Source organism: Thamnophis sirtalis, unplaced genomic scaffold, assembly GCF_051295495.1.
Source record: "Thamnophis sirtalis isolate CommonGarterSnake01/CBP01778 unplaced genomic scaffold, rThaSir2_p1.2 scaffold_4, whole genome shotgun sequence".
Taxonomy (NCBI): Eukaryota; Metazoa; Chordata; class Lepidosauria; order Squamata; family Natricidae; genus Thamnophis; species Thamnophis sirtalis.
In genome coordinates, this window is record NW_028261384.1 from 129541433 (window position 1) to 129613521 (window position 72089).

At 39.2% G+C, this 72089-nt stretch overlaps 4 protein-coding genes across 4 annotated transcripts in view; all 4 read left to right on the forward strand.

Moving 5' to 3' along the window:
• The first annotated feature begins 6291 nt into the window (after positions 1-6291).
• Positions 6292-20987, forward strand: LOC148046555 (vomeronasal type-2 receptor 26-like). The gene is made up of 5 exons (XM_087714838.1): positions 6292-6467; positions 7653-7944; positions 8249-9106; positions 11502-11628; positions 20092-20987. The coding sequence occupies exons 1-5, from the start codon at positions 6292-6294 to the stop codon at positions 20985-20987; spliced, it is 2349 nt and encodes a 782-aa protein (XP_087570964.1).
• A 6764-nt stretch (positions 20988-27751) lies between these two features.
• On the forward strand, positions 27752-43091 carry LOC148046556 (vomeronasal type-2 receptor 26-like). Its single transcript, XM_087714839.1, has 6 exons — positions 27752-27924; positions 29254-29545; positions 29850-30707; positions 31467-31694; positions 39448-39574; positions 42196-43091. The coding sequence occupies exons 1-6, from the start codon at positions 27752-27754 to the stop codon at positions 43089-43091; spliced, it is 2574 nt and encodes an 857-aa protein (XP_087570965.1).
• Positions 43092-49127: 6036 nt separating this feature from the next.
• LOC148046557 (vomeronasal type-2 receptor 26-like) lies at positions 49128-60971 on the forward strand. Its single transcript, XM_087714840.1, has 6 exons — positions 49128-49300; positions 51438-51729; positions 52022-52879; positions 54198-54425; positions 57006-57132; positions 60076-60971. The coding sequence occupies exons 1-6, from the start codon at positions 49128-49130 to the stop codon at positions 60969-60971; spliced, it is 2574 nt and encodes an 857-aa protein (XP_087570966.1).
• A 5273-nt stretch (positions 60972-66244) lies between these two features.
• The window catches only part of LOC148046558 (vomeronasal type-2 receptor 26-like), a 10934-nt gene continuing 5089 nt past the window's right edge, over positions 66245-72089 (forward strand). The window contains exons 1-4 of the mRNA XM_087714841.1: positions 66245-66417; positions 68584-68875; positions 69178-69972; positions 71358-71585. Of these exons, the coding sequence (XP_087570967.1) occupies positions 66245-66417; positions 68584-68875; positions 69178-69972; positions 71358-71585 (1488 nt within the window). The remainder of the gene's footprint in view (positions 66418-68583; positions 68876-69177; positions 69973-71357; positions 71586-72089) is intronic.

Genomic DNA, 72089 nt, shown 5'->3' on the forward strand with positions numbered 1-72089 from the left:
GTTGTTCTGGAAACTGTGGAGACATGTTTGAAGTTGATAATATTGGATATCTTCTTCTCAGCCTCCCTGAGAATGTAGCCTTATTCATGATGACCACTGTCCAACCATTGATGGCTTCTTTAACTAAGACATATTCTTAATTATTATTCCTGAGCCTTAGATGACATCTAATGTATCAATGTATTTTTCAGGGTGCCCAGGACACTGTACACTGATGCGTAGGTAAAGCTAGGGAATACACATGGCCTCATCAATCTGCCAGCAGAATGGTCATAGCTGGCATGCCTTGTAAGGTAAAGGTAAAGGTGTTCCCCTTGTATATATGTGCTAGTCATTCCCAAATCTAGGGGGCGGTGCTCATCTCCATTTCAAAGCTGAATAGCCAGCGCTTCCTGAAGACATCTCTATGGTCTTGTGGGTGGCATGACTAATTGCGGAAGGTGCATGGAACATTATTACCTTACTACCAGAGGTGGTTCCTATTTTTTCTATTTGCCTTTTTACATGCTTTTGAACTACTAGGTTAGCAGAAGCTGGGACAAGTATCAGGAACTCTCTCCTTTTCGCAGCACTAGCAATAGCAATAGCAGTTAGACTTATACACCGATTCATAGGGCTTCCAGCCCTCTCTAAGCAGTTTACAGAGTCAGCATATTGCCCCCAACAACAATCCGGGTCCTCATTTTACCCACCTCGGAAGGATGGAAAGGTGAGTCAACCCTGAGCCGGTGAGATTTGAACAGCTGAACTGCAGAACTGCAGTTAGCTGAAGTAGCCTGCAGTGCTGCATTTATCCACTGCGCCACCTCGGGATGGGATTCGAACTGCCAAACTGCCTAATTTCTGATCGACAAACTCCTCATCTTAGCCACTGAGCCACTGCGTCACCAGGCATGCCATGTATGGTACCACAAATGTTCTCCTGATTGGTGCAGGATCTTGAAAACCAGAGAGAGCAGAAGGAACATTCTGAAAATGCCCATCTGTTAGTTGGGGAAGCATAACTCCACCATAACAGGGTCAACCTCCATTCCAAAGCTCCATTTCAAATTGACTCTATCATCTGCATTCCAGGATGATGACCTTCTAGAGCTTGAGTGATAGAATTCTTTATTGGCCAAGTGTGATTGGGCACACAAGGAATTGTCTTCAGTGTATAAGCTCTCAGTGTACATAAAAGTTATAAGGGATAAATCATGATCGTAGACAACATAAAAATACATTCATCATAAATCATAAGATTCAACACTTTGTGATAGTCAAAGGATACTCAATGAGCAATCAACATAAATCATACCAGGAAAATAAATAGAACAGTATAAATCATAAAGATACAAGTAAAAAAGTTACGGTAATAAGTAGAAAAGAAGATAGTAATAGAAAAATGAGAAGAAAAATAGTAATACAGCCTTACTAAATAGTATGACAGTGTTGTGGGAATAAGTTGTACGTTCCTCTACATTCTAGGGTGAAGTACTTCTAGAGGTTGAATGAATATAATAGTATTCAAGGAAGATTCTTTGTATGTTTCAGGGGTGGGTTCTTACCGGTCCTTGCCGGTCCTTGCGGACCAGTTGGTCAGTGAATCCAGAAGTAATTAACTTCCAGGAATGCCGGTACCAGTCCTGGCCCCTGTCTCTGAAAAGCGCCCTTACCGGAGCGTCGCTGCAAAGCGCCCTTACCGGAGCGTCGCAACTTCCTTGCTTGCTCCCCCGCCCGTCTGCACTAAGCCAGCCCAGCCTGCCGCTCACTGATTGGCTGGAGTCCAGCCAATCAGTGAGCAGGCTGGAGGCGAAGCATTTAAAAGCTTCGCGCTTGACCTCCATTTGAAAACTCCCTTCGTCCTCCAGGAGCTTGCTGCTTCCCCCTCAGGTAAGCAATTAAGCCCTGGTGGCGGGACTCGGGAGGCTTCGGGTGGGTGGTGGCGGCCCAGATTTTGCGAAGGAAGTCCTTCAGGTCTTCCTTAGTGAAAGCCGCGGGCTGGTGACAAAGACAGCCTAGCTTTCCCCCCCCGCCCCCCCTCTCTAGCCTTGCCTGGCTGGCTAAGTCTGCCAGGCGACCTGCTTAGTCTTTCCTGTTCCTGCTGTCTCTCTGCCTGCCTGCTCCCTGTTGCTTCCATCCATCGCTGTGAGGATCCATCGCTTTGGAGTTCTGCTGATTCTGCCTGCTGGTAAGTTACCCGGATTTTTTTCTTTTATTTTTTTATGTATTTTAACATAATATTTTATTTATTGTATATAGAATTTTTTAAAATTGTTTTACTTAAAATTATTGAGTATAGAATATTTTAAAATGTTTTACTTCAATTTATTCTGTGTGGATTGTTTTTTTTTAAATGTCTTAGACTATTTAAAAAAAGATTCTATCCAAAATAAATTAAAATAAACCATTTTTAAAAATTCTATACTCAATACTTTGTTTTGTTTTGTTTGTTTTGTTTGTTTTTATTTGTCTTGTATGCCGCCCACTCCCGAAGGACTCCGGGCGGCTCACAATAGACAAGGGAAGGGGGAAGACTAGACAAAGACAACACTTTAAAAACAAAACCGCAACATTCACAATTTCCGTGGGGCTGGATATTTCACAGCCCCTCCGGGCCTGCTGGAGCAGCCAGGACTTGGTGGCTTTGCGGAAAGCCGGGAGGGTCGTAAGGGTCCGATCTCAACAGGGAGATCATTCCAGAGGGCCAGAGCTGCAACAGAGAAGGTTCTCCCCCAGTGGGTCGCCAGCCGACATTGGCTGGCGGATGGAATCCGGAGGAGACCTAACCTGTGAGATCTGATCGGTCTATGGGAGGTAATCGGTAGGAGGTGGTCTCTCAGGTACCCAGGTCCGATGCCATGTAGGGCTTTATAGGTAGCAACCAGCACCTTGAAGTGGATTCGGAGACTAATGGGTAGCCAGTGCAGCTCACGGAGGATAGGTGTAACGTGGGTGTACCTGGGTGCACCCACAATCGCTCGCGCGGCTGCGTTCTGGACTAACTGAAGTCTTCAAACACTCTTCAAGGGCAGCCCCATGTAGAGCGCATTACAATAATCCAGTCTTGAGGTCACAAGGGTGCGAGTGACTGTCTGAAGGGCCTCCCGATCCAGGTAGGGTCACAATTGGTGCACCAGGTGAACCTGGGCAAAGGTCCCCCTGGTCACAGCCGACAAATGGTGTTCTAAAGTCAGCTGGGGATCCAGGGGGACTCCCAAATTGAGAACCCTCTCTGAGGGGCTTATAGTTTCACCCCCAGCCTGAGAGATGGAATAGTTGGCCAATCTTTGGGAGGGAACATCAGAAGCCACTCGGTCTTGTCTGGATTGAGTGCCAACTTGTTTGCTCCCATCCAGACCCTAACAGCCTCCAGGCACTGGCACAACACTTCTACTGCTTCGCTGAGTTGGCACGGGGCAGACAGATACAACTGCGTATCGTCCGCAAATTGGTGGTACTTAATCCCGTGCTGGTGTATGATCTCACCCAGCGGCTTCATGTAGATGTTAAATGGGAGGGGGGACAGGACCAAACCCTGCGGCACACCATAGTTGAGGGGCCTTGGGGTCGATCTCTGCCCTCCGACCAACACCGACTGCGACCTGTCCGAGAGGTAGGAGGAGAACCACTGAAGGATGGTGCCTTCCACTCCCACCTCTTGCAACCGTCGCAGAAGGATACCATGGTCAATGGTACTGAAGGCCGCTGAGAGGTCAAGGAGCACAAGGATAGAGGGGTGACCCCTATCCCTGGCCCGCCAGAGATCATCGATCAGCCCGACCAAAGCAGTTTCCGTGCTGTAGCCAGGCCTGAAACCTGACTGAAAGGAGTCTAGATAATCGGCTTCATCCAAGGACCGTCGGAGTAGAGAGGCTACCACTTTCTCAACAACCTTCCCAACAAAGGGAAGGTTGGAGACTGGGTGATAGTTGCTCAAAATGGCTGGGTCCAGAGACGGTTTCTTCAGGAGGGGTCTCACCACCGCATCCTTTAGGAGGGGTGGGAAGGTTCCCTCCCAAAGAGGGGTGTTAATAGTCTGGATCCAGCCGCGTGTCACCTCCCTGCTGGTCGGGACATGGGTCCAGTATACAGGTGGAGGCACTCACCGCTCCCATGGCCTTGTCCACTTCCTCAGGAGAAGCACGTTGAAACTCAATCCATAAAGTATGCTCAAGACCTTCCCCCGGTACCTCGGCTGGTATCGTGCAATTGGAGTCCAGTTTTGTCCGAATCCGAGCGACTTTATCCGTTAAATACTGAGCAAATTCCTCAGCTCTTCCTTGTAAAGGGTCATCCGCATCCCTCCCTTTCAAGAGGGAGCGGGTTATTCTAAACAAGGCGGCTGGGCGCGATTCAGCGGATGCAATAAGGGTGGCAAAATGCGAACATTTTGCCGCCCATATTGCCACGAGTTAGGCTATGATAAAGGCTCTCATCAGTGCTCGGTCTGACTCAAATTTACTGGCCCTCCAGCGGCGTTCTAGGTTTCTCTTTTGGCGCTTCATCTCCCAGAGTTCCTCGGTAAACCAGGGAGCCCTCCTGGATCTGCTGCCTCAGAGAGGTCGCAAAGGTACAATCCGGTTTAGAGACCCCGCCGCCGCTATATTCGAAGCAGAGACCAAGGACTTCACCGGATTGTGGACGATAGTGTCAGGTATTTTCCAAGCACCATCTGAAATCCCATAGGGTCCATCAGGTGCCTGGGGCGGAACCACCTAATCGGTTCCCCCTCCCTACAGTGGGGGATTGGTTTCCAAAAGTCAAGCCTCAGTAGGAAGTGATCAGACCATGACAAGGGCAACGTTGTAATGCCCTTCAACTCTATATCACATCTCCACTGCTCCGAAAGAAATACGAGGTCAAGCGTGTGCCCAGCTGAATGAGTCGAACCCCAAATTACTTGGGCCAAGTCCATGGCTGTAATGGAAGCCATGAACTCCTGCGCCCCATCAGAACGTTCGCCAAGTGTAGGCAGGTTGAAATCCCCCAGAACCATAAGCCTGGGGAACTCTACCGCCAACTCGGCTACTGACTCAAGGAGCGAGGGGAGGGCCATTGCAACGCTGTTGGGAGGTAGGTACATTAGCAACAAACCCACTTGACCACCAAGGTCCAACTTCATCAACAGAGACTCACACCCAACAAGCTCCAGAGCAGGGATCCTACGAGGAACTAAAAACCTTCGGACGATGACAGCCACTCCCCCACCCCTCCACTGGGTTGCGGCTGATGAAGCACCTGAAAACCCTCTGGGCACATTTCAGTGAGATGGACTCCTCCCTCCGAACCCAGCCAGGTTTCAGTAACACATGCCAAAACATGCTTTGAATGTATTGTGCATAGAATTTTTTAAAATAGTTTTACTTAAAATTATTGAATGTAGAATATTTTAAAATAGTTTACTTCAATTTATTGTGCGTGGAATAGTTTGAAATGGTTACATTATAAATTATGGCTTGTGGATTGAAATAATGGTTACAGTATACTATGGCTGGTGCAATACCTTAAAATCAATTAAATTAAGCATTAAAAATAGAATAACTTAAGTTTTGTTTTTTAAACCAAAGTATTAAGTATTTTAAAAAGTATTATGTATGAAGCAAAATTGCTGGGCAAAATAACCTCAACTGGTGTGTTTCTATCCTCTCCCCCACAGAAGTGTTTTCATTTGTTTTCTTCTATCCATATAAAGTCTTAGTCCCCCCCTTTTTTTAACTTCCAAAGGTTCATAATCATGCACCCGTGTCTATTGCAATACGATAAACATGTTCCCTTCTGATATTTTTCAAAGTACTGTTGCAAAGAATGATACTGATTACTGATTAAGGGTAGTTATTGTCCCTTCTTCTACCAACCTTAAGGGAATTCCAGCAGGCACTGTAAAAATGATCACCCTGGATTAAGATCTTGCATTCTGTTAATATCTGCTTAGAAAAACAGAAGTGTAGGTAGGTAGGATTAGTATTTCATCTATGATGCTTCCTATTTTTCCTAAATTGATTGTCTTAAGATAATACTACTGAATGGCCAGCTACTCAGTTGAATGGTCACATAAGAGTTACTGTTTGATGTCTACAATGACTACATGTTATAGTCATTAGGTTATATTCAAAAATAAAGATTTGTAAGCAGGTAGGATTAAGTATTTCATCTGTAACACATTTTCTTGGCTTTAGATAAAATTCATTATCTTAATTTTAGATACAGTTAATGAGTGGTCCTTAGGAGCTACTGTTTGATATCTACAATGACTACGTATTACAAAGAATTGGTTATATTCAGAACATTGGTTTTACATTTTTTCCAACTATGAAGAGCATCTCTCCTCCCGACACCTGCAAACTTAGTAGTCCTCTTCCAATTGTTCATAAATACTATCAGTCTGGAGATTTAACCATTGCTGCTATTTTTTATCAGGTTCTCTTTCTTACAAATGAGATCACTTTTCACAGCCTTCCTAAAAAGGAAGTCCTTGATCAGTACCTGTAAGTATTTGACTATTACTACTACTCATACCACAACCTCATCTTTCCCCTCATTAACACCTAAATGTATTTTCTTTCACTTTTATGCTTAAATTTATTGGTTGCTAGTCAGTTGATATGACCAGTTCCAGTGACCATATTTAGTCATTTTTAATTTCAGAGCTGCCCTAATGTTAAAATTGAGATGAATATTATTACTTTTAATTGTAAAGTATATTATTTTCATTCTCCTCAAGAAACTTTCTTCCTTCAACAAACTCCCTAGTTGAAAGTAAAAAAGAATTATTGCAGAAGCTCTTTGGTTAATCTTGATGGAGTTTTCTTCTTTACCTTAGGTCTAGCTGGCTTTCTTTCCTTAGAAAATACAGATAATACTGTAGATAATACTTATGAATGTCTTTCTCTTCAAGAAACTGACTAATCTAAATATTACATATATCCTCTGGTTAATATTGAGCTTATTCATGTTTCGTTTCATCAATATATAAAAGAGAAACCATTTAAATTATACAATTTGGTGTGAATTGGCTTACTTCTCTCAGAAAATACAGATAAGATATAGATAATATAATAAGATAGAAATATAGAAATTGGATGTGTTTATCCCCAGCATGTTTAAACTCAGTTAACTGGTTTTTAACTTTTCTGTGAAGTTAATACTTTTTTTACAATAGTTTTGAACTTCCTTCCTGTCTGTTAGAGATTATGTCACCATGTTCTTATGTTTTAACTAATATTGAGAATGCCACTTTCTAGAACCTTATTCACACTCTTTAATATATTTAAAGATTTCAATCAAGTCATGCCTTTCTTTCTGTCCTCCTGGCTGAACATATTCAGCTCATCCTCAGTTCCTTATATGTTTTGTCCCTCAAACCTGGAATCATTTTTATTTCCTATTTCTTCACTCACTCAATCTTATTAATATCTTTTTTTTAACTGAGATCTCCAGAACTGTACACAGTATTTCAAATGGGGTCTGAGTAAATGCCACCTTAGCACAATGTTAAGTCACCACAGATAGATGAGTGCTTTTTAGTTTTTGTGATCTAGGGCTATTATTTGGTAGTGACCAAATTCCAATTTTCCAGAACAAACAGAAGGGCTTCATGCATATGTTTATATAAAAGAACTGTCCAAATTTGAAACAGAAATATATAACATAGTTTATATCTTTCCTTGAAGGTTTTTCATTCATAATTACCAGCACACTTTGGCTCTGGCATTTGCTGTAAAGGAGATCAATGAATATTCTGGGATTTTACACAATGTTAGCCTTGGTTTCCATATTGCTACTCACTATCCTGTGGAAATTACAACTTATCATTTAGCTATGGAATTTCTATCTACAAAGGATAAATTTATACCCAACTACAAATGTAATGACCAGACCAACACAATAGCGGTCTTTGGAGGACCCCGTATTAACACCTGTCTCAACATAGCAATCTCTCTGTGCAACTACAAATTTCCCCAGGTGAGACCAAAAATGAATCAATATGAGAGGTTCACCAGGTATTTATTATATTCAAAAGACGGGTCACTGAAATGAAAGTTTGAGCAAAACCACAAGTAAAATTATCTTGAAAGGGCTGCTCCTTTTTGGTTGATGAGCAAAGTTGCAAATGTCATGTAAAACTATTGTTTAGGTACCCTATTTTTTTATTCCACTCAAACCTAGCGAATTGATTAAATAAACTCACATGCATTGGTGTTTAATTTTTGTTTTTATTTTGGAAGAGATCCTTCATTTTTATGTTCTTCTGACTTTCTCCATTTAGATCACATATGGATCACCTCCATTCATGACTACTGAAACAGCAATGTTTGTCAAATGGATGTTCCCAGATGAAACCCATCAAATTAAAGCGATACTGCACTTATTGTTGCATTTTGAATGGACCTGGGTTGGGTTAGTTTCTATGTATGAAGAAGATAGTGACAAGTTCATTCAAAAGAGACTTTCCACATTTTCAGAGAGAGGAATCTGCTTTGACTTTACAGAATATATTCCCCCAGTGATGTATGGAAATGCAGCTGCTGAGTGGATGGAAGGTGCAGGTAAAATTTCCAAAGTGATCATGGAAAGTACAGCCATTGCAGTTATCTTAAATTCTGAAATTACCGGCTTGGTACTTTTGAGACTAATGATCTATTTTTTCAATTATGATAATATTCCTAAGGAGAGAACAGCCAAAGTTTGGATCATGACAGCCCAGATGGAATTCACCTCCCTTCGAATGCAAAGGCCATTGCCCATTGATTTTCTTCATGGTGCTCTTTCCTTTGCAATTCACTCAAAGGAGCTGACTGGATTCCAACAATTTATGGAGAAGAGAAACCCAAACTTAGAAAAAGATGATGGTTTCATTAGGGATTTCTGGAAAGATGCATTTGAATGCTCATTCTCCAGTGATATTGCAGATGAGAAGGCTGAAAGGATGTGCACTGGAGAAGAGAAGCTGGAGACTCTTCCTAATTCTGTCTTTGAGACCACCACAAATGGACATAGTTACAGTGTCTACAATGCAGTCTATGCTGTGGCACATGCTCTGAAGGCCATACGCTCTTCCAAACTCAAAGGGGGACGAAAAATGAATGAGAGGAGATGGAAGCTCTTCCTGCGATCACCTTGGCAAGTAATGTTGGCTAATACAAAATTCTGGGAAATCATTCAGATTAGGAAATCAGGGTTGTGTTATTTTAACAGAACACTTTATAGATAGTTTTGAAAGCTACATAGAACTCCTTGATTTTTTCATATGAAAGAAAATTAAAAAAATGAATATAAATCTAAGGCTTAGATATAGAAACAGAAATATGTAACATGCGGACTTCATTTTATGTTTAAAATGGTATGTACTGGATCATGTTCAATCCATTATGTTTGACAATTTTATATGTAGTAACTTGAAAAATGCTACTGAATAGCATTATTATTCCTCAATTTTTGAGTTACTAAGATTCAAATGTGCCAAGGGTATGTTTTTCATGAATAAACTGTAGTTCCTTTCCAGTTCAGTTCAGAAATGAATCAGCTTTTTGGGTGAGAATCCAAACTTCTTCAAAACAAGTCCAGGGTTTTTGGTTTTTTTTGAAAAAGTACCTTTGGGACAACACACACACCCAGTTCAAAACAGTGTGGAATGATCCAAAATGGAACAGCTTACCTTTTTTAAGACTAGGCCAAGGTGAAAGAAACAAATTGAAATTTCCCCATCCCCTTCAAAGATTCCTGATAACTTTTCTGTTTCTTTCCTCTTTTTTGTCAACTTCCGTTAGCTCCACCGTTTTTTGCAACAAGTCTCCTTTAACAACAGTGCTGGAGATCAGGTTTCTTTCGGCCCCAATGGGGAATTAGAAACTGGACTTGATATTTTAAATTGGGTCACATTTCCAAATAAGTCCTTTCTGAAAGTCCAAATCGGAAAGATTGACCCCATGGCTCCCCCAGACAAGCTACTCACCATTTCTGGCAAGGACGCCAATTGGCCTCTCATGTTTAACCAGGTGTGTTTCATTTTTCTCTTTGTTTGAAATTATTAGTCACAGATTGATGGAGTAAATCAGGGGTGTCAAACTGGCAGCCCATAGGTTACATGCACCATGTGCAGGCAATGCTCATTCCAGCTCCACAAAGGGAAAAAAATCATGATATGTCACATAATGGCAACATAATGCCGCAAGTTTGATACCCATGGAATAAATGATTAAACAACCCCATCTCAGCAACATTTGGAGTAAGCAAGCAGTTAGCAGACCGGATATTATTCATTGAAGTTACAATGACATGGGAAGAAATATAAGTAGTTTTCACACTTACAACCATAGTAGCATCCCCATGGTCATGTGATCAAAATTCAGATGCTTGGCAATTGATTCATATTTATGAACGTTACAGTGTGCCAAAGTCATGTGATCACCTTTTGTCGTTCACTGGGAAAGTCAGTTTCACTTAACTTTGTTACTAACTTAACCACTGCAGTGATTCATTTAACAACTATGGCAAGAAAAGTCATAAAATGGAGCAAAACTCACTTAATAACTGTCTCACTTAGCAACAGAAATTTTGGGCTCAAATTGGGCTCGACTTACATGCATTATTATTTATTTGTTAAATCTTTATGCTACCCATCTCACCTAGGGATAGGCACCTAGAAGTGACTTGAGGTGGCTTGTAACTGTAAAACATTAAAACAATAAATATTGACATTAAAATTGATAAACGATTGATAAAAGGAGAAGGAAACGGGGAGGTAGGATCTTAGCTTAGTCCTTAAAAAAACCCAGAATGATATTTCCACTTTGAAGATCCAAGTGCCAGATCTGCAAGCTATCATTTCCTTTGGACCTCAGGCCTGCCACACTTCCTATTATTCTACTATGCATTTTTCTATTGTGGGAAAATGGGAGAGGTTTTTTTTTTTTTCAGAATTGGGTGAGATGTACTCATAACAAAGTTCTTTCTAAAAAGCCAAGGTCATCTTTTGTCTCTGCACCTGGACGGAACTGGATGGGTGGAAACTGCCAGCATAGGCAATGGAAGATTGGGCCATGTGATGGACTTGGGGGGTGTATGGGCAGGATCTTTAACTTTCAGCTGGGTGGGAAAACCTTGAAGCTTTCGGATTTGGGTTTTCCCAGATATGGCTCTCTTAATAAATTGGAACTTTGAGGAATCCTTTGCCTTGGATTCTGATATATTTTTGAATGCTATTTGGAACCCTGACTTTAACCTGAATCTGAAAGCTTCCCGGTTTTCCCATGCAGTTGAAAGTTCAAGACACCAAGCCAGTTGGCAAGATGAGATCTTCAGGCCCATTGGAAGGCCAAAAGGAGTGAATGGGTATTTTTTCTCTCTTTTGAATATGAACAGAAACTTCTAAAGTCAAAGAGATGGGTGAGGGTGTCGTTGGTGCTTGCAATACCAATGTTTGGATTAAGTATGAAGAGTTTGTATATGTATAATTGATAAAAAGAATAATCTGCCAAAAATACATTCTTTGTGTGAATTCTCATTTTATTTATGAGCAGACATTACCTCTTTCCATCTGTAACAAGAAGTGTCCTCTTGGCCATAGCAAAATGAAAGTGGAAGGAAAATTATCCTGTTGCTATGACTGTAAGTTATGTCCAGAAGGGAAGATAGCAGATCAATTGGGTAAGCAATGGAATATATTAAATGTATCAATTATATAATAAATATAAACAGGGTCTGAATTTAATAAATATTAGATTCAGAAAAGAACTGGAAGGGATCTTGGATGTCCAACCCTCTGTTTAAGCAGGAGACCCTACACCACTTTGTTGAATACCATGCCGAAGTCTATACTATATATACTATAGTCTACACTGTACTAGGTTTAGGTTAGCTTTAGGTTTATTAGATTTATATGCCGCCCTTCTCCCAAGGAATCAGGGTGGCGTACAACATTAAAAGAAACACATACTACAAAAGTTAAAAAAAATTAAATAGAATAACCCAAAGAAACCGAATAAGAATTGACAATAACATTTTTTTTAAAAAAAAATGAATTAAAATTAACAATGACCAATAATTTATTTTGTTTTGTTCAGGCCAGGCTGGCTTGCTGGAAAAGCCAACTTTTTAGGGCGCGTTGGAAGGATCGGATGTCGGGGATTATACAAAGCTCTGGGGGCAGCTCATTCCAGAGGGAAGGTGCTCCCACAGAGAAGGCTCTCCCCCTGGGGGTCGCTAGCCGACACTGTCTGGCTGACGGCACCCTCAGGAGGCCAACTCTGCTCCGGAGCTTGTCGGGTGTAAGTCCTTGCTGGTGAAGTTGGACCTTGCAGGTCAAGTGGGCTTGTTGTTGACGTACCTGCCTCCCAACAGAGTGACAACAGCCCTCCCCTTGCTCCTTGAGTCAGTAGCCGAGCTGGCAGTTGAGTTCCCCAGACTTATGATACTGGGGGACTTCAACTTGCCTTCGCTCAGCGAACACTCTGATGGAGCACAGGAGTTCATGGCTTCCATGACAGCCATGAGCTTGACCCAAGTAATTCAGGGCCCGGCCCACTCAGCAGGTCACACACTCGACCTCGTATTTCCCTCAGAGCAGTGGAGTTGTGATCTTGCTTTGAGGGGTAGTGAGATCTTGCCCCTGTCATGGTCAGACCACTTCCTACTGAGGCTTGACTTTCGGAGACCAATCCCCCGCTGTAGGGAGGAGGAACCGATTAGGTGGTTCCACCCCAGGCGTCTTATGGATCCTCAGGGTTTCCAGACGGCGCTTGGCATTATGCCTGATACTCTCACCCGCAGTTTGGTGGAGACCTTAGTTGCTACTTGGAACTCGGTAGCGTCTGAGGCTCTCCACAGAATTGTGCCTTTACGGCCGATCCGCAGCAGTGGATCCAGGAGGGCTCCTTGGTTTACCAAGGACCTCCAGGAGATGAAGTGCCAAAAGAGATGCCTAGAGCACCACTGGAGGGCCAGGAAATCTGAGTCAGACCGAGCACTTCTGAAAACCTGCATCGGAGCATATCTATCGGCAATACGGACAGCTAAGAACAATCACATTGCCGCTCTGATAGCATCCGCTGAGTCTCGCCTGCCGCCTTGTTTAGGGTGACCCACTCCCTCCTAAATACGAGGGTTGTGGATAACCCTTTACAAGGTAGAGCAGAGGAATATGTCCAGTTCCTCGCGGACAAAGTTGCTCGGCTTCGGATGGAGCTGGACTCCAATTGCGCAGAGCCAGCCGGGGTACCGCACCACCTCTGAACTGACTTTCAACCTGTTGCTCCTAATGAAGTGGACAAAGCCATGGGAGCGGTGAGTGCTGCCACGTGTGTACTGGACCTGTGCCCCTCCTGGCTGGTCGCGAACAACAAGGAGGTGACGCGGAGCTGGGTCCAGGCGATGGTGGATGCTTCTCTTCGGGAGGCCTTCTTCCTACCGGCATTGAAGATAGCGGTGGTGAGACCCCTCCTGAAGAAGCCATCGTTGGACCCAGCTAGTTTGAACAACTACCGTCCAGTCTCCAACCTTCCCTTTATTGGGAAGGTTGTTGAGAAAGTGGTAGCCTCTCAACTCCGATGGTCCTTGGATGAAGCCAATTATCTGGACGCCTTTCAGTCTGGATTCAGGCCTGGCTACAGCACGGAAACCGCTTTGGTCTCACTGACTGATGATCTCTGGAGATCCAGGGATCCAGCCATCCAGGGATGGCTCCTTGACCTCTCAGCGGCCTTTGATACCATCGACCATGGTATCCTTCTGCGACAGTTACGAGAGGTGGGAGTGGGCGGCACCGTTTTTCAGTGGTTCTCCTCCTACCTCTCGGACAGGTCACAGTCGGTGTTAGTTGGGGGAGAGAGGTCGACCTCTAGGCCCCTGAAATATGGGATTCCTCAGGGTTCGGTCCTATCCCCCCTTCTGTTTAATATCTACATGAAGCCACTGGGTGACACGGGATTAAATACCATCAATATGCGGATGATACTCAGCTATATCTGTCCGCCCCGTGCCAACTCAATGAAGCAGTTGACATGATGTGCCAGTGCCTGGAGGCTGTCAGGGTCTGGATGCGGGTTAACAAGCTTGTACTCAATCCAGACAAGACCGAGTGGCTGTTGTGTTTTCCTCCCAAGAATTTGGCCAGTATTCCATCACTCAGGCTGGGGGGGTGACAATTTACGCCCCTCAGACAGGGCGCGCAACTTGGGAGTCATCCTGGACCCACAACTGACTTTAGAACATCACCTGTCAGCTGTGACCAGGGGGGCATTTGCCCAGGTTCGCCTGGTGCACCAGTTGCACCCCTACCTGAACCGGGAGGCACTCGCAACAGTCACTCACGCCCTCATGACCTCAAGACTGGACTATTGCAATGCGCTCTACATGGGGCAGCCTTTGAAGAGTATTCAGAGACTTCAACTCATCCAGAATTCAGCCGCGCGAGCGATTGTGGGTGCACCTCGGTACACCCACGTTACACCTATCCTCCGCAAGCTGCACTGGCTACCGATCGGTCTCCGGATATGCTTCAAAGTGCTAGTCGTAACTTTTAAAGCCCTTCATGCTATTGGACCTGGGTACTTGAGAGACCGCCTGCTGCCAATTACCTCCCAAAGACACGTTAGATCTCACAGGGTCGGCCTCCTCCGGGTTCCATCCACTAGCCAATGCCATCTGGCAACTACCCAGGGGAGGGCCTTCTCTGTAGCAGCTCCGGCCCTTTGGAATGAACTCCCCGCAGGGATTCGGACCCTCACCTCTCTCCAGGCTTTCCAGAAAGCCGTCAAAACCTGGCTGTGTCGGCAGGTCTGGGGTTAATGAGTTCCCCTTCCCTCTCGACTGGTATGGCTGTGTGATTTTTGTGTATTTTAATTATGTGTACTGTTGTTTATGTTCCCTTTCTCCCCTGAGTTGTTTGCTGCCCTGAGTCCCTCCTGGAGAAGGGCGGCATACAAATAAAACAAATACAATACAATACAATACAACTCTGTGGGATCGCACTGGACGATGGGAGGCTACCGGTAGCAGTAGGTGGTCTTGCAGGTACCCTGGGCCTAAGCCATGGAGCGCTTTAAAGGTCATAATTAGTACCTTGAATCACACCCAGAAGACAACCGGCAACCAGTGCAGACCACCTAAAAGGGGTGTAACATGGGAGCACCTAGGTGCCCCCATGATAACCCGTGCAGCCCCATTCTGGACTAGTTGAAGCCTCCGGGTGCTCTTCAAGGGCAGCCCCATGTAGAGAGTGTTACGGTAGTCCAGGCGAAAAAGGACGAGGGCATGAGTGATTGTGCACAGAGCATCCCAATCCAGGAAGGAGCGCAACTGATGTACCAGGCGAATCTGGTAAAAGGACCCCCTGGTCACGGACATCAGCTGTTCTTCTGAACTAAGCCGCATATCAAGGAGGACGCCCAGATTGCGGGCCCTCTCTGAGGGGACTAAAATCTCTCCCCCTATCATCAAAGATGGAACAAGATGGAACAAGTACTACCCACACAGCATTTTGCTGGTCTACTAATTTAGCCACTTTGTCAAAGAATGAAGTAATATTGGTTTGGCATGATATGTTTTTAACAAATGCGTGCTGGGTTTTACTTATAACTTTATTTATTTCTAAATGTTTGAAGATCTGTTTTTTGATGAACTTTTCCAGTATCTTTCCAGATATTGATGTTAGGCTACTTGAGCTGTTGTTTCCTAGATCTGTTTTTTTTTTCTTTTTTGAAGATGGAAACCACATCAGCTCTTTTCCAATATTAAGGTAATTTCTCAGTGTTCCAGGATTTTTGAAAGATATGGTATAATGGTTCTGAGATAATATATGTCAGCTCCTTCAGAACTCTGGGCTACAAACCATCAGGTCCTGGTTATTTATATTTGTCAGTATCAGATAGTTGTTCTGTAATCATTTTCTTATTTATTTTAATTTTTATTTATAGTCTGTCTTTTAGAGTTAGGTTTTTGGTAGGTTGAGCTATAGTTTATTTTTGCATGAAGACTGATGCAAAGAATGTTTTAAGTTACCAATTTCGTTGTATTTAAGTACAATAACAATAAAAATTATACTTATACTTAAGTAGCTCCGCTTTCTCTCTGCTGCCTGTTATTTCCTCGCCGTCTTCTCTATTTAGTGGACATACTGTTTCCTTGACTTTTTTTTCTTGTTATTTAGAAGTTGAAAGAAACTTTTTAAAAATTTTCTTTGACATTTTTTCCCATATATTTTTTTCTTTTATTTTCCATTTTCATAGCATATAATCACATGTATACTATTACATAGTCAATGTCATGTTGTTATATTAAATAATTACATCAATTAATCTTGCCATCCACTACCAAAGGGGGAAAAAAACCAGTTATTGGTTCCTCTGTTCTCCATAACCATATTTATACTTTATCCGAAACTTTCTTCCCTGTCTCTCCTCCCCCTCTCTACCTCTTTTCTCCCCCCCCATTATCCTTTTCTACTCTACTTCCCCTTCGTTACTCCTTCTCCTTTCTTCCCTTACCACTCCTCCTTATATACCTCATCTACCTCCCCTCACCCTCTCTCCTGTCCCTCTCTTCCTATCTTTCTTCTCTCCTCTGCTTCCCACTCGTCCTGTAATTCACTTGGTGTATTTCAGCTTCTGAGCAAACTCCCTTTTGTGTTGATGGTATTTATAATTCCATTTCAATATAAATAAAAAAGAAAAAATAACAGTATACATATACAATCATATTACCTTAAAATCCAACACCCCTCCTCCAACCAAGTATACTCCCCTCCCTCCTCCCTCCCCCCAACCCCCCCAACCTGCCCCCTGACTTCCCAGAACCAATACAAGGTATAAATCTTAAACAAAAACAGTTTAAAATATGCTTAAAGAGAAAGTAGAAAATTAATAACGTCTTAAATTTGAGCTTAGCTCCTCCTTGTTAGGCTAACTATAAACAATTTGTATCATTCCTGATCTTAATCATAAGCTATCTCAAATTTCCTAGACCCATATTTATTTTGAATATAGTCAATCCATTTTTCCCAGTCTCGTTTATATCTCTCGTTTGAATAGTCCTTAAGATATGCAGATATTTTAACCATCTCTGCTAGGTTTGTGACTTTCAATGTCTATTCTTGGATAGTGTTTTTTTTTTTCATTCTTTCCCATTTTGTATTTCAGTTAATCAAAAATATCTCTGTGCAACCATGCTGGTTTATTCTTGGTTTCTTGTTTGTCATTTTCAGTGGTATTGTGCTGCTGTGAGTTTTCATGATCATATTTTTCAGTTTCCCACACTTCTTAAATTATTTTCCACATTAGGATTGTCATCCATGGAATGTTTCATAGACTGTTTTGGAGTTTGTTAAAATCAGCTCTTTTAAAGTTTAGGATACTGGCTATATTAGGTTCTATTGCTTGTGTTTGCATTATATTGAATTCCCATATAAAATGGTCACACTCACCCAAAGTTCTGTCAATTTCAAATCCTTCTATCACTTGTTCTCTATTAGTAAGAATCTCCCATTTTCTGCAGAGTTTGTCTCCCAGTTGATATCAGGGCAGTTAAAGTCTCCCATTAGTACAATGGTATATTTCCTACATACATTTGTTAGTTCTTTAGCAAAAACACCATCTATTTCTTCAGCTTAGTTGGGTAGCCTGTAATATATACCTATACTAATGTGGTTCCTTTTTCCTTTTATAGTGACCCATATGGATTCTAGGAGGTTTTCAAATTTCATCTTTTCCGGCTTAGGCTATTTGCTGATATTCTGCCTGGCTTATGTGCTCCTCTTTCCACTTTTTATACAAGTGAAATTTGAAAAATTAGAATATCTTGCAAAAGTTCATTTATTTCAGTAATGCAACTTAAAAGTTGAAACTAATATATGAGATAGACATTACATGCAAAGCAAGATAGTTCAAGCCGTGATTTGTCATAATTGCGATGAATATGGCTTACAGCTCATGAAAACCCCAAATCCACAATCTCAGACAATTAGAATGCTACATGCAATCAATAAAACAAGGATTATACATAGAACAATATCAGACCTCTAAAAAGTATAAGCATGCATATGTACTCAGTCCTTGGTTTGGGCCTTTTTTGTAGCAATTACTGCCTCAATGCGGCATGGCATGGAAGCTCTCATCCTGTGGCACTGCTGAGGTGTTATGGAAGACCAGGATGTTTCAATAGCGGCCTTCAGCACTTCTGCATTGTTCAGTCTCATGTCTTTCATCTTTCTCTTGGCAATGCCCCATAGATTCTCTATGGGGTTCAGGTCAGGCATGTTTATTGCCCAATTAAGCACAGCAATACCATGGTCATTGAACCAGGTTTAGGTGCTTTTGGCAGTGTGGGCAGGTGCCAAGTCATGCTAGAAAATGAAGTCAGCATCCCCTTAAAGCTGGTTTGCGGAAGGAAGCATGAAGTGCTCCAAAATCTCCTGGTAGACGACTGTGTTGACCCTGGACTTAATGAAGCACAGTGGACCAACACCAGCAGATGACATGGCTTCCCAAATCACAGAGTGTGAAACTTCACACTGGACTTCAAGCATCTTGCAATGTGTGCCTCTCCATTCTTCCTCCAAATTCTGGGTCCTTGGTTTCCAAATGAGATGCAAACGTTGCTCTCATCAGAAAAGAGGACTTTGGACCACTGAGCAACAGATCAGGTCTGTTTTTCTTTAGCCCAAGTAAGATGCTTCTGACGTTGTTTGTTATTCAGGAGCGGCTTGACCAGAGGAATATGACATGTGAAGCCTATGTCCAGGATCTGTCTGTGTGTGGTGGCTTTTGATCCACTGACTCCAGCCTCGGTCCACTCCTTGTGAAAGTCCCCAACACTTTTGAATGGCCTTTTCCTGACAATCCTCTCCAGGCTGCAGTCATCTCTGCTGCTTGTGCACCTTTTTTTCCACGTTTCCCTTCCACATAACTTTCTATTAATGTGCTTTGATACAGCACTTTTGGAACATCCAACTTCTTTTGCAATTACCTTTTGAGGCTTTCCCTCCTTATGGAGGGTGTCAGTGATGGTTTTCTGTACAACTGTCAGGTCAACAGTCTTTCCCATGATAGTGATTCCTACTGAACCAGACTGAGAGGCCATTTAAAGGCTCAGGAACCCTTTGCAGGTGTTATGACTTGATTAACTGATTAGAGTGGGACACTTTGAGCCTAGAATATTGCACATTTTCACAATATTGTAATTTAATGAGATTGTGGATTTGGGATTTTCATGAGTTGTAAGTAATAATCATCACACTTATGACAAATCACGACTTGAACTATCTTGCTTTGCATGTATTGAGTCTATATCATATATTTGTTTCACCTTTAAAGTTGCATTACTGAAATAAATGAACTTTTCACGATATTTTAATTTTTCGAGTTTCACCTTTACTTGTCCTTTTTGTCTTTCAATTTATCAGAGAGTTCTTTATGCAGCCATGCTGGCTTCTTTTGAGATCTGTTATTTGAAGCCCATTTCCAGGATCCGTCTGTGTACATTTTTTAAAATCACAAGATGTCATACTAATCAGCCTCATGAGTCAACCCCCATCCTAGACCCACTCATTGGGGGAATAACAAAGATTTCCCAGTCTGCCACGAGGATAAAAATTTAGCAATACCTCTACACTTGATCTTAGCAATAGGAATACCTCATAATTCAGGTAGAGAAGTATTGCAAAATCCTGGAAGCTACAGACAAGATATAACTCCAAACTCTCATATGAAAACATTTCATACAAATGATCTGAGGCCTGCCCATCAATCTGGCTTTTTGACAAAGATAGATACTATTTAATGTGGTCTCACATATAATTTGACCAATGACATTCAGAGATATAATGGTGATAACCAGCAATTTGAATTGAATGTGGTAAGCAACTACAGGTCACTATAGCTCATGTTGGAGTAGTAGAAATAGCGAGTTATGGAACACACATATTGTAAGTTCATGTGACATTACATTGCAGACTAGTTATTGCTTTGAAATGTTCTTTAAGGGTAGCACTATATAAAGGGCAATCCAGTAATCCAGATGGGAGCTTAATAAATCTTCAGAATGCAATAAATGTAGTATTGACAATGAAATGATGATACTTCGAAACAATAATGTTACTATGAATGTTTTTTTTTCCAGACTTGGATGACTGTTTCCCATGTCCAGAGGATCAATATCCAAACAAGGATAAGGATAGTTGCCTTCCAAAACGTATAATATACTTAACTTATCAAGAACCTCTGGGGATTTCTTTGGCGGTGATTGCAATACCCTTTTCTATCATCTCAGCTGTGGTGCTCGGGATATTCATGAAATATCAGGAGACACCTATTGTTAAAGCCAATAATAGGAACCTCACTTATAGCCTTCTCATTGCTCTCCTGCTCTCTTTCCTTTGCACTTTGCTCTTCATTGGGCAACCTGACCAAGTGAAATGTCTCTTGCGACAAACTGCCTTTGGCATCTTCTTCTCTGTAGCCCTTTCTTGTGTGTTGGGAAAAACAATCATAGTGGTCCTTGCTTTCATGGCCACGAAGCCTGGATCCAAAATGAGAAAATGGGTGGGGAAAGGGTTGGCTGTCTCTATTGTCCTATCTTGCTCGCTGTCACAGTTTTGCATTTGTCTGTTGTGGCTCATAGTTTCTCCTCCCTTCCCAGATTCTGACATGCACTCCATGGCTGAAGAAATTGTTCTGCAATGTAATGAAGGTTCGACAGCAATGTTTTATGCAGTCCTTGGGTTTTTGGGGTTCTTGACTGCTATCAGTTTCACTGTGGCCTTCCTAGCTAGAAATTTGCCTGACAGCTTTAATGAAGCCAAATTTATTACCTTCAGCATGTTGGTATTTAGCAGTGTCTGGGTATCATTTGTTCCCACCTATTTGAGTACCAAGGGAAAATACATGGTGGCTGTGGAAATCTTCTCCATTTTGGCTTCAGCAGCTGGTTTACTGGGCTGCATCTTTTTCCCAAAATGCTATATCATTATTTTGAGACCTGATCTAAATGAGAAGAAGCAATTAATGAAGAAATGAAAATGACCCTTTGCATAAAGCTGAATTGGTTACTTTTAACAGGTTCTTATTCTGTATTCTTCCCTCCATCGTCACATCAATATGACATGCAAACCAATTGCACTGAGAAGTTCACTTCAACTGCCCTGCATCTTTTCTTTGAATTGTTAGATAATTATTCTGAGCCTTTATCCAAATAGTAAGGGATAACTAATCAAGAAGAAGATATTAAAAATATTTAGTGATATCATGTGGATTAATGTAAAAATGAACAGACTTAAATCCTGCATTTCATGAGCTTCATAGCATCCCTGTGAAAAGGAAAGAAAATGTCTGTTTTATATCACTCATAATACCAATGTTTTCCAGATACATGTGAAGGCAAACCTTTATCAGCTTTGAGGTGTTTTGAGATGCTGTTAATAAAAAAAACCTAAGTGATAACATGTGCCTTATTTGCCTTTTTAAGGTTTTCCAATATCCCCCCTAATCATACAGGAAAATTCCAATTAACATCCCTTTCTGCAATTCTCAAAGTTTGAGAGCCACTTTGGTGTATCAGGTAAGGAGCTAGGCCAGAAAAAATGGGGCCATCTTTTGTGGATCGAAGGAAAGGAAGAGACGAGGGCCAGGACGTCAAAAGAACTCAGGTTTATTGTCTAGCAACTATTCACAGCGGTTCACATGTATTCCCCGCTTGACAGCTATTTAAACAGGCTGTCAGAATGGGGGAACCAATGGGTGATCTCCCTGCGTCTGGCAACTGATGATGCTGTGCCCAATGATCTCTCTAATTTTTTTTCAGTGTGAGCGGAAAAGTATAGTGTTTGAGCGGCACAGTTTCATGCCTGAGCACCTAAGAGAGCCACAGTTTGAACTGCTGTCACGTCTGCTGGACATTTGCGCAACATACCAAGCGTCAAGCGCCGATTGCTAGCGAGGTTTCAGCCTGATGAATGCCAGGCATGAAAAGTGCCACTTAAAGACTATACTTTTCCGCTCACCCTGAAAAAAAAAAGGCTCTCTGCTCAGCTTTTAGATTGTTAGACTGGCTAGAGAGAGACATGGCACCAACAGGGTCCTGGCCTGGGTCCTGGCATTTTGCAGGCAACCTGTCCTCTCACATTCCTTTGGAATGCAACCCATCACATGTGAATTAGATTTTGCCAATTATCCTATTAAAAGATAACACTATTATTCTAAAATACGACTAACTCGATATTAAAAACTGTAAATATGTAATGCTGATAAATAATAGCAGTAATTGTTATTTAGTATGATTAAAATCAGTATTGATATATCAATATAATATCTATCGAAATTGACAATATACACTAAAATAACAATACAAATATATAATGTGGAATATAAATGTAATAAATATAATATATAAATGCAACATAAATGTAATAAAATAATTTATCATGAAACTCTCCCCCTTTAAAGTAGTAAGATCAATTAAATAGTCTAGCAAGTTTGGACAATATGCTATATGTTATGTTACTTAAGAATATATATACCTCAGAATCAGATACAACATCCACATCATTTCCAACTGAGTCAATAAAATCATATGCCATGCCAAAACTATTTTAAATAAAGATATGAAATTAATCAAGTATTGCATTTATTTTTCAAAATGAATGTACAATTTTTTTATTATTTAAGTTTTGTACCCTATCTTTTCTAACTAACGTTAACTTTAAAAAGACGTTACATCAGACTACAATACAAGTAATTAAATGAAGACTAAAATAAGTGTTTTGGCATATTGAGCTTTTTATATTTCTTTCTTATATTGCTTCCTTAGTTGAGAACTTGCTCCTCAGCTTACTTATGCACTAACTGTTTGTTGCTTTTATGGTTTATTCATTCCCTGCTCCATCTTCAGTTTTTTTCACAGGGGGCAGGGCTGCCTCCCTCCCTCCCTCTCTCCCTCCCTCCCTCCCTTCCTTCCCTCCCTCCCTCCCTCCCTCCACTCCTTTGGCCACCAATTTTGATCCAATTCTCTCTCTCTCTCTCTCTCTCTCTCTCTCTCTCTCTCTCTCTCTCTCTCTCTCTCTCTCTCTCTCTCTCTCTCTCTCACACACACACACACACACACACACACACACACACACACACGTTCTTTGTGGGGGGTGGTTAATTACTCCGCCTCACTGCGCAAAGTCGGCTCAGCATGTGTTCGGCCCCCACTTACGCCAAATCAAATCCGCGGCTGGCGGGACCAGGGGGTTGCATTTCAAAGCCGCCAGTCCTCTTGCTTCTTCTCTTTCACCAGCAAAGCTCCCGCTGGCGCCTCCGCCCATGGCAGTGGCGTCTCTCCCTCCACGCGGAGCCCCTGAGCTGGCTCCCGCGTTATCCCTCCCCCTTCCTCCTCTGCCGTGCTTTTGAGGCCGCGGGAGCTAGTAGGAAAGCGGCGGAGGTGGAGGCGACGGCAGGGGTAACTCCACCTCAGCTGGGCTCTGGGTTACCCCTGCCGCCGCCTCCACCTCCGCCGCTTTCCTACTAGCTCCCGCGGCCTCAAAAGCATGGCAGAGGAGGAAGGGGGAGGGATAATGCGGGAGCCAGCTCAGGTGCTCCGCATGGAGGAAAGGCACCACTGCCATGGGCCGGGAAGCCAGCGGGAGCTTTGCTGGTGAAGGAGAAGAAGCAAGAGGACTGGCGGCTCATCAAAACAAGACTGGGGAGGTCCTTTGCGGGAGGCCAGTTCTAGCCGCCTGCAAAGGACTTCCCCACGTTTGCTTTGGTAGAAATCTCTGCGCGGCAGTTAGAAACTTCTGCATGGGGATTTCTTTCCATGTGCGCGGCCGCGCACACGCGCACCTTAGAGGGAACATTGGCTGCACCCTAGCCAAGCTGGCTCCACCAGCTAGCAACAGGCTATGCTGCGCCCCAGCCAATCAGGGCGCAGCGTGGTCTGTTGCTGGCCTCCCGGTCGTAACCACTGTTGGACCACTGTCCAACCATTGATGGATTCTTTAACTAAGACATATTATTAATTATTATTCCTGAGCTTTAGATGACATCTAATGTATCAATGTATCTTTCAGGGTGCCCAGGACACCATACACTGATGCATAGGTAAAGCTAGGGAATAAACATGGCCTCATCAATCTGCCAGCGGAATGGTCATAGCTGGCATGCCTTGTAAGGTAAAGGTGTTCCCCTTGCATATATGTGCTAGTCATTCCCAACTCTAGGGGGTGGTGCTCATCTCCATTTCAAAGCTGAATAGCCAGCGCTTCCTGAAGACATCTCTATGGTCTTGTGGCTGGCATGACTAATTGCGGAAGGTGCATGGAACCGTGGCACTAAAAAACCGAGCTCGTCAAAATAGCAGTGATAAAATCGCATCGCTAAAGCCGCGACGTCATCACCGCGCCTCATCACCACCGCGACAACAGTGCGGCAACAGAAGGGTGCTTTAAAACAGCGCGGCGGCAGAAAGCGGATTTAAATTAAGGTAAGGGTTAGGATTAGGTTTAGGGGTTTGTTTTAGGGTTAGGTTTAGGGTTAGGGTTAGGGTTAGGGTTAGGGTTAGGTTAGGGTTAGGGTTAGGGTTAGGGTTAGGTTTAGGGTTAGGGTTAGGGTTAGGGTTAGGGTTAGGGTTAGGGTTAGGGTTAGGGTTAGGGTTAGGGTTAGGGTTAGGGTTAGGGTTAGGGTTAGGGTTAGGGTTAGGGTTAGGGTTAGGGTTAGGGTTAGGGTTAGGGTTAGGATGCTGAGTGCTTGGGAATGCGCGGATTTGCCCTCCACGATTATGTCATCGCGGTAGGGTCGTGTTTTTCCTTAGCATTTCGAATGGCGCAAATTAGTCTTCGCGCTTATGTCTCCGCGGATAAGGGCTTTGCGGATTTGTGGTGGAACCGCATGGAACATTATTACCTTCCTACCAGAGGTGGTTCCTATTTTTTCTATTTGCTTTTTTACATGCTTTTGAACTACTAGGTTAGCAGAAGCTGGGACAAGTAACAGGAACTCTCTCTATTAAGCAGCACCAGCAATAGCAATAGCAGTTAGACTTCTATACTGCTTCATAGGGCTTTCAGCCCTCTCTAAGCAGTTTACAGAGTCAGCATATTGCCCCCAACAACAATCTGGGTTCTCATTTTACCCACCTCGGAAGGATGGAAGGCTGAGTCAACCCTGAGCCGGTGAGATTTGAACAGCCGAACTGCAGAACTGCAGTCAGCTGAAGTAGCCTGCAGTGCTGCATTTAACCACTGTGCCACCTTGGAATGGGATTCGAACTGCCAAACTGCCTACCTTTCTGATCAACAAACTCATCATCTTAGCCACTGCGTCCCCAGGCATGCCACATATGGTACCACAAATGTTCTCCTGATTGGTGCAGGATCTTGAAAACCAGAGAGAGCAGAAGGAACTTTCTGAAAATGCCCATCTGTTAGTTGGGGAAGCATAACTCCACCATAATAGGCTCAACCTCCATTCCAAAGCTCCAATTCAAATTGACTTTATCATTTACATTCCAGGATGATGTCCTTCTAGAGCTTGAGTGATAGAATTCTTTATTGGCCAAGTGTGATTGGGCAAACAAGGAATTGTCTTCAGTGTATAAGTCTCAGTGTACATAAAAGCTATAAGGGATAAATCATGATCGTAGACAACATAAAAATACATTCATCATAAATCATAAGATACAACACTTTGTGATAGTCAAAGGATACTCAATGAGCAATCAACATAAATCATACCAGGAAAATAAATAGAACAATATAAATCATAAAGATACAAGTAAAAAAGTTATGGTAATAAGTAGAAAAGTAATAGGAAAATGAGAAGAAAAATAGTAATACAGCCTTACTAAATAGTATGACAGTGTTGTGGGAATTATTTGTACATTCCCCTACATTCTAGGGTGAAGTACTTCCAGAGGTTGAATGAATATAATAGCATTCACGGAAGATTCTTTGTATGCATCAGAGGTGGGTTCTTACCGGTCCTTGCCGGTCTTTGTTGACCGGTTGGTCAGTGAACCCAGAAGTAATTAACTTCCAGGACTGCCAGTACCAGTCCTGGCCCCTGTCGCTGCAAAGCGCCCTTACTGGACTATCACAGCTCGCTTGCTCGCTCCCCCGCCCGTCTGCACTAAGCCAGCCCAGCCTGCCGCTCACTGATTGGCTGGAGTCCAGCCAATCAGTGAGCAGGCTGGAGGCGAAGCATTTAAAAGCTTCACACTTGACCTCCTTTTGAAAACTCCCTTCGCCCTCCAGGAGCTTGCTGCTTGCCCCTCAGGTAAGTAACTAAGCCCTGGTGGCGGGAGTCGGGAGGCTTCGGGTGGGTGATGGCGGCCCAGCTTTTGCGAGGAAAAGCCTTCAGGTCTTCCTTAGTGAAAGCCACGGGCTGGCGATGAAGGCGGCCTAGCTTTCCCTCCTGCCCCCCACTCTCTAGCCTTGCCTGGCTGGCTAAGTCTGCCAGGCAACCTGCTTAGTGTCTTTCCTGTTTCTGCTGCCTCTCTGCCTGCCTGCTCCCTGTTGCTTCCATCCATCGCTGCAAGGATCCATCGCTTCGGAGTTCTGCTGATTCTGCCTGCTGGTAAGTGACCCAGGTTTTTTTCTTTTATTTTTTAACGTATTTTTTAAATAATATTTTATTTATTGTGCATAGATTTTTTTAAAATTGTTTCACTTAAAAGTATTACTATAGAATATTTTAAAATGTTTTACTTCAGTTTATTCTGTGTGGATTGTTTTTTTAAAATTGTCTTAGACCATTTAAAAAGATTCTATCCAAAATAAATTAGAATAAACCATTTTTAAAAATTCTATACTCAATACTTTGAATGTATTGTGCATATTTTTTTAAATAGTTTTACTTAAAATTATTGAGTGTAGAATATTTTAAAATGGTTTGCTTCAATTTATTGTGTGTGGAATAGTTTGAAATGGTTACATTATAAATTATGGCTTGTGGATTGAAATAATGGTTACAGTATACTATGGCTGGTGCAATACCTTAAAATCAATTAAATTAAGCATTAAAAATAGAATAACTTAGGTTTTGTTTTTTAAACCAAAGTATTAAGTATTTTAAAAAGTATTATGTATGAAGCAAAATTGCTGGGCAAAATAACCTCAACAGGTGTGTTTCTATCCTCCCCCCAACACAGGTGTTTTCATTTGTTTTCTTCTATGCATATAAAGTCTTATTCCCCCCCCTTTTTTTTACTTCCAAATGTTCATAATCATGCAGCCGTGTCTATTGCAATACGATATACATATTTCCTTCTGATATTTTTCAAAGTACTGTTGCAAAGAATGATACTGATTACTGATTAAGGGTAGTTATTGTCCCTTCTTCTACAAACCTTAAGGGAATTCCAGCAGGCACTGTAAAAATAATCACCCCGGATTAAGATCTTGCATTCTATTAATATCTGCTTAGAAAAACAGAAGTGCAGGCAGGTAGGATTAGTATTTCATCTATGATGCTTCCTATTTTTCCTAAATTCATTGTCTTAAGATAATACTACTGAATGGCCAGCTACTCAGTTGAATGGTCACATAAGAGTTACTGTTTGATGTCTACAATGACTACATGTTATAGTCATTAGGTTATATTCAAAAATAAAGATTTGTAAGCAGGTAGGATTAAGTATTTCATCTGTAACACATTTTCTTGGCTTTAGATAAAATTCATTATCTTAATTTTAGATACAATTAATGAGTGGTCCTTAGGAGCTACTGTTTGATGTCTATAATGACTACGTATTACAAAGAATTGGTTATATTCAGAACATTGGTTTTACATTTTTTTCAACTATGATGAGCATTTCTCCTCCCTATTCCTGCAAACTTAGTAGTCCTCTTCCAATTGTTCATAAATACTATCAGTCTGGAGATTTAACCATTGCTGCTATTTTTTATCAGGTTCTCTTTCTTACAAATGAGATCACTTTTCATAGCCTTCCTAGTAATGAAGTCCTTGATCAGTACCTGTAAGTATCTGACTACTACTACTACTACTACTACTACTACTACTACTACTACTACTCATACCACAATCTCATCTTTCCACTCATTAACATCTAAATGTGTTTTCTTTCATTTTTATGCTTAAATATATTGGTTGCTAGTCAGTTGATATGACCAGTTCCAGTGACCATATTTAATTATTTTTAATTTCAATACTGATGTTGAAATTGAGATGAATATTATTAGTTTTAATTGTAAAGTATATTAATTTCATTCTCATCAAGAAACTTTCTCCCTTCAACAAAGTCCCTAGTTGAAAGTAAAAAAAGTTTGAATATAACTAAATATTGCAGAAGCTCTTTTGTTAATCTTGATGGGTTTTTCTGCCTTTTATTTCACCCAGATATAAAACAGATATAAAATAGGACTCTATTTGCATACTTCATCTTTATCTTAGGTCTGTGGAGAGAAATAGAGCTGGTTTCTTTACCTAAGAAAATGCAGATAATACTATATGAATTGTTTTCTCCTCAAGAAACTGACTAATCTACATATTAAATATATCCTCTGGTTAATCTTGAAATTATTCATGTTTTGTTTCATCAAGATGTAAAAGAGAAACCACTTAAATAGTACATTTAGGTGTGAACTGGCTTACTTCTCTCAGAAAAATACAGATAACATATAGACTAAATAATCAGATAGAAACATAGAAAACAGATAAGTTTATCCCCAGCATGTTTAAACTCAGTAAACTGGTGTTTAATCCACTACCTCCTAAGGAAGTTGGTTTCAAGGTTCTTCTAATCTTTCTGTGAATTTAATACCTTTTAACAATAGTTTTGAACTTCCTTCCTGTCTGTTAGAAATTATGTCACCATGTTCTTATGTTTTAATTAACATTGAGAATGCCACTTTCTAGAACCTTATTCACACTCTTTAATATATTTAAAGATTTCAATCAAGTCACGCCTTTCCTTCTGTCCTCTAGGCTGAACATATTCAGTTCATCCTCAGTTCCTTATATGTTTTGTCCCTCAAACCTGGAATCATTTTTATTTCCTATTTCTTCACTCACTCAATCTTATCAATATCTTTTTTTTAACTGAGATCTCCAGAACTGTACAAAGTATTTCAAATGGGATCTGAGAAAATGCCACCTTAGCTCAATGTTAAGTCGCCACAGATAGGTCAGTGCTTTCTAGTTGTTGTGATCTAGGGCTATTATTTGGTTGTGACAAAATTCCACTTTTCCAGAACAAACAAAAATGCTTCATGCATACGTTTATATAAAAGAACTGTCCAAATTTGAAACAGAAATATATTGACATAGTTTATATCTTTGCCTGAAGGTTTATAACTCATAATTACCAACACACTTTGGCTCTGGCATTTGCTGTAAAGGAGATCAATGAATATTCTGGGATTTTACCCAATGTTAGCCTTGGTTTCCATATCACTACTGATTATCATGTGGAGAGTACAACTTACCATTTAGCAATGGAATTTCTCTCTACAAAAGATGACTTTATACCCAACTACAAATGTAATGACCAGACCAACACAGTAGCTGTCATTGGAGGACCCCGTGTTAACACTTGTCTCAACATAGCAATCTCTCTGTGCAACTACAAATTTCCCCAGGTGAGACAAAAAATGAATCAATATGAGAGGTTCACCAGGTATTTATTATATTCAAAAGGTGGGTCACTGAAATGAAAGTTTGAGCAAAACCACAGATAAGATTATCTTGAAAGGGCTGCTCCTTTTTGGTTGATGAGCAAAATTGCAGATGTCATGTAAAACTATTGTTTAGGTACCCTATTTTTGTGTTCCACTCAAATCCAGAAAATGGATTAAATAAACCCACATGCATTGGTGCTTAATTTTTGTTTTTATTTTGGAAGAGATCGTTCATTTTTATGTTCTTCTGACTTTCTCCATTTAGATCACATATGGATCACCTCCATTCATGACTACTGAAACAGCAATGTTTGTCAAATGGATGTTCCTGGATGAGAACCACCAATTTAAGGCAATACTGCACTTATTGTTGCATTTTGAATGGACCTGGGTTGGGTTACTTTCTATGTATGAAGAAGATAGGGACAAGTTCATTCATAAGAGACTTTCCACATTTTCAGAGAGAGGAATCTGCTTTGACTTTATAGAATGTCTTCCACCAATGATGTATGGTAATGCAGTTGATGAGTGGATGGAAGGCACAGGTAAACTATTCAAGATGATCATGGAAAGTACAGCCATTGCAGTTATCTTAAGTGCTGAAATTACAGGCTTGATACCTTTGAGACTAATGATCTATTTTTTCAATTATGATAATATTCCTAAGGAGAGAACAGCCAAAGTTTGGATCATGACAGCCCAGATGGAATTTACTTCCATTCTAATGCAAAGGCCATTGCCCATTGATTTTCTTCATGGTGCCCTTTCCTTTGCAATTCTTTCAAAGGACCCCACTGGATTCCAACAATTTATGCAGAAGAGAAGCCCAAACTTAGAAAAAGAAGATGGGTTTATACAGGATTTCTGGAAAGATGCATTTGAATGCTCATTGTCCAGTGGTGTTACAGATGAGAACGCTGAAAGGATGTGCACTGGAGAAGAGAAGCTGGAGGCTCTACCCAATTCTGTTTTTGAGACCACCATGAATGCACATAGTTATAGTGTCTACAATGCAGTCTATGCTGTGGCACATGCTCTGAAGGCCATACGCTCTTCCAAACTCAAAGGGGGACGAAAAATGAATGAGAGGAGATGGAAGCTCTTCCTGCGATCACCTTGGCAAGTAATGTTGGCTAATACAAAATTCTGGGAAATCATCAACTACCAGATTAGAAAATCAGTGTTGTGTTATTTTAACAGAACACTTTATAGATAGTTATGAAAGCTACATAGAACTCCTTGATATTTTCATATGAAAGAAAATTTTAAAAAAAATGAATATAAATCTAAGGCTTAGATATAGACACAAAAATATGTAACACATGGACTTCATTTTATGTTTAAAATAGTATGTACTGGATCTTATTCAATCCATTATGCTTGACAATTTTATATGTAGTAACTTGGAAAACGCTACTGAATAGAATTATTATTCCTCACCAGCTGAATTTTAAAGAATGTTAAGATTCAAATGTGCCAAGGGTGTGTTTTCATAAGGTTATGCTTTTCTTATGCTTCTGATTTTTTTTCCAATTCAGTTCACAACTGAATAACCTTCTTTTCTGAGAATCAAAACTTCTTCAAGGAAAAACAAAAAAGTCAAGTTGTTTTTTTGAAAAAGTACTTTTGGGACAACCATGAATCCTTGATTTTCTGTTGGAATTCTCATCTGACAGTTTTTCAGCTAATAGTTGAAAATGCATTTGACAAAATTATATTTTTTAAACCAGTTTGAAATAGTGTGGACCGAGGCAAAATGGAACAGCTTACCTTTTTTGAGACTAGGCCAAATTGAAAGAAACAAATTGAAATTTCCCCATCCCCTTCAAAGATTCCTGATAACTTTTCTGTTTCTTTCCTCTTTTTTGTCATCTTCCTTTAGCTCCACCGTTTTTTGCAACAAGTCTCCTTTAACAACAGTGCTGGAGAACAGGTTTCTTTCGGCCCCAATGGGGAATTAGAAACTGGACTTGATATTTTAAATTGGGTCACATTTCCAAACAAGTCCTTTCTGAAAATCCAAATTGGGAAGATTGACCCCATGGCTCCTCCAGACAAGCTACTCACCATTTCTGGCAAGGACGTCAATTGGCCTCTCATGTTTAACAAGGTGTGTTTCATTTTTCTCTTTGCTTGAAATTATTAGTCACAGATTGATGGAGTAAATCAGGGGTGTCAAACTGGCAGCCCATAGGTTAGATGCATCATGTGCAGGCAATGCTCATCCCAGCTCCACAAAGGAAAAAAAATCATGATATATCACATAACGGCAACATAATGCTGCAGGTTTGATACCCATGGAATAAATGATTAAACAATCACAATCTCAGGAACATTTGGAGTAAGCAAGCAGTTAGCAGACCGGATATTATTCATTGAAGTTACAATGACACGGGAAGAAATATAAGTAGTTTTCACACTTACAACCTGAGTAGCATCCCCATGGTCATGTGATCAATATTTAGATGCTTGGCAACTGACTCATATTTATGACAGTTACAGTGTCCCAGAATCATATGATCACCTTTTGTCAGTCACTGGAGAAGTCAGATTCACTTAACAATGTTGTTACTAACTTAACAACTGCAGTGATTCATTTAACAACTATGCCGAGAAAAGTCATAAAATGGAGCAAAACACCTAATAACTGTCTCACTTAGCAAGAGATATTTTGGGCTCAAATTGGGCTCGACCTACACATATTATTATTTATTTATTAAATCTATGCCACCCATCTCACCTTCTAGGCACCTAGAAGTGACTTGAGGTGGCTTGTAATTGTAAAACATTAAAACAATAAATATTGACATTAAAATTGATGTTAAGATTGACAAGAGGAAAAGGAAGTGGGGAGGTAGGATCTTAGCTTAGTCCTTAAACCACCCTGAGAATGATATATCCACTTTGAAGATCAAAGTGTCAGATCTGCAAGCCATCTTTTTTTTGGGGGGGGGGGAAACCTCAGGCCTGCCAAACTTTCTATTATTCTGCTGTGCATTTTTCTTTTTTTTAAGGTAATCTTTATTAGTTATACATTTTTTTTAGGAGTAAAACATACAAATACAAATACAATTTTAAACATACAACCCCCCTCCCCCCCCGCGGTGACAGTCATTCACAGCCCAACTTTTCTCTTTCCTTCCTCATTGTTAGGTCTCTAAGCCACATCTTCTCATTACAAAATTCTGGGATCTATTACAATACCCATGTTCACATTTAACTTTTCGCATTTTAAGTCCCTGCTGTTCTCCTTGTCGTCCACATATACCATAAGTTCCAGCTAAGGTAATGTTCCGTTTCTTCTTTGTCCCTCAGCCAACCCGTCATTCTGTCCATTTCTGCACATTCATAGATCTTTTTAATTATAGCATCTTCCGATGGTATGGTAGTGGATTTCCAAAATTGTGCATAAGTTATTCTTGCGGCCACAATTATATGTAGGCTCAAATGCCATATTGAACTGCTCATGTTTTCTGGTTTAATGCTTAGTAGAAGGTTCTCGGGTCTCCATTCCATGTTTGCCCCGGTAACCTCTTTTAGCCATTTTTTAATCTTTTTCCAGTATTTCGTGGCCTCAGTATAGGACCACCAAATATGGTAGAATGTACCATCCTTTCTTCCACATTTCCAACACAATGGAGATAACCCAGGGAACATCTTGGCTAACCTCGTTGGGGGGAAGTGCCACCTATAAACCATCTTGTATATGTTTTCTTTGAATGCTGTAGATATTGTAAGTTTAATGGTCTTACTCCATAGATCCCACCATTTGCCCATTTCAATCTCACAGCCAAAGTTTCTCTCCCATGTAATTAGAAGGCTTTTATGCATCTCTTCATTAGCATCTTGGCAGGTCAAAAAATGATAAATCTTCGATAACATTTTCTTGTCTCCACCAAACAAAATCTTATCTAGCCCCTGAGGGTTTGGGTAGATCCCAAACCATACCTTATCGCTTTTAAACCTGTTTCTAACCTGTAAATATTCCCACCATTCTAGATTCCTGCCCTGCTGCTCTAATTCCATCTTTGTTTTCATGTTGCCATCTTCTGTCATGCTCTAATGGTGCCAACCAGCACGGAACCCTAAGATAGTATTTTTTCCTCATCTTTTCCCAGACCCCTATCAAAATCTTCCGAATATAATGTCCCATGAAGTACCTATGGGGGGTGTCTCTTTCTTGCCAGAGGGAGGCATGCCATCCCTGAGGGAGGTCATGTCCCTCTATAGGCAATAGGTGCCTTCTACTCAACATCACCCAATCCTTCACCCATGTCATAATTGCTGCATTATAATATGCTTCCCAGTTGGGTACTCCGAAGCCTCCCAGTTCTCTACGTTTTTGCAATATTTGGGCTTTAATTCGTGCTTTCTTGCCTTGCCATATAAATTGAGCCACTATTGTCTCCAAAGATTTTTTAAAAAAAATTGTCCAATTTAGTTGGTGCCATTTGAAACAGAAACAAAATTTTTGGTAATACATATGTCTTGACTGTCGCAATCCTGCCCATCAAAGACAGTTGTTTACCACTCCAATTAGTCATATCTTTAGATACCTGCTGTAGCAATTTCATATAGTTATCTACCTTGATAGAGGAACATCTCTCCGTGAGCCAAATTCCCAAGTATTGTATTTTATGGGCCCTGTTAATCCCTAACAGGCTTTGTACTTCCCTTTTCTGGTTCAGAGTCATATTCTTAATTAACAGTTTTGTCTTCTCTTTGTTTATACATAGCCCCACTATCCTACCGTACTCCTCTATTTTACGTAAAAGTTGTATCCTAGACGCCATAGGATCCTCCAGGATAAAAACAAGGTCATCGGTGAAAGCCTGGACCTTAAATTCCTGAGCTTTAGCTCGTAACCCTTTAATTTGTGTGTCACTCCTCTCTATTCTAAGAAGGGGTTCTAATGTGAGGATAAACAGTAGGGGGGATAACGGGCATCCTTGTCTTGTGCCTTTACCAATCTCAATATCACCCGCCTCTTCTCCATTTACCAATAATGTCGCGGTTTGTCGTACATAAATTGCCCGAATTGCATTTAAGAAGTTTTCTCCAAACTTCATATTTTCTAATTGTGAGAACATAAAGTTCCAATTTACCCGATCAAAAGCTTTTTGTGCGTCAAGAAACATAAAGGCCACTTGTTTATCCAGCCGAGCTTCATAATATTTTAAGGCATCCAAAATAATTCTAACATTATCTTTCAAATGCCTTGACGGCAGGAAGCCATTCTGATCAGGGTGTATAAATTTATTAAGGAAGAATTTAAGTCTATCTGCCAGTATAGCTGCAAAGATTTTATAATCCACATTCAAAAGTGAAATTGGCCTATAGTTTTTAATTTGGGTACGGTCAGCTCCAGCTTTAGGCAAAAGGGTTATATAGGCGTCAGCCCATGATTTTGGTGTGATAGAATTCGTCAAGACAGCATTAAATATTACTATCATCTCTTGTCCTAAGATTTCCAAAAAAGATTTATAGATTTCAACTGGCAAGCCATCCATGCCAGGAGTTTTGTTGTTTTCCATTTTTTTGACTGCCTTTTCTAATTCATCTATTGTTATCTTTTGGTTCAGTACCCCTTTTGCTTCATTTGAGATCTTGGGTAGATTTGCATTGTCTAAAAATTCCTTAATTTGGTCCTCAGGTATTTCTTCCCTACTATATAGTTGCTGAAAAAAACCTTGGATAATTTCCTGTTTCTCCCCCTTGGTTTCTACTAATTCCCCTTTACTATTCTGCAGTTGAGCTATATGTCTGCTCTCTCTTTCTTTTCAAAGTCTATAAGAGAGCCAATGACCCGGTTTGTTAGCATGCTCAAAAAAGTTTTGCCTAATCCCCCTAAGTTTCCGAGCAACATCCTCCTGGTCTAGAAGAGAGATCCCATGCTTAATTCTAGCAATTTCTTCTTTTTTCCTATCATCTAGTGGGTTCTGTTGCAAGGCTTTTTCTACCACCTCCAGTTTAGCTACCCATTTTGCCCTCTCTTCTAATTTTTTCCTGTGTGTGCCTGTTGTATATTTAATAGCTAGGCCTCTCATATAAGCCTTGGCCGTATCCCAAGTATTTGTGGAGTTACTCCTTTCCTATTTTCTTCAAAAAAAAAACCTCATTTCCCTTTTAAACATTTGCTGAAATTCTTGTTCTTTCACTATCTCTGTATTCATCATCCATCTTCTCTTCCTCCCCTGCCTTACTCCTTTCCACACCAATAAGAGTGGATTATGATCGGCCCAGGTATTAACCTCAATTGCTGCTTCCTTAATCAAGTCCCCAATTTCTGGTGTCAACCAGGCCATGTCGATCCTAGAACAGGATTGATGTCTATGTGAGAAGAAAGTAAATTGTTGTTTCTGTGGGTGGAGTTCACGCCATACATCCTTTAATTCATATTCCTCCCTCATGTCTTCAAAGGTTTTGGGGAGAACTCTCCTCCTTTCTTTTAATCCCCCCCCCTTTGGATGTTTCCTGGGTTATAATCCATTGTCCTATCTGCCACCGCGTTATAATCACCCACCACACATATGTGGTCATAGCCTAACTCTGCAATTTTTAGATGCAACTTTCTAAAGAAAGTACTTTGGTTGTCATTCGGTGCATATATGGCCACCAGCAAAATTTCAATTCAACCATTAAAGGTCTCCCCTCCCCATCAGTATACACCAATTTAGAATCGATATGGTCTTTAACATACAACACCATGCCCCTTTTCTTTTCATCTGCTAAACTTGTATACATTATACCCAGCCGGGGGTAATACAACACATTTTGCTGGTGGTTCACTATATGTACTTCTTGAAGGCATGTCAAATCACAATTCTTTTTCCGTAGAGCATTCAGTATTTTATTTCTCTTTCTTAGTGAATTCAAACCATTTATATTTAAAGAAATTAAGCGGAGTTCATCCGCCATGTTTATTTGTGTAAGGCTTTGGATTTTGTTGTCTGCCTCGTTTGCGGTCTCTCATCACTGCTTTGTTTCTCATTTCCCCCTTTCTCATCTCCCGGGACACTATTCTTTCGCTCCTCTCCTCGGCTATTGTTATCCAATTCTCCATCATTATTCTGAGTTCCCCTCTTCAACTGGCTTTCCATAAAGTCTTGTGCATCTTGCAATGATTCAATCCGAAACCTCTGGCCTTGCCAGAGAAAAGATATCCCTTCTGGGAAAAGCCACCTATACATCACCTGAAGTTTCTTCAATTGTGTTGTTAGGTCCTGATATTTCTGCCTCCTTTCCCTCACTCTTCTTGGTATCTGTTTTAGTACTATCACCATTTCTCCCGCATACATGGTATTCTGGTCACGTGCCTTCTGATAAATTTCTTCTCTCAGGGGTCATTTAGTAAACCTCACGTGCACTTCACGTGGCAGTTTCTGTCTCCTAGTATAGGAAGTATAGACTCTATATACTCTGTATTGACAACTTATCTTTCTGGGCGATCCCTGCTATCATCTCCACCATAATTTCCTTCAGTTTCTCCCCTCTTTCCTCTGGAATATTTTGAAATCTGAGAAAGAAGTCTAACTTTTCTAATTCCAACATAGCAATCTCATCTTCCAACCTTCTATTAATATGTAGCTGCCTCATCTCCCACCTCACCATATTCTCTTCACTTTCCTTCATTTTTACTCCTAAATCTTGAATTTGACCCTCCTGTTTCTCCATTTTTGCCCAGATCTCCTTTTGCTGTGAATACAGCTCTTTCATTTCACCCCTCATGTCTCCCATTTCATTTTTAATGTCGGCCAGGGATTTTTCAGTGATCTCTTGATTCCTAGCCATATTATTTTGTATCGATAGCAAAGTTGTCTGTATATTTTGCAATGTGGGTGCCTTCTCTACCCCAGCCATATTGTCTAAAGTTCTGTGTATTGTTGGAGGGGTTGTAGATGGGGACGGCTGAGTAGGTAATGCCGAGGTTCCCCTCCCCTTTGCCCAGCTCATATCAATTAAGTTAAGAATATCCCACTGCTTCATAAACTATCTGCTACCAGTTTAAGCAATGTTCCAACTTACTTTGCTGCTATCTATAAGGAAAAATATATATGAATATAGTCCCATAGAGAGATCTAAAAAAAGTACAGGAGGGGGCTCATATCAGGAAAGAAAGGAAAGAAGGGGGGACAAATATATCAACACAAAAAAAGAAATCAAACCTCAAAGAGAAGAGAATAAAAAAGAAGAAAAGTTCAGCTCGAAGTATTCCCCTTTCAAGTGTCCAACTCCAGCTCAAAAAAAAAAAGAGAAAACAATGCGCACAGTAGATATAATATTGACTGTCTCAAGTGGAGCCTTAAACCTCCTATAGCAGCACAAAAGTTTTCCAAAAATCTTGGGAGCAGGCAGGGCAAGTCCGCTGATTACTATCAGCTATGCCTCAGGGTAAAGACTTCTCTGTTTCTTCTCTGTTTCCACCACCTAGGCCGCCTTCGACGACTCTTTATGATGTAAATCCTTCTTCAATTGTTAATTCATTTGCTCCTGTTTGTCTTAATTGCCGCTAAAAGTCCCATCAAAGAGGGGGGGAAAGATCGCCAGAGATGCAGTAACCAAATAGTAAATCCAACTTACTCTTCAAGAAAATTTAGGGCATCCAAGAGAAGCACCTCTGTTCTTCGCTGAGTCCCTCCGAGATCAGCAAACGGCTGCTCTTTATGCCACCAGACCCCTGGTTTGTCAGCTAGGCTTCAGAGCTATCTCCAAGCCTGCCGCCATAGCCAATGACGTCCTGCTGTGCATTTTTCTATTGTGGGAAAATGGGAGAGGAGTTGTTATATGTAGTTGGTGATAGGTGGCCATAACAAAATTCTTTCTAGAAAGTCAAAGTCATCCTTTGTCTCTGCTCCTGGCCGGAACTGGATGGGTGAAATCTGCCAGCATGGCAATGGAAGATTGGACCATGAGATGGAGTTGTGGGTGTAGGGACAGGATCTTGAACTTTCAACTGGCTGGTAATATCTTGAAGCTTTCAGATTCAGGTTTTCCCAGATGTGCCAACATGGAACTTTGAGGAATCCTTTGCTCAGACTCTGATTTAATTTTGGATGCTATTTGGAACCCAAATATGAAAGCTTCGATGTTTCCCCACTCAGTTGAAAGTTCAAGACACCAAGCCAGTTGGCAAAATGAGATCTCCAGGCCCTTTTGGAGGCCAAAAGAATTAGTGTTTTTGGTTTTTTACTTTTGAATGTGATAGGAACACAAACTTCTAAAGTCAAAGAGCTGTGTGTTGGGGGGATATCATTCGTGCTTTTTGCATTTGTTTGCTTTCTTGCAAACATTTCATACCCAAACTAGATAACATCATCATCATTGTGCTACCAAGTTCAGAGAGCACCCCTATTTTAATCCTGAGCTCCAAATGTTCTCCTTTTCACGGGTTACAAAGAGGTAGCTTAAGATGTGTATATCCAAAATGCTTTTTAGAGGCTTTTTTAAACAGTTAAACAGAGTCATCCACTGTGACTCTGGTAGCAACTAGCTCAGCCTTTTTCCTTTTACATTTTTTTTCTTTTCATGATGACAGTGGTGAGGCTCTGCCTCCCCTGCCTCCCCTGACTGCACCTCTCTGAAAAATAAAATATAAACTAATCAGCGAAAGAAAGGGTATGATGGAAAATTCTTTCTTATCTGGTTCTACATTTGTAACACAGTCATTTATCTATAATTCTATACAGATAAATTTTATATGTATGGTTTTTTAAAGGATAGTAACTCCAATAGTTAGCTTACAGCAAGAAGATTCAATACCAATGCTTGGATTAAATATGAAGAGTTGTATATGTATAATAGATGAAAAGAAAAATCTACCAAAATAATTTCTTTGTATGAATTCTCATTTTATTTATGAGCAGACATTACCTCTTTCCATCTGTAACAAGAAGTGTCCTCTTGGCCATAGCAAAATGAAAGTGGAAGGAAAATTATCCTGTTGCTATGACTGTAAATTATGTCCAGAAGGGAAGATAGCTGACCAATTGGGTAAGCAATGGAATATATTGAATGTATCAATTATATTATAAATATAAAGAGAGGCTGAATGTTAATAAATAGTAGATTCAGAATAGAACTGGAAGGGACCTTGGATGTCTTCCAGTCCGACCCTCTGTTTAAGCAGGAGACCCTACATCACTTTGCTGAATACCATGCTGATGTCTATACTATACGTACTATAGTTTCTACTATACTCTCTCCAAAGCATTTCACTTGTCTATTAATTTAGCCATTTTGTGAAAGAATGAAATAAGATTGGTTTGGCATGATCTGTTTTAAAAAAATCTGTGCTGACTTTTAGTTATAACTTTATTTGTTTCTAGATGTTTGAAAATCAGTTTTTTGATGATCTTTTCCAGAATCTTCCCAGGTATTGATGTTAGGCTGATAGGTCTCTGGTTTAATGGGTCTGTTTCCCCCACCCCTTTTGTTGAAGATGACAACTAGATCAGTTCTTTTCTAATACTAATGTTTCCCAGTGTTCCAGGATTTTTGAAAGATATGGTACAATGGTTCCAGTGGTGGGTTTCAAAAATTGTGTGAACCTACTCTGTGGGGGTGGTCTTCTTTGTGGGAATGGCTTGCCACCCATGTGACCGGATATGAAATTACGAATTAGTACTTAGGTCGATCCAAGTAGCTATTCAGAAACTCTGGCACTGAAGCATGCAAGTCTTAAAGCTGTCAAGTTACAAGATCCTTGCACCCCTAATCCTTTAGAAAAAAAACTAGGGGTCTTCAAACCTGACAGCTTTAAGACTTGTGGGCTTCAACTCCCAGAATTCCTTCTCCAGCCACGTTGGCTTAGGAACTCTGGCATTGAAGCATGCAAGTCTTAAAGCTGTCACCTATGTTGGTAAGGAATCTATTTGATCTCTGATTTGCTGCAGAGTTTGTCTCCCAGTTGTTATCAGTGTAGTTACAGTCTCTCATTAGTTCAATGGTATATTCCCTACATACCTTTGTTAGTTCTTTTGCAAAATGATTGTCCATTTCTTCTTCTTGGTTGGGTAGCCTGTAATATATGCCTTTACCAATGTGATTCTTTTTTCATTTTATATTGATCTGTATAGATTTGAGGAGGTTTTGTAACTTCATCATTGCAGGCTCAGGCTATTCAATGCTAACTTGGACTATTAATAGATTTCTCAGATTTGAATTCTTCTTTCGTATGTTTCTTTCAAAAATTATAAACAGTTTTTACCAGGAACTTTTGTCGTCTGATTTTGGGAGTAAAGGTAACTTTGCTGTGGTAATTTTTTCCATGGTTTCAACTTGTTTCTTCTTTCTATTCTATCTAGATAATTGTTTGTTTGTTTGTTTCCTTTTTGATTGAATGAACGACTTTAAATTTATAAGTTTGCCTATTTCATATAATAAACCTAGGTGGCTTACCCCAACCTTTAAAAATACATCTTTTTAATCACAAGGTATCATACTAATCAGCCTAATGAGTTAGCCCCCATCCAATTCCAACACATTGGGGCAATAGCAAAGGTTTCCCAGCCTGCCACAAGGATAAAAGGTTAGGAATGCCTCTACACTTGATCTTAGCCAAAAGGCCAAGAAGCAATAAGAATACTTCATAATTCAGGTAGACGAGTGTTGCAAAATCCTGGAAACTACAGACAAGGTAAAACTCCAAACTCTCATATGACAATGTTGAACATAAACAATCTGGGGCATGCTCATCAATCTGACTTATTGATAAAGATAGATACCACTAAATGTGGTCTCACATATAATCTGGCCCACTGACATTCAGAGATATAATGGTGATAACAAGACATTTGAATTGCATGTGGTAACTGTGAGTCAGTATAGCACATGCAGGAGTAGTAGAACTAGTGAGTTATGAAACACACCAGGGGTGGGTTTCAACTGGCGGTCCCCGCGAACTGGTTGGTCAGCGAACCCGGAAGTAAGTAACTTCCGGGAATGGCGAAGGGCCCACCCACCCATGCTCCTTACCGGTCTTTATAGCAGTAGACTTATATACCGCTTCATAGGGCTTTCAGCCCTCTCTAAGCGGTTTACAGAGAGTCAGCATATTGCCCCCAACAATCTGGGTCCTCATTTTACCCACCTCGGAAGGATGGAAGGCTGAGTCAACCCTGAGCCGGTGAGATTTGAACCGCTGCTGATCTAGCAGTAGCCTGCAGTGCTGCATTTAACCACTGCACCACCTTGGCTTCTGCGCTTCCACACAGGCGCATGGCACATACAGCACCTGCGTGATTCTCCGTGAGCAGCTGGATGGCACATACAGTGCCTGCGCGATTCTCCGTGAGCAGCTGGAGCATCGTGCAGGTGCTAAGACTCATGCGTGAACTGCGCATGTGCATGAGGATGGCGCCAGCCCCGTTCCAACCGAACCGGTTGGAACAGAATTAGTAACCCACCACTGAAACACACCTACTGTAAGCCCATGTGACATTACATTGCAAATGAGTTATTATTTTGAAATGGTCTTTAAGGATACCATCATATAAAGGTAATCAAGATGGGAGCTCACTACATCTGCAGAATGCTATAAAATTAGGGCATACTGAAAATGAAATGATGACACTTCAAAACAATAATGTTATTATAAATGGTTTCTTTTTCAGACTTAGATGACTGTTTCCGATGTCCAGAGGATCAATATCCAAACCAGGATAAGGATAGTTGCTTTCCAAAACATATAATGTACTTAACTTATCAAGAACCTTTGGGAATTTCTTTGGTGGTGATTGCAGTCTCCTTTTCTGTCATCTCAGCTGCAGTGCTCAGGATATTCATGAAGTATCAGGACACACCTATTGTTAAAGCCAATAATAGGAACCTCACTTATAGCCTTCTTGTTGCTCTCCTGCTCTCTTTCCTTTGCACTTTGCTCTACATTGGGCAACCTGACCAAGTGAAATGTCTCTTGAGACAAACTGCTTTTGGCATCCTCTTCTCTGTAGCTCTTTCTTGTGTGTTGGGAAAAACAATCATAGTGGTCCTTGCTTTCATGGCAACCAAGCCCAGCTCCAAAATGAGGAAATGGGTGGGGAAAAGGCTGGCCACCAATATTGTCCTATCTTGCTTCCTGGCTCAAATCATCATTTGTATAGTGTGGCTGGCAATTTCTCCCACCTTCCCAGATTCTGACATGCACTCCATGGCTGAAGAAATTGTTCTACAATGTAATGAAGGTTCGACAGCAATGTTTTATACAGTCCTTGGGTTTTGGGGGTTCTTGACTGCTATCAGTTTCACTGTCGCTTTCCTAGCTAGAAATCTGCCTGACAGCTTTAATGAAGCCAAATTCATCACCTTCAGCATGTTGGTCTTTTGCAGTGTCTGGGTGTCATTTGTTCCAACCTATCTGAGTACCAGGGGAAAATACATGGTGGCTGTGGAAATCTTCTCCATTTTGGCTTCAGCAGCTGGTTTACTGGGCTGCATCTTTTTCCCAAAATGCTATATCATTATTTTGAGACCTGATCTAAACAAGAAGAAACAATTAATGAAGAAATGAAAATGACCCTTTGTATGAAGCTGAACTGATTACTTTTCACCTTTGTAAATGTCTTTTTTATTTTTCATTTTCATTTTCGTACAGTCACATATATACTGTGCAGAATCGGGGCCATATAACATTAAACAATAAACACAGCCATTCCTCTTGTCAATAATACCCCCCAAAATAGAAACCCAATGTACCTCTTCGACCCTCCATACACCCTTTCTTTCGCCCCCTCCAACTTTCCCTCTTCCCTCCATCATTCATTTTCATTTCAATCATTTTCACTTTATTTGTATGCTGCCCTTTTCCCTGGGGGGACTCAGGGCGGCTCACAGTTCAAAAGGGGGGGGAGGACAAACAATTTACAACATGGAGACACTACATCATTTAAGAACACAACAGTCATACAATTCGAGTGGGGTTAGAATTGTTAACCCCAGGCCAGCCAGGCCAGCCAGATTTTAAGGGCGGCGCGGAAGGACTGGAGGGTGGTGAGGGTCCGAATCTCCATGGGGAGTTCGTTCCAGAGGGTCGGAGCAGCCACCGAGAAGGCTCTCCTCTGGGTAGTTGCCAGTCTACACTGGCTGGCTGATGGAATTCGGAGGAGGCCTAATCTATGCGATCTTATCGGTCTAGTGGAGGTAATTGGCAGTAGGCCAATTCCCCTCTACACTACTTCCCCTCCCCCTCTACCACACCTCTCTCCTGATAGACTCCCTCCCTTCCTTCTCACCCTCCCTCCAATCCTCTCTCCCACCCTCTCTACCCCTCTTTCTTCTTTCCCTCTACTCCTCCCTTCGGTGTATTTCTACTATCTATTAATATATTCAGCTTGTCCTATTTTTACACTGGAATTAAAGAGCAACAGTATACAAGTGCAATCGTGTTACTTTAAAATCTAGCACATACTATATATCCCCCCTCCCCTAGAAGCCAGCTTTTTAGGATCTAAATGCCATCTATAAAACATCTTATAAAAATTTTATCTCAGGTTTTGTGCCTGTGTAAATTTCACATTTCTTACCCATATTCTTTCCCACGTGTCCAACATTATTGGTTCTTCAATATTCTGAGCCCACTTTATCATACAATCTTTAACCAATTCCGTTTCCGAATCCATCTGTATTAGTACATTATATATCCTCTTTATATGCATTAAGCTTTGATCTCTTATTTGTTTAAACAAATTATCCTCAACTTGGATAAAACCAGTTTTTTGGTCTATTTTCCACCTGGCCTGTAATTGGCCATACTGGAACCATGTTTGAACTACCTTCTCCTCTTTCAATACCTCTAAAGATTTTAGTTGTAGAGCCCCCCTTTCCAAAGTGAGAAGTTGTCTGTAAGTGTTTCTATCGTGTTTTTGTTCTATATTCATATTTTCAATTGTATGTCTAGGAATTGCCCACATGGGTAGCTTATCATTTAATTTATATTGATATTTTTTCCAGACCCGCAGTAAAGCATTTCTTAAGATATGACTTTTAAAATTCTTATCCAGTTTTTTGTTGAATAACAAGTAAGCATGCCAACCATATACCAGATCATGTCCCTCGATATTCAGTATTCTATCATTGGTTAAATGGGTCCAATCACTAATTGCGGATAGCACCACTGCATCATAATATAATTTTAGGTTAGGTAATTTCAAGCCTCCTCTCTCGCATATATCTTGCATTATTTTCATCTTTACCCTCGGCTTCTTTCCGGCCCATACAAATTTGTTGATACCCTTCTGCCATTTCTTCCAGTTCTTTTCGTTTTTGCCCCTGTTTATGCCTATGTATTTTGTTTATATTCATCAGTACTCCTCTCATATACGCTTTGCTTGCATCCCATACAAATTCCATAGGTGTACCCTTATTCATATTCAGAACAAAGTATTCAGATAACAATGATTTACAATCATTAATGTACTTTTCATATCTGAATAAGTTTTCATTCAGCCTCCAAGATCTTCTTGCATGCACTACCCTTCCCAATTCCATCCAAATTGGGTTAGGTTCCGAAAGGACCCTCGCCGCAATCTTTGTCTTCTTCACCCTAGAAAGTAAATCATTAGTGATTAGTATAAAATCAATCCTTGAAAGGGATTGATGTCTATCAGAAAAGAAGGTGAAGTCACATTCCTCTGCGTTTCTTTCTCGCCAAACATCTCTCAATTCGAAGTCATCCATCATGTCAAAAAAAGGTTTGGGTAACTTAGCTCGGATTTTAGTATTTGGGCGAGAGGTCTTCTTATCTCTTTTAGTGTCAATCATGCCGTTCCAGTCACCCAATAGTATACAAGACTTAAAGTCCCACTGTACTAATTTAGCATGAAGATTTCTATAGAATCCATCTTGCTGTTGATTAGGAGCATAAATTCCCAAAACTAATGTCTTTTTCCCTTCTAAGATTAGGTCTAGCGCGATATATCTTCCAAAGGGATCTGCTTCAATTAGTTCAGCCTTAATGTCTTTTCTTAAATATACAACTATACCATTTTTCTTTTCCGTAGCAGAGGTCACAAAATGTTGACCAAGTTTGGGGTTAAACAAATATTTTTGATCAGTTGATTTGATATGATTTTCTTGCAGACAAATTATATCATTCTTGAACTGTTTAAGATAGTGAAATATTTTCTTTCTCTTCTGTGGAGAGTTCTGGTTACTTTTAACAGTTTCTGGTTCTTTATTCTTTGCATCAATATGACATGCAAACCAATTGCACTGAGAAGTTCATTTAAACTGCCCTGCATCTTTTCTTTGAATTGTTAGGTAACTATTCTGAGCCCTAATATAGTAAGGGATAGCTAATCAAGAAGAAGATGTTACAAATATTTTAGTGATATCATGTGGATTAATGTAAAAATGAATGGATTTAAATCCTGCATCTCATGAACTTTGTAGCATCCCTGTCAAAATGCAAGACAATGCCTATTTTTATACCACCCATAATACCAAATGAATTCCTGGTATATGTGAAACCCAAAAATTTCTCATCTTTGTGGTGTTTTGAGATGCTGATAATAAAAAAAAGTGATAACATGAGTATATTATTTGCCACTTTAAGGTCCCCCAATATTCCCCCTAATCATACAGAAAAAATCCAATTAACATACCTTTCCACAATTCTCAAAGTTTGACAGCCACTTTGGTGTAGCAGGTAAGGTGATAGGCCAGAAACAATGCGGCCAACTGTTTTTTATCTAGTTCACTCATGAAAGCCTAGTAGATATGTTGTTGTGGAAACTGTGGAGACATGTTTGAAGTTGATAATATTGGAGATCTTCTTCTCAGCTTTCCTGAGAATGTAGTCTTATTTATGATGACCACTGTCCCACCATTGATGGCTTCTTTTATTAAGGCATATTCTTCATTGTGGTTTTAGCTTGATGGTGAAGGTAATAATTGTAGACATCCAACTCATTGTTGTATTCATCTGCATGTATCTGTGCATTGTTGTTGTCCTAGTAAGCCATTTAGTCATGTGTGGCCCTCGGCCTCTCTATGGGTCAGTACTGCTCAATAAATAAATGAATAAGAATAAAGTTTTTGACCCATTTGTTCAACTTGATCTCTTTATCTATTTTTAAGACTTGTGTGAAAAGCATATTACACTTTAATTATTGATTTCGGCAGAAACATTAAAAACTAAAATGGATTCATAAACATTTAAGTGTCAATGTATCTTTCAGGGAGCCAAGAATACTGTACACTGAGGAGTAGGTAAAGCTAGGGAATAAACATGGCCTCATCAATCTGCCAGCGGAAAGGTCATATTTGGCATTCCATGTAAGTTAAAGGTCGTTAACTTGGTCATTCCCAGTTCTAGGCGGCGGTGCTCATCTCCATTTCAAAGCCGAAGAATCAGGACTACCTGAAGACATATCTATGGTCATATGGCTGGCGTGACTAAATGCCGAAGGTGCATGGAACGTTATTACCTTCCTACCAGAGATGGTTCCTATTTTTTCTACTTGCATTTTTACATGCTTTTCAACCGCTAGGTTGGTAGAAGCTGGGAAAAGTAACAGCAACTCTCTCCATACTCGGCGCTAGGGATTCGAACCACTAAATTGCCTACCTTTCTGATTGACAAACTCATCATCTTAGCCACTGAGCCACTGTGTCCCCAGGCATGCCACGTATGGTACCAAAAATGTTCTCCTGGTTGGTGCAGGATCCCAGAGATCCTGCACCAGAGAGAGCACAATGAACATTCTGAAAATGTCCATCTTTTAGTTGGGGAAGCATAACTCCACCATAACAGGCTCAACCTCCATTCCAAAGCTCCATTTCAAATTGACTCTATCATCTACATTCCAGGATGATGTACTTCTAGAGCTTGAGTGATATAATTCTTTATTGGCCAAGTGTGATTGGGCACACAAGGAATTTGTCTTTGGTGTGTATGCTCTCTGTGTACATAAAAGCTATAAGTGATAAATCATGACCATAAACATCATAAAAATACATTCATCATAAATCATAAGATACAAGACTTCGTGATAGTCATAGGATACTCAATGAGCAATTAACATAAATCATACTAGGAAACTAAATAAAACAATAGAAATCATAAAGATACTGGTAACAAAGTTATAGTAATAAGTAATTGTGTGCACACAGCCTATGAACCGTGTCCACACCAATTCATTCCTCCCCTGCCCACCATTGCATACGCATGAGACCCCTCTGCAGTGCATGCACACACAACCCCCCCCATTCCCCTGAGGTTTTCCTGAAGCCTGAAGATGGTGAAAACGGCCTCCCCCAGCCCCCCTGGAGGCCATCTAGAAGCCAGAAATGCCTCATTTCCAAATTTCTGGTTTGCCCATTGGGGCCATTTCAGGAATGAACTTCCAGTTGACCCATCAGGCCTGTTTTTCACCCACCCCAGACTCCCCAGGAGACTTTTCTGAAGCCTGGGAAGGGCAAAAACTGTCTACCACAGCCCTCCAGGAGGCCAAAAATCAGCTTGTGAGCCAGCAAATATGGCACCACATGTCACCTGTGTCACACATTTCATAGGTTCACCATTATGGCATTGTTTTGAGGGGAGAAGTTGAAACAATTAATGCCCAGGATGTGAGAGATTAATATTACAGTACTCAAGGAAATTTTGCATTTGTATGTATGTATGTATGTATGTATGTATGTATGTATGTATGTATGTATGTGTATTTCACTCTTCTTCATTTCCCATCTCCCTCAGAGAGAGACTCTGGGTGGTATACAATTTAATCAATTATATTAAGCATTAAAACAGAATAATTTAGGGTTTTTTTAAACAAAGAAATATTTATGAAGAAAAATCGATGAGCAAAATGACCTCAAAGGGTGTGTTTCCATTATTTCCCCCCCTTTAGTGGTGTTTTCTTTTGCTTTTCTCTGTGGATATGAACTCTTATTCCCCTATCTTCTACTTCATGCCTTACTTCCAAAAGTTCATAACAGTGCAGTGATGACTACTCTAATATGATAAACATGTTTCTTCTGATATTTTTCAAAGTACTGCTGCAAAGAATGATACTGATTACTAATTAAGGACAGTTACTGTCCCTTCTTCTCCAAATCTTAAGGGAATTCCAGCAAACACTGAAAAGATGATCTCCCCTGATTAAGATCTTGCATTCTATTAATATCTGCTTGGAAATACAGACGTGCAGGTAGGTAGGATTACTATTTCATCTGTGACACCTAATTTTTTAAAAGCTTTAAATACAATTCATTGTCTTAAGTTTAAGTAATATTAATGAATGGTCAGCTACTCATTTGAATGGTTGCACAGGAGTTACTGTTTAGTATCTACAATGACTACATGTTATAGTCAGTTATATTTAGAAATACAGATATGTAGATAGGTAGGATTAAGTATTTCATCTGTGACACTTCATTTTCTTGACTTTGGATAAAATTCTTTATCTTAACTTTAGATATAGTTAATGAATGGTCCTTAATTGAATGGTAACAAAGGATCTCCTGTTTGATGTCTACAATGCCTATGTATTACAATGAATTGGTTATATTCAGAACATTGGTTTTACTTTTTATTCCAACTATGATGGGCATTTCTCATCCTGGCACCTGCAAACTTAGCTATCCTCTTCCAATTGTTCATAAATATTATCAGTCTGGAGATTTAATTATTGCTGCTATCATTGTTCAAATTATCTTTCTTACAAATGAAGTAACTTTTCAAAGCCTTCCTAATTATGAAGTCCTAGATCAGTACCTGTAAGTATAAGACTACTTCTACTCTTCCTCCTCACACTGCACCTCCTCTTCCCCCTCATGGACACCTAAATATATTTCCTGTCACTTTTGTGCTTAACTGTTTTGGTTGCTAGTTAATTGGTAGGACCCATTCTAGTGACCATATTTAGTCTTTTTTTTAATTCCAGAACTAAAATACACTTTATCTGTCCTAATACTGATGTTTAAATTGAGATGAATATTATTAGTCTTGTGGAAAGTACAAAAAAGTTTGACTAAACTAAATATTGCACAAGCTCACTGGTTAATCAGGAGGGGTTTTTTTCCCCTTTTACTTCATCCAGATATAAAACAGGAAATCATTGAGTCATAATTTAGGTTATAATAGGTCTAGGGTGTAAAATGGAGCTGTCTTCCTTCCCTTAGAAAATATAGATAAGATATAGATAATACGGTATGAATTTCTTTCTCCTCAAGAATCTTCCTTCTTTCAACAAAGTCCTCTGTTGAATGTAAAAAAATTGACTAATCTAAATATTGCAGAGGTCCCTGATTAATCTTGTTTTTCATTTCATCCATATATATCACTGGAAACCCTCTAGTACATTTTTTTAGGCTGTTATACTTCTAGGGTGTGAAAAGGAAAGGCTTCATTTCTTCAGGAAATACTGGAATAGGATAGAAACATAGAAACTGAGGGAAGAGTATTTTTCTCTGATGATGGAACATGTGTTTTTCCCAAGCCTGTTTAAATTCAATAAAATTTAGTGGGTGATTGGTCACTATTCTTTCTTTTTAATACTTTCCAACAACTTTGGAATTTTCCTCCTGTCAGTCAGAGATTATTCCCTCATGTTCCTGAGTTTTACTTAATATTGAAAATACTGAGGGGGAAATAGAAAATTATTAATATACAAATATATGTTTAAAAGATGATATGTGTAGAACTATTACAATAGAAAATAAAAGGAGGAAGAGAGAATTTAAGATGGTTATGTAAAAACAGAACTGGGTTTGTTCGAACGCCATCCCAATAACATAACAGACTGAAAAGGAAAATAGGTAAACACTGCAACGGATGGAGGGAAGGCACAGAGGAGGAGAGGGAAAGGTAGGAAGCAGTTAAGGAGAGGGAAGGAAGAAAGGGAAAAGGCAAAGAAGAAAGGGAGTGGTAGTAAAAGCAGGAGAGAGGTAGGAAGGGGAAAAAGGGGAGGAATGGGGGAGAGGAAGGGGAAGAAGTAAAGAGAAAGGAGAGGAGAAAAGAAGAAGGTGGAGAAGAAAGGACGGTAGGGGAAAAGGAGAGGGAAGAAGAAGTAGGGTTGCTGTAAAACAAGTTGGATATACAGGATGGCAGGAAAACAATCTTTAAAATATTTTTAAAGTCTTAGGCACAGAATTTGATTTGTTATAAATTTAAAAACATAACACATAATATTAATAATATTTATAAGAATATATATTTGTGAATGTATGCATGAGAAATAAAACTAAAACTTTTTTTAAAGAAAATGCTGCCTTCTAGAACCTTACTCATATTTTTATTATAATTAAAGGTTTCAATCATAACTATAACCCAAACCCTGATTTCATTCTATCTTCCAGGCTGAAAATATTATGCTCTTCCAACCTTTACTGATATGTTATGTCCCTCAAACCTTGCACCATTTTTGTTGCCCATCTCTGGACCCACTCAATATTACCAATAACTTTTTTTTAAGTGAGGTCCTGAGAACTGGAAACATAATTCCATAGGGGAGTGACTTAACATAATGTTAAGTAGCCACAACTAGGTCAGTAATGCCTAGTGGATACTATCTATGGCTAATATTTACTAGTGGACAAATTCCAGATGTCCAGAACAAATAATGGGCACTAATTTAAATCTTGACAGAAGATGCAGAAAAACAGAGTTGGAACAATTCAGACAATTGTTTTCCAATCTATTCTAAAAAAGTTCAGTTAGTGGAACATTCATGTATTTTCTGGAGGGAAGTTCTTGCACTAATTAGTTGTTTGAACTGTCAGGAGATTTCTCCTTAGTTCTGGGGTGCTTCTCTCATTGATTAGTTTCCATCCATTATGAATACATATATTCCAATTAAAACAGCTGTCCAATCTAAAAGTGAAATATATTGACATAATATAACTCTCACTAAAGGTTCATCACTCATAATTATCAGCACATATTGGCTCTGGCATTTGCTGTAAAGGAGATCAATGAACATTCTGGAATTTTGCCCAATGTTAGCTTTGGTTTCCAAATTGCTACTGACTATCCTAAGGAAATTACAACTTATCAATTAGCAATGGAATTTCTATCTACAAAAGATGACTTTATACCCAATTACAAATGTAATGACCAGACCAACACGATAGCTGTGATTGGAGGACCCTATATTAACACCTGTTTCAATATGGCAATCTCTCTACACAACTACAAATTTCCCCAGGTGAGATAAAAATGGATCAATATGAGAGGTTCAACAGGTATTTATTATATTCAAAAGGTGGGTCACTAAAATGAACATTTGAGCAAGTAAGATTATTTTGAAAGGGCTGTTCCTTTTTGTTTGATGAGCAAAGCTGCAGATGTCATGTAAAACTAATGTTTAGTACCCTATTTTTGTTTTCCATCAAAACTCAGAGAATAGATTAAATAAATACAACATGCATTGGTGTTTAATTATTTTTATTTTGGAAGAGATCCTTCATTTTTATGTTCTACTGACTTTCTCCATTTAGATCACATATGGATCAGCTCCATTCATGACTACTGAAACAGCAATGTTTGTCAAATGGATGTTCCCAGATGAAACCCATCAAATTAAAGCGATACTGCACTTATTGTTGTATTTTGAATGGACCTGGGTTGGGTTAGTTTCTATGTATGAAGAAGATAGGGACAGGTTCATTCAAAAGAGACTTTCCACTTTTTCAGAAAGAGGAATCTGCTTTGACTTTATAGAATGTCTTCAACCAATGAAGTATGGTAATGCAGCTGATGAGTGGATCGAAGGGACAGGTAAAATATTCAAGGTGATCATGGAAAGTACAGCAATTGCAGTTATCTTAAGTGCTGAAAATACCGGCTTGGTACCTTTGAGACTAATGATCTATTTTTTCAATTATGATAATATTCCAAAGGAGAGAACAGCCAAAGTTTGGATCATGACAGCCCAGATGGAATTCACCACTATTCTACTGCAAAGGCCATTGCCCATTGATTTTCTCCATGGTGCTCTTTCCTTTGCAATTCATTCAAAAGAGCCCACTGGATTCCCACAATTTATACAGAAGAGAAACCCAAATTTAGAAAAAGGTGATGGATTCATTAAGGATTTCTGGAAAGATGCATTTGAATGCTCATTCTCTAGTGATATTGCAGATGGGAATGCTGAAAAGATCTGCACTGGAGAAGAGAAGCTGGAGACTCTTCCTAATTCTGTCTTTGAGACCACCATGAATGCGCATAGTTACAGCGTCTACAATGCAGTCTATGCTGTGGCACATGCTCTGAAGGCCATGCGCTCTGCCAAACTGAAACGGGGGCCAAAAATGAATGAGAGGATATGGAAGCTCTTCCTCCGATCACCTTGGCAAGTAATGTTGGCTAATACAAAATTTGGGGAAATCATTAAGTACCAGAATAGGAGACCAATTTTGTGTTTTGTTGTGTTGTGCTGTTTTAACAGTTAGAACACTTTACAGGTAGTTTTGAAAGCTACATAGAAGTACTTGATATTTTCATATGAAAGAAAATTAAAAAATTGAATATCAATCTAAGGCTTATATAGAGACCCAGAAATATACGGACTTCATTTTATGTTTAAAATGGTATTTGCCAAATTGTATTCAATCCATTATGTTTGACAATTTTATATATAGAGACTTGAAAAATGCTGCTGAATAGCATTATTACTCCTCAGCAGCTGAATTTTTGCCTTGCTAAGATTCAGATGTGCCAAGGGAATGTTTTTCATAAATAAACTGTAGTGCCTTTGTTTTTCCTTGAAGTTTTTCCAATTCAGTTCAGAGGTGAATAAGCTTCTTAAGGTGAGAATCAAAATTTCTTCAAGGAAAAAAAAAAGAAAGTCCAGTTGTTTTTTGGAAAAAGTACCCTTGGGACAAAAATAATGTGGATGACTGAGAATCTCCACAGACATTAAGAATGAAACAATAATAAAAAGAAAAAAATAACAAGAAATCTTGTGAAAATAGAAATAGTGTTACTTCCAGTGAATAACAAATTTGTCAATGAATCACATGAAGAATATTTTAAGTTTATCCCCCCTCCAAATAACTCTGGATAGAAGTAAAAGCCATCTTGTCCTAAAATTACCTGCCTCAGAGAATTCTACCTTCCCTAGACGAATTCCTTTTTTATGACCCTGTCATCCCTTAATTCAGGGTAGAGATGGAGCAACTGAATGCACCTTAGTGTATACTGGCTGGATGCCCTTCCTGACACCACACAGAGTTCACAGCAGATATTTTCTCTTTGTGTCCTCATGGAGAAATATCTGTCACTGCTTAGGATTGAACTCTTAAACCTCTCAATGGGATGCAAGAGTGGCCACCATGCCACACTCTGTCTTGCCTATTATGTAGCAGGACACCGAATTCCCGATTTCTGAAATGCTCTTTCAAAGCAAAGGGATTTCTCAGATCTGTCCCTTTCTTGGTTTTCTCCTGGAATTCTCATGTGACAGTTTTTCAGCTGAGAGTTGAAAATGCCCTTGATAAAACTATATTTTTTTACCAGTTTGAAATAGTGTGGACTGAGCCAAAATGGAACAGCTGGCCTTTCTTTAAGCCTACACAAAATTGAAAGAAACAAATTGAAATTTTCGCATCCCCTTCAAAGATTCTTGATAATTTTCCTGGTTTTTTTCTCTCTTTTTTTGTCATTTTCCTTTAGCTCCACCATTTCTTGCAACAAGTCTCCTTTAACAACAGTGCTGGAGAACAGGTTTCTTTCGGCTACAATGGAGAATTAGAAACTGGACTTGATATTTTCAATTGGGTCACATTTCCAAACAAGTCCTTTCTGAAAAACCAAATTGGGAAGATTGACCCCATGGCTCTCCCAGACAAGCTACTCACCATTTCTGGCAAGGAAGCTGTTTGGCCTCTCATGTTTAACCAGGTACGTTTCATTTTTCCCTTTTCCTGAAATTATTAGTCACACATTGATGGAGTAAATCATGGGTGTCAATCTGGCAGCCCATAGGTTAGATCCGTCAGGCGCAGGCAATGCTCATCCCAGATCCATGAAGGGGAAAAATGTCATGATACATCACATAACAGCAACATAATGCTGTAACTTTGATACCCATGGAATAAATAATTAGACAATCACAATCACAACAACATTTGGAGTAAGCAAGCATTTAGCAGTCCGTGTGTCATTTATTCAAATTATAATGACACTGAAAAAATATGTATGGCCACTTTTCACACATAACCATAGCAGCATCCCCAATGGTCATGTGATCATATGCCATTTTAAACAATAAATATTAACATTAAAATTGATTTTAGGCTGACAAGATGAGAAGGAAGGGGGGAGGTAGGATCTTAGCTTAGTCCTTTAACCACCCCCAGAATGATGTTTCCACTTTGAAGCTCCAAGTGTCAGTCCCGCAAGCCATCCTTTCTTTTGGACCTCAGGCCTGCCACACTTTCTATTATTCTACTATGCATTTTTATATTGTGGAAAAATAGGAGGGGAGAGTATATAGAGTTGGGTGATATGTAGCCATTACAAAATCCTTTCTAGAAAGCCATGGTCATCCTTTGTCTTTGCACCTGGCTGGAACTGGATGGCTGGAAGCTGCCAGCATGGCAGTGGAGGATTAGACCATTTGATGGACTTGTGGGTGTAGGGCAGGTTCCTCCCAGTGTATGCCAGAAGAGGTAGTGAAAAATCTGGCGTACCAGACCAGACCAATAGTAATGATGGCCTGGCCATGCCCCCAAACCTTCATCAGAAGCTTTTTTTTAAAGCCCGTTTGCCTGCTGGTTCAGGCAAGGTAAAAGAGGTTTTAAAAACTGAGAGAGAGAGTGAGGGTGGGTGGGGAGGAAGGGAAGGAAGAAAGGAAAAGAAAGAAAAAGAAAGAAGGAAACTCACTTTTTACCTGGTAGATTCAGCAAAGGAGAAAAACAAATGCTGTCATTTTAAATTGGAATCCGGTATGGCTGGTTGTGAAATTCTGGGAGTCCACAAGTCTTAATGATGCAAACTTTAAATTGAAACCTGCTTTAAATTGAAATGCTGCTCAAAAGGAAGTTTGCCAAGTGAAATTCAATAGTTTGTTTCTAGGTCAACTGAACAACAAACTGTATAAAAGGTAGAATTCTATTATGTTTTTGAAGTTTTGGGGTTGGTGCAATATGGGCTTTGTGTTTCTAAAAGTGTTTGGATCATTCCCAGCTTGAGAATGGAGCCAAACTTTCTATAGTGTCATTATCTCTATCTGGCAGGAATGTGGAATGAGCCTTTCTGGGAGTAATATTTTATCTGGAGGGGGGGGGGGGTTGGTTGCTTCCCATAGAGGGAAGGGAGAAAGAAAGAAAGAAAGAAAGAAAGAAAGAAAGAAAGAAAGAAAGAAAGAAAGAAAGAAAGAAAGAAAGAAAGAAAGAAAGACAGCACAGTAGAAGGCTACTCATAGGTTATCTCGTCGAACCCCATATTGCAGCAGGAAACCTTTCATTGTCAGGATTATTTTGATGCCTCTAACAGAGAGAAAAATTGCCAGAAAGGAGAAGGAGTTTACTAGGACAAGGCTGCCATGCAGAAGAAGGCAGAGATAGTCCTTTAATTATAACTACAATTGAGCCCAAAATTTTGGTTGCTAAGCAAGAGTGTTGTTAATTGAGATTCACCACATTTTGCTCAATCCATGACATCTCCTGGTAAGTGACATGACTGCCAAGCCCACCCAATTACATGACTAACAGCCCACGTCCACAAAATAGGCCACACTCACATAATAGTAGATAGTAAAAAAAATTGAAACCCACCCCTGGTGTAGGGGCAGGATCTTGAACTTCAACTGGGTGGGAAAACCTGAAAGCTTTCAGATTCAGGTTTTCCCAGATGTGCCAACATGGCTCTTTTAATAAATTGAAACTTTGAGGAATGCTTTGCCTTGGATTCTGATGTACTTTTGGATGCTATTTGGAACCTGAATATAAAGCTGAGGTATCTATCTATCTATCTATCTATCTATCTATCTATCTATCTATCTATCTATCTATCTATCTATCTATCTATCTATCTATCTCTTTCATTTATCAATCTATCTGTCTGTCTGTCTATCTATCTATCGATCTATCATCAATATATCATCTATCCATCTGTCTAATTAAAATGCAGCATCATTCCCACTAAGATTGCACATTACCTATAAAATTCATTAAAGGGGAAGAATATGTATATATATTTTTTCTAAAAATAAAATATAAACTGATCAGCGAAATAAAGGATATTCTTATCCAGATTCTTATCTGTTTCTACATTTGTAACGCAGTCATTTATCTATAATTGTATACAGACAAATTTTATATTTATCATTTTTAAGGGATAGTAACTCCACCAGTGAGCTTACAGCAAGAAGATGCAACACCAATTCTTGGGTTAAATATGAAGAGTTTGCATATGTATAATTGATGAAAAGAATATTCTACCAAAAATAAGTTCAATTCTCATTTTATTTATGAGCAGACATTGCCTCTTTCCATCTGTAACAAGAAGTGTCCTCTTGGCCATAGCAAGGTGAAAGTGGAAGGAAAATTATCCTGTTGCTATGACTGTAAATTATGTCCAGAAGGGAAGATAGCTGATCAATTGGGTAAGCAATGGACTATGTTAAATGTATCAAATATATAATAAATATAAACAGGGGCTGAATATTAATAAATATTGGATTCAGAATAGAACTGGGATTTTGGATGTCTTCTAGTCCAACTCTCTGCTCAAGCAGAAGATCATAGACCACTTTTTGGAATGACATGCTAAAGTCTATACTATATATAGTATAATCTCTACTATACTATCTCCAAAGCATTTCGATGGTCTACTAATTTAGACATTTCGTCAAAGAATGAAATAAGATTGGTTTGTCATGATCTATTTTTTACAAACCAACCTGGGCTGGCTTTTAGTTATAGCTTTATTAGTTTCTAGATGTTTGAAGGTTTGTTTTTTCCCCAGCATCTTCCCAGGTATTGATGTTAGGCTGATTGATTTGTAGTTTCCTGGGTCTGTATTATTTCCCCTCTTTTAAAGATGGGAACCACATCACCTTTTTTTGAATACTAAGGTAATTCATCAGCGTTCCAGGTTTATTTATTTATTTATTTATTTATTTATTTATTTATTTATTTATTTATTTATTTATTTATTTATTTATTTATTTATTTATTTATTTATTTATTTATTTATTTATTTATTTGACTTATATATCTCTTCATAGGGCTTTTAGCCCTTTCTAAGCGGTTTACAGATTTTTAGCAAATTGAGTCAGCAAATTGCCCCCACAGTCTGGGTCCTCATTTCACTCACCTCGGAAGGATGGATGGCTGAGTCAACCTTGAGCCGGTGAGATTTGAACCGCTGAACTGCAGATAATAGTCAGCTGAAGTGGCCTGCAGTACCGCACCCTAACCACTGTGCCACCTCAGCTCTTCTATCATTTTTGAATGATATAGTACAATGGTTCTGCCAGCTTCTTCAGAACGCTAGGATGTAAACCATCAGGTCCCGGTTATTTATATTTGTCAAGATCAGGTAGTTGTTTTCCACCCCATTTCTTGCTTCTTTTAATTTTTATTTCTAGCATGTCTTTTTACAGTTAGGTTTTTGGTAGGTTGAGCTATAGCTTATTTTTGCATGAAGACCGAGCCAAAGAATGACTTAAGCAGCTCTGCTTTCTCTCTCCTGCCTGTTACTTCCTTGCCATCTTCCCTCTTTAGTGGACCTACAGTTTCCTTAACTTTTTTTCTTTTTATTTAGATGTTGAAAGAAACTTTAAAAATTACCTTTGACTTAGGTTGCTAGTCTTTGTTCATTCTGAGTCTTAGCTTTCCTGACTTCATCTTTGCAGATTCCAGCTACATGCTGGGATTCTGCCTTAGTTATGTGTCCCCTCTTGTTTTTGTTCTTGTCCTTTTTGTCTTTCAGTTTATCAGAAGGATCTTTGTGCAACCATGCTGGTTTCTTCTTGGATTTCTTGTTTTTCATTTTCAGTGGTATTGTATTGCTGTGGGCTTTTATGATCATATTTTTCAGAGTTTCCCACACTGCTTGAGTTGTTTTCCCCATTAGGATTTTCATATATGGAATGTTTCATAGGCTCTCTCCAAGTTTGTTAAAATCAGCTCTTTTAAAATTTAAGGTACTGGCTGTATTAGGTTCTATTGTTTGTGTTTGCATTATATTGAATTCCCGTATGACATGGTCACTATCACCGAAAAGTCTGGCAATTTCAACTCCCTCTATCATTTGTTCTCTATTAGTAAGAATTAGGTCTAGTGTAATTTTTTCCTCTAGTGCCCTCCTCTATCTTTTAGATAAAGTTGTCACATATGTTGGTAAGGAATCTATTTGATCTCTGATTTGCTGCAGAGTTTCTCTCCCAGTTGATATCAGTGTAGAGTCTCTCATTAGTTCAATGGTATATTCCCTACATACCTTTGTTAGTTCTTTTGCAGAATGATCGTCTATTTCTTCTTCTTGGTTGGAGAGCCTGCAATATATGCCTATACCAATGTGATTCTTTTTTTCCCTTTCATATTGATCTCTATAGATTTGAGGAGGTTTTGTATCTTCATCATTGCAGGCTCAGGCTGTTCAATGCTAACTTGGACTATTAATAGATTCCTCAGATTTGAATTCTTTTTTCGTATGTTTCTTTCAAAAATTATAAACAGTTTTTACCAGGAACTTTTGTCCTCTGATTTTGGGAGTAAAGGCAACTTAGCTTTTGTAATTTTTCCATGTTTCAACTTGTTTCTTCTTTCTATTCTACCTAGATAATTGTTTTTGTTTGTTTCCTTTTTGATTGAATGAACGACTTTGAATGTATACGTTTTCCTATTTCATACAATAAACCTAGGTGGCTTACCCCAACCTTTAAAAATATATTTATTTAATCACAAGGTGTCATACTAATCAGCCTAATGAGTTAGCCCCCATCCTACTCCAACACATTGGGGGAATAGCAAAGGTTTCCCAGCCTGCCACAAGGATAAAAGGTTAGGAACGCCTCTACACTTGATCTTAGCCAAAAGGCCAAGAAGCAATAAGAATACTTCATAATTCAGGTAGATGAGTGTTACAAAATCCTGGAAATTACAAAGATAAAACTCCAAACTCTTATATGACAACGTTTAACACAAACGATCTGGGGCATGCCCATCAATCTGACTTATTGACAAAGCTAGATACTATTTAACGTGGTCTCACATATACCTTGACCCACTGACATTCAGAGATATAATGGTGATAAACAGCAATTTGAATTCCATGTGGTAAGCAACTATGGGTCAGTATAGCTCATGCAGGAGTAGTAGGAATAGTGAGTTATGGAACACACATACTGTAAGTCCATGTGACATTACATTGCTGACTAGTTATTGCTTTGAAATATTCTTTAAGGGAAGCACCATATAAAGGGAATCAAATAATCCAAATGGGAGCTTACTAAATCTGCAGAATGCAATAAATTTAGTACTGAAAATGAAATGATGACACTTCAAAACAATAAAGTTACTATGAATGGTTTTTTCCCCAGACTTGGATGACTGTTTCCCATGTCCAGAGGATCAATATCCAAACAAGGATAAGGATAGTTGCCTTCCAAAACATATAATATACTTAACTTATCAAGAACCTCTGGGGATTTCTTTGGCGGTGATTGCAATCTCCTTTTCCATCATCTCAGCTGCGGTGCTCGGGATATTCATGAAGTATCAGGACACACCTATTGTTAAAGCCAATAATAGGAACCTCACTTATAGCCTTCTCATTGCTCTCCTGCTCTCTTTCCTTTGCAGTTTGCTCTTCTTTGGGCAACCTGACCAAGTGAAATGTCTCTTGCGACAAACCGCTTTTGGCATCCTCTTCTCTGTAGCTCTTTCTTGTATATTGGGGAAAACAATCATAGTGGTCCTGGCTTTCATGGCCACCAAGCCTGGATCCAAAATTAGAAAATGGGTGGGGAAAGGGCTGGCTCTCTCTATTGTCCTATCTTGCTCCCTGACACAGTTTTGCATTTGTCTGTTGTGGCTTATAATTTCTCCTCCCTTCCCAGATTCTGACATGCACTCCATGGCTGAAGAAATTGTTCTGCAATGTAATGAAGGTTCAACAGCAATGTTTTATACAGTCCTTAGCTTTTTGGGGTTCTTGACTGCTGTCAGTTTCACTGTGGCCTTCCTAGCTAGAAATTTGCCTGACAGCTTTAATGAAGCCAAATTTATTACCTTCAGCATGTTGGTCTTTTGCAGTGTTTGGGTGTCATTTGTTCCCACCTATTTGAGTACCAAGGGGAAATACATGGTGGCTGTGGAAATCTTCTCCATTTTGGCTTCAGCATCTGGTTTACTGGGCTGCATCTTTTTCCCCAAATGCTATATCATTATTTTGAGACCTGATCTAAACAAGAAGAAACAATTAATGAAGAAATGAAAATGATCCTTTGTATAAAGCTGAATTGGTTACTTTTAGCAGTTTCTGATTCTGTATTCTTTCTTCCATCATCACATCAATATGACATGCAAACCCATTGCATTGAGAATTTCATTTCAAATGTTCTGCATCTTTTCTTTGAATTGTTAGGTAACTATTCTGAGCCCTAATCAGAATAGTAAGGGATAGCTAATCAAGGAGAAGATATTACAAATATTTTAGTGATATCATGTGGATTAATGTAAAAATGAATGGATTTAAATCCTGCATCTCATGAACTTTGCAGCATCCCTGTCAAAAGGCAAGACAATGCCTATTTTTATACCACCCATAATACCAAATGAATTCCTGGTATATGTGAAACCCAAAAATTTCTCATCTTTGTGGTGTTTTGAGTTGCTGATAATAAAAAAAAGTGATAACATGAGTATATTATTTGCCACTTTAAGGTCCCCCAATATTCCCCCTAATCATACAGAAAAAATCCAATTAACATACCTTTCCACAATTCTCAAAGTTTGACAGCCACTTTGGTGTAGCAGGTAAGGTGATAGGCCAGAAACAATGCAGCCAACTGTTTTTTCTCTAGTTCACTCATGAAAGCCTAGTAGATATGTTGTTCTGGAAACTGTGGAGACATGTTTCAAGTTGATAATATTGGAGATGATCTTCTCAGTTTTCCTGAGAATGTTATTTATGATGACCACTGTCCCACTATTGATGAGTTCTTTTATTAAGACATATTCTTCATTTGGGTTTTAATCTGATGGTGAACATAATAATTGTAGACATCCAACTCATTGTTGCATTCATCTGGGTGTATCCATGCATTGTTGTTATCCTAGTCAGCCATTTAGTCATGTGTTTCCCGTGGCCTCTCTTTGGGTCAGTACTGCTCAATAAATAAATGAAAAAGAATAAAGTTTTTGACTCATTTGTTCAGCTGGGTTCTCTTTATCTATTTTTAAGACTTGTGTGGAAAATATATTACACTTTAATTATTGTTTTAGGCAAAAACATCAAAAACTAAAATGGATTCATAAACATTTAAGTGTCAATGTATCTTTCAGGGATCCAAGAATACTGTACACTGAGGAGTAGGTAAAGCTACGGAATACACATGGCTTCATCAATCTGCCAGCGGAAAGGTCATAGCTGGCATGCCATGTAAGTTAAAGGTAGTTAACTTGGTCATTTCCAACTCAAGGGGGTGGTGCTCATCTCCATTTCAAAGTCAAAGAACCAGCACTTCCTGAAGACATATCTATGGTCATATGGCTGGCATGACTAAATGCCGAAGGTGCATGGAACGTTATTACTTTCCTACCAGAGATGGTTCCTATTTTTTCTACTTGCATTTTTACATGCTTTTGAACTGCTAGGTTGGTAGAACCTGGGAGAAGTAACAGCAACTCTCTCCATTACGCGGTGCTAGGGATTCAAACCACCAAATTGCCAACTTTCTGATTGAAAAACTTAGCATCTTAGCCACTGAGCCACTGTGCCCCCAGACATGTAAGGTACCACAAATGTTCTCCTGATTGGTGCATTATCACAAAGATCTGCACCAGAGAGAGCAGAAGGAACATTCTAAAAATGCCCATCTGTTAGTTGGGGAAGCATAACTCCAACATAATAGGCTCAATCCCCATTCCAAAGTTCCATTTCAAATTAACTCTATCATCTACATTCCAGGATGACATCCTTCTACAGCTTGAGTGATAGAATTCTTTATTGTCTAAGTGTGATTGGGCACACAAGGAATTTGTCTTCAGCTCTTGGTGTACATAAAAGCTATGTGATAAACCATGACTATAGACATCATAAAAATACATTCACCATAAATCAAAAGATACAACACTTTGTGATAGCCATAGGATACCCAATGAGCAATCAACATAAATCATACTAGGAAACTAAATAAAATAATAGAAATTATAAAGATACAGGTAACAAAGTCATAGTAATAAGTAGAAAAAGAGATAGGAATAGGATAGGTGAGGAGAATAATAGTAATTCAGCCTTACTAAATAGTTTGACAGTGTTGAGGGAATTAGTTGTTAAGTAGAGTGATGGCATTCAGGAAAAAGCTGTCCTTGTGTTTGGTTGTTTTTGTGTAAATGCCCAATAGCAGTGATGGCAAACCATTTTCTTCTGGCATGCCAAAATTGTGTGCACACAGCCTATGAACCGCACATGCATGTCCACACCAATTCAATCCTCCCCCACCCACCAGCGTATATGCATCACGTGTATATACGCCTCCCCAGTGCATGCACACATAATCCCCCATGCCCCTGAGGCTTTCCTGAATCCTGGGGAGGGTGAAAATGGCCTCCCCCAGCCCCCTGGAAGCCCTCTGGAAGCCAGAAATGCCTCATTTCCAAATTTCTGATTTTCCCATTGGGTCCATTTCAGGAATGAACTTCCAGTTGATGCATTGGGCCTGATTTTCACCCTCCCCAGCCTCCCCAGGAGACTTTTCTGAAGCCTGGGGAGGGTGAAAACAATCTACTCCAGCCCTCCAGTAGGCCAAAAATCAGCTTGTGTGTCAGCAAATATGGTTCCACATGTCACCTGTGTCACACATATCATAGGTTCGCCATTATAGCGTTGTTTTGAGGGAAGAAGTTGAAACAATTAATGCCCAGGATGTGAGAGATTAATAGGAGGTCCTTCTCTGTTGGAGCTCCGGCCCTCTGAAAAAAGCTCCCCGTTGAGATCCGGACCCTTACTACCCTTCCGGCCTTCCCCAAAGCAACTAAGACCTGGCTTTTCCGGCTGGCCTGTGGCTGTTGAGTTGTCCAGCCCCAATTCAGGTTTGTGACTGTTGTGCAATTTGAAACTGTTGTTTTATTTTTTATACCCCACCCCCTTTTACTGTAAGCCGCCCTAAGTCTCTTTTGAGAGTGGGCAGCATACAAAATTTAATAAATAAATAAATAAATAAATAAATAAATAAATAAACAAACAAACAAACAAACAAACAAACAAGCAAATAAATAAATAAATAAATAAATAAATAAATAAATAAATAAATAAATAAATAAATAAATAAATAAATATTACAGTACTCAAGGGAAATTCTGCATATGTATGCCATTTTAAACAATAAGAGACACTCTGCTTTATTGCGGGTTTGGAAGAAATACCAATATAAATTAAATGACAAGATACCCATGTGGGCAATTCCTAGACATGCAATTGAAAATATGAATACAGCACAAAAACAGGACAGATTTACTTACAGACAGCTTCTTACCTCGGAAAGGGGGGTATTACAATTAAAATCTTTAGAGGTATTAAAAGAGGAGAAGGTAGTTCAAACATGGTTCCAGTATGGGCAATTACAGGCTAGGTGGAAAATAGATCAAAAAATTGGTTTTATTCAAGTTGAGGATAATCTGTTTAAACAAATAAGAGATCAAAGCTTAATGCATATAAAGAGGATATATAATGTATTAATACAGATGGATTCGGAAACAGAATTAGTTAAAGATTGTATGATAAAATGGGCTCAAAATATTGAGGAACCAATAATGTTGGATACATGGGAAAGAATTTGGGTAAGAAATGTGAAATTTACACAAGCTCAAAATCTGAGAGAAAATTTTTACAAGATGTTCTACAGATGGCATTTAGATCCTAAAAAGTTGGCTTCTATGTATCCGAATGTACAGCCTAAATGTTGGAGGTGTGGTTCTCTCGATGCTACATATTATCATATATGGTGGACCTGCCAAAAGGTTAAGGCATTTTGGATAAAAATATGGTGGGTCATGCAAAATGTTTTTAAAAGAAGGATAAAGTTTATTCCTCAGTTATTTTTACTAGGTATATGTACTGATTTTACAGTGGTAGAGACCAATTTGATTCTGCACCTGATAACTGCAGCAAGACTGTTGGTGGCGCAATACTGGAAGAAGGAAGACTTGCCTACAATCCAAGAATGGACATTGAAAGTAACAAACTTAGCTGAAATGGCTAAAATATCGGCATATCTCAAAGATCATTCAAATGAGAGATATAAACGAGACTGGAAAAAATGGATTGACTATATACAAAATAAATACGGGACTAAGAAATTCCAGTTAACCTATGCTTAAGATCAGAAATGATTTAAACTGTTAAAAGTCAGTTCAGTAAGAAGAAGCTAAGTTCAATCTAGAATGTCATTAATTTCTTTATTTCTTTTTTCTCAATAGATTTTAGACTGTGTTAGTTAAAAATCCATACCGTGTACGGGTTCTGCGAAGTCGGGGGGGGGAAGGAGGAGGGGGGATGGGGGGGTGGAGGGAGGGAGGGGTATACACAACAAAAAAAAATTGTACTTCAATGTCTTAATGATTGACAAATGATGACATATTTGTGTTTTTTTTTTAAAGAAAAATAAAAAAGTTCTCTAAAAAAAAAAAAAAAAAGAGAGACACTCTGGGTGGTATACAATTTAATCAATTATATTAAGCATTAAAACAGAATAATTTAGGGTTTTTTCAAACAAAGAAATATTTATGAAAAAAAATCGATGAGCAAAATGACCTCAAAAGGTGTGCTTCCATCATTTCCCCCCCTTTAGTGGTGTTTTCTTTTGCTTTTCTCTGTGGATATGAACTCTTATTCCCCTATCTTCTACTTCATGCCTTACTTCTAATAGTTCATAACACTGCAGTGATGACTACTCTAATGTGATAAACATGTTTCCTTCTGATATTTTTCAAAGTACTGCTGCAAAGAATGATACTGATTACTAATTAAAGACAGTTAATGTCCCTTCTTCTCCAAATCTTAAGGGAATTCCAGCAAACACTGAAAAGATGATCTCCCCAGATTAAGATCTTGCATTCTATTAATATCTGCTTGGAAATACAGACGTGCAGGTAGGTAGGATTACTATTTCATTTGGGACACCTCATTTTTTAAAAAGCTTTAAATACAATTCATTGTCTTAAGTTTAAGTAATATTAATAAATGGTCAGCTACTCAGTTGAATGGTTGCATAGGAGTTACTGTTTAGTATCTACAATGACTACATGTTATAGTCAGTTATATTCAGAAATACAGATATGTAGGTAGGTAGGATTAAGTATTTTATCTGTGACACTTCATTTTTCTGACTTTGGATAAAATTCTTTATCTTAACTTTAGATATAGTTAATGAGTGCTCCTTAATTGAATGGTAACAAAGGATCTCCTGTTTGATGTCTACAATGACTACGTATTACAATGAATTGGTTATATTCAGAACATTGGTTTTACTTTTTATTCCAACTATGATGGGCATTTCTCATCCCTGCATCTGCAAACTTAGCCATCCTCTTCCAATTGTTCATAAATATTATCAGTCTGGAGATGCAATTATTGCTGCTATCATTTTTCAGGTTATCTTTCTTACAAATGAAATAACTTTTCAAAGCCTTCCTAATTATGAAGCCCTTGATCAGTACCTGTAAGTATAAGACTATTTCTCCTCTTCCCCCTTATGGACACCTAAATATAATTTCTTTCACTTTTGTTCTTAAATGTAATGGTTCCTAGTTAATTGGTAGGATCTATTCTAGTGACCATATTTAGTCTTTTTTAATTCCAGAACTAAAATACACTATCTGTCCTAATACTGATGTTTAAATTGAGATGAAGATTGGTAGTCTTGTGGAAAGTACAAAATTTTGACTAAACTAAATATTGCACAAGCTCACTGGTTAAATCATGAGGGTTTTTTTTCCTTTTACTTCATCCAGATATAAAACATGAAACCATCCAGTCATAATTTAGGTTATAATAGGTCTAGGGTGCAAAATGGAGCTGTCTTCCTTCCCTTAGAAAATATAGATAAGACATAGATAATATTGTATGAATTTCTTTCTCCTCAAGAATCTTACTTCTTTCAACAAAGTCCTCTGTTGAGTGTAAAAAAATTGACTAATCTAAGTATTGGAAAGGTCCCTGGTTAATCTTGTTTTTCATTTCATATATGTGTGTGTGTGTGTGTGTGTGTGTGTGTATTTGTGCTACACACACATATATATAACTGGAAACTCTCTTGTACATATTTTGGGCTGTTATACTTCTAGGGTGTGAAAAGGAAAGGATTCATTTCTTCAGGAAATACTGGAATAGGATACAAACATAGAAACTGAGGGAAGAATATTTTTCTCTGATGAAGGAACATGTGTTTTTCCCAAGCCTGTTTAAATTCAATTAAATTTAGTGCATGATTGGTCACTATTCTTTCTGTGACATTAATACTTTCCAACAATTTTGGAATTTTCCTCTTGTCAGTCAGAGATTATTCCCTCATGTTCCTGAGTTTTACTTAATATTGAAAATACTGAGGTAAGAGAGGGGAAATAGAAAATTATTAATATACAAATATACGTTTAAAAGATGATATGTGTAGAATTATTACAATGGAAAATAAAAGAAGGAAAAGAGAATTTAAGATGGTTATGTAAATATAGAACTGGGTTTGTTTGAATGCCATCCCAATAACATACCAGACTGAAAAGGAAAATAGGTAAACACAACAATGGATGGAGGGAAGGCACAGAGGAGGAGAGGGAAAGGTAGGAAGCAGGAAAGGAGAGGGAAGGAAGAAAGGGAAAAGGAGAAGAAGAAAGGGAGTGGTAGTAAGAGCAGGAGAGAGGTAGGAAGGGGAAAAAGAGGGGAGAAGTGGGGGAGAGGAAGCGGAAGAAGTAAAGAGAAAGAAGTGGAGGAAAGAAGAAGGTAGAGAAGAAGGGAGGGTAGGGGAAAAGGAGAGAGAAGAAGAAGTAGGGTTGCTGTAAAACAAGTTGAATATACAGGATGGCAGGAAAGCAATCTCAATTATATTTTTAAAGTCTTAGGCAGAGAAATGGATTTGTTATAAATGTTAACACATAATTTTAATAATATTTATGAGAATGTACATTTGTGAAGCTATGCATGAGAAATAAAACTAAAAACTTTTTTTTAAAAAACGAAAATGCTGCCTTCAAGAACCTTACTCACAATTTTATTATAATTAAAGTTTTCAATCATAACTATAACCCTATCCCTGATTTCATTCTATCCTCCAGGCTGAACATATTATGCTCTTCCAACCTTTACTGATATGTTATGTCCCTCAAACCTTGCACCATTTTTGTTGTCCATTTCTGGACTGACTCAATATTATCAATAAATTCTTTTTAAGTGAGTCTTGAGAACTGGAAACATAATTCCATAGAGGTATGACTTAACACAATGTTAGGTAGCCACAACTAGGTCGGTGATGCCTAGTGGATACTATCTATGGCTAATATTTACTAGCAGCCAAATTCCAGATGTCCAGAACAAATAATGGGCACTAATTTAAATATTGACACAAGATGCAGAAAAACTGAGTTGGAACAATTCAGACAATTGTTTTCCAATCTATTCTTAAAAAGTTCAGTTAGTGGAACATTCATGTATTTTATGGAGGGAAGTTTTTCCACTGATTAATTGTTTTAACTGTCAGCAGATTTTTTCTTAGTTCTGGGGTCCTTCTCTCACTGTTTAGTTTCCATCCATTATGAATACATATATTCCAATTAGAACAGCTGTCCAATCTAAAAGTGAAATATATTGAAATAATTTATAACTCTCACTGAAGGTTCCTCACTCATAATTACCAGCACACATTGGCTCTGGCATTTGCTGTAAAGGAGATCAATGAACATTTTCAGATTTTGCCCAATGTTAGTCTTGGTTTCCATATTGCTACTGACTATCCTGTGGAAATGACTACTTATCTTTTAGCAATGGAATTTCTATCTACAAAAGATGACTTTATACCCAATTACAAATGTAATGACCAGACCAACATGGTAGCTGTGATTGGAGGACCCTTTATTAGCACTTGTTTCAACATGGCAATCTCTCTACGCAACTACAAATTTCCCCAGGTGAGACCAAAAATGTATCAATATGAGAGGTTCAACGGGTATTTATCATATTCAAAAGATGGGTCACTAAAATGAACATTTGAGCAAAACCGTGAATAAGATTATCTTGAAAGGGCTGTTCCATTTTGTTTCATAAGCAAAGTTGCAGATGTCATGTAAAACTAATGTTTAGGTACCCTATTTTTGTATCCCATTAAAACTCAGAGAATGGATAAAATAAACGCACATGCACTGGTGTTTAATTATTTTTTATTTTGGAAGAGATTCTTCATTTTTATGTTCTTCTGACTTTCCCCATTTAGATCACATATGGATCAGCGCCATTCATGAATATTGAAACAGCAATGTTTGTCAAATGGATGTTCCCAGATGAAACCCATCAAATCAAAGCGATACTGCACTTATTGTTGCATTTTGAATGGACCTGGGTTGGGTTAGTTTCTATGTTTGAAGAAGATAGGGACAGGTTCATTCAAAAGAGACTTTCCATGTTTTCAGAGAGAGGAATCTGCTTTGACTTTATAGAATGTCTTTCCCCAGTGAAGTATGGTAATGCAGCTGCTGAGTGGATCGAAGACACGGGTAAAATATTCAAGGTGATCATGGAAAGTACAGCCATTGCAGTTATCTTAAGTGCTGAAATTACAGGCTTGGTACCTTTGAGACTAATGATCTATTTTTTCAATTATGATAATATTCCAAAGGAGAGAACAGCCAAAGTTTGGATCATGACAGCCCAGATGGAATTCACCACCATTCTACTGCAAAGACCGTTGCCCATTGATTTTCTCCATGGTGCTCTTTCCTTTGCAATTCATTCAAAGGAGCCCACTGGATTCCAACAATTTATGCAGAAGAGAAATCCAAATTTAGGAAAAGGTGATGGTTTCATTAGGGATTTCTGGAAAAATGCATTTGAATGTTCCTTCTCCACTGATATTACAGATCATAATGCTGAAAGGATCTGCACTGGAGAAGAGAAGCTGGAGACTCTTCCTAATTCTGTCTTTGAGACCACCATGAATGCCCATAGTTACAGCATCTACAATGCAGTCTATGCTGTGGCACATGCTCTGAAGGCCATGCGCTCTGCCAAAGTAAAAGGGGGGCAAAAAATGAATGAGAGGATATGGAAGCTCTTCCACCGATCACCTTGGCAAGTAATGTTGGCTAATACAAAATTTTGGGAAATCATCAAGTAGCAGAATAGGAGAACAGTTTTGTGTTTTGTTGTGTTGTGCTGTTTTAACAGTTAGAACACTTTATAGGTAGTTTTAAAAGCTACATAGAAGTACTTGATATTTTCATATGAAAGAAAATAAAAAATTGAATATTAATCTAAGGCTTATATAGAGACTCAGAAATATACGGACTTTATTTTATGTTTAAAATGGTATTTGCCAAATTGTATTCAATCCATTATGTTTGACAATTTTATATATAGAGACTTGAAAAATGCTGCTGAATAACATTATTATTCCTCAGCAGCTGAATTTTTGAGTTACTAAGATTCAGATGTGCCAAGGGAATGTTTTTCATGAATAAACTGTAGTTCCTTTGTTTTTCCTTGAAGTTTTTCCAATTCAGTTCAGAAGTGAATAAGCTTCTTAGGTGAGAATCAAAATTTCTTCAAGGAAAAACAAAGAAAGTCCACTTGTTTTTTGGAAAAAGTACCCTTGGGACAAAAATAATGTGGATGACTGAGAATCTCCACAGACATTAAGAATGAAACAATAATAAAAAGAAAAAGAAAGAAATGACAAGAAATCTTATGAAAATAGAAATAGTGTTACTTCCAGTGAATAACAAAGTTGTCAATGAATCACATGAAGAATATTTCAAGTTTATCCCCCCTCCAAATAACTCTGGATAGAAGTAAAAGCCATCTTGTCCTAAAATTATCTGTCTCAGAGAATTCTACCTTCCCTAGAGGAAGTCCTTTTTTATGATCCTGTCATCCTTTAATTCAGGGTAGAGTTGGAGCTGAACTGAAATCACCTTAGTGTTTACTGGCTGGATGCCCTTCCTGACACCACACAGAGTTCACAGCAGATATTTTCTCTTTGTGTCCTCATGGAGAAATATCTGTCACTGTTTAGGATTGAACTCTTAACCTTCTAAAGGGCATGCAAGAGTGGCCACCATGCCACACTCTATCTTGCCTATTATGTGGCAGGACACTTAATTCCCCATTTCTGAAATGCTCAATCAAAGCAAAGGGATTTCTCAAATCTGTCCCTTTCTTGGTTTTCTCCTGGATTTCTCATGTGACAGTTTTTCAGCTGAGAGTTGAAAATGCATTTGATAAAACTATATTTTACCAGTTTGAAATAGTGTGGACTGAGCCAAAATGGAACAGCTGACCTTTCTTTAAGCCTGTACAATATTGAAAGAAACAAATTGAAATTTTCCCATCCCCTTCAAAGATTCTTGATAACTTTCCTGGTTTTCTTTCTCTTTTTTTTTTGTCATCTTCCTTTAGCTCCACCATTTCTTGCAACAAGTCTCCTTTAACAACAGTGCTGGAAAACAGGTTTCTTTTGGCCACAATGGAGAATTAGAAACCGGACTTGATATTTTCAATTGGGTCACATTTCCGAACAAGTCCTTTCTGAAAAACCAAATTGGAAAGATTGACCCCATGGCTCCCCCAGACATGCTACTCACCATTTCTGGCAAGGAAGCTGTTTGGCCTCTCATGTTTAACCAGGTGTGTTTCATTTTTCCCTTTTCCTGAAATTATTAGCCACAGATTGATGGAGTAAATCAGGGGTGTCAAACTGGCAGCTCACATGCTGGATGGGTCAGGTGCAGACAACACTCGTCCAAGTTCCTTGAAGGGGAAAAATGTCACGATACATCACATAACAGCAACATAATGCCGTAAGTTTGATACCCATGGAATAAATAATTAAACAATCACAATCACAGCAACATTTGGAGTAAGCAAGCATTTAGCAGTCCATATGTAATTTATTGAAATTATAATGACACTGAAAAAATATGTATGACCATTTTTCACACATAACCATAGCAGCATCCCAATGGTCATGTGACCATATGCCATTTTAAACAATAAATATTAACATTAAAATTGATTTAAGACTGACAAGATGAGAAGAAGGGGGAGGTAGGATCTTAGCTTAGTCCTTAAACCACCCCCAGAATTATATTTCCACTGTGAAGGTCCAAGTGTCAGATCTGCAAGCCATCT

What these genes read in the sequence shown, in the direction of transcription:
- LOC148046557 (XM_087714840.1), top strand. Translation starts at nt 49,128, where the DNA reads ATGGGCATTTCTCATCCTGGCACCTGCAAACTTAGCTATCCTCTTCCA. An exon ending in GGCCTCTCATGTTTAACCAG is followed by an intron (nt 54,426 to 57,005) that starts GTACGTTTCATT and finishes ATTTATGAGCAG; the next exon opens with ACATTGCCTCTTTCCATCTG. An exon ending in GAAGATAGCTGATCAATTGG is followed by an intron (nt 57,133 to 60,075) that starts GTAAGCAATGGA and finishes TTTTTTCCCCAG; the next exon opens with ACTTGGATGACTGTTTCCCA.
- LOC148046556 (XM_087714839.1), top strand. Translation starts at nt 27,752, where the DNA reads ATGAGCATTTCTCCTCCCTATTCCTGCAAACTTAGTAGTCCTCTTCCA. An exon ending in TCCTGCGATCACCTTGGCAA is followed by an intron (nt 30,708 to 31,466) that starts GTAATGTTGGCT and finishes ATCTTCCTTTAG; the next exon opens with CTCCACCGTTTTTTGCAACA. An exon ending in GGCCTCTCATGTTTAACAAG is followed by an intron (nt 31,695 to 39,447) that starts GTGTGTTTCATT and finishes ATTTATGAGCAG; the next exon opens with ACATTACCTCTTTCCATCTG.
- LOC148046555 (XM_087714838.1), top strand. Translation starts at nt 6,292, where the DNA reads ATGAAGAGCATCTCTCCTCCCGACACCTGCAAACTTAGTAGTCCTCTT. An exon ending in GAAGTCCTTGATCAGTACCT is followed by an intron (nt 6,468 to 7,652) that starts GTAAGTATTTGA and finishes CTTTCCTTGAAG; the next exon opens with GTTTTTCATTCATAATTACC. An exon ending in TCCTGCGATCACCTTGGCAA is followed by an intron (nt 9,107 to 11,501) that starts GTAATGTTGGCT and finishes ATTTATGAGCAG; the next exon opens with ACATTACCTCTTTCCATCTG.